Source organism: Thermobia domestica, chromosome 5, assembly GCF_964235325.1.
Source record: "Thermobia domestica chromosome 5, izTheDome1.hap1.1, whole genome shotgun sequence".
In the NCBI taxonomy this organism is placed as follows: Eukaryota; Metazoa; Arthropoda; class Insecta; order Zygentoma; family Lepismatidae; genus Thermobia; species Thermobia domestica.
In genome coordinates, this window is record NC_137458.1 from 18,494,708 (window position 1) to 18,559,175 (window position 64,468).

The 64,468-nt window shown below is 37.0% G+C and overlaps 1 protein-coding gene across 2 annotated transcripts; it reads right to left on the bottom strand.

Annotated features, from left to right (window-relative positions):
* Positions 1-32,830: 32,830 nt before the first annotated feature.
* On the bottom strand, positions 32,831-55,453 carry LOC145684595 (uncharacterized). Of its 2 annotated transcripts, XM_081756988.1 has the most exons (3): positions 55,388-55,453; positions 53,277-53,494; positions 32,831-33,411 (listed from the first exon to the last, which is right to left on the bottom strand). In XM_081756988.1, exons 1-3 carry the CDS (start codon positions 55,401-55,403, stop codon positions 33,370-33,372), a joined length of 276 nt encoding a protein of 91 aa, XP_081613114.1. In that variant the 5' UTR covers positions 55,404-55,453; the 3' UTR covers positions 32,831-33,369. The 2 variants fall into 2 exon arrangements, with proteins under 2 accessions (XP_081613114.1, XP_081613113.1); XM_081756987.1 differs by lacking the exons at positions 53,277-53,494; positions 55,388-55,453 and adding an exon at positions 38,836-39,120.
* Between the last annotated feature and the right edge of the window lie 9,015 nt (positions 55,454-64,468).

Genomic DNA, 64,468 nt, shown 5'->3' on the forward strand with positions numbered 1-64,468 from the left:
AGGTAGAGACAATGGTAGTCCGGGATTCTATCCTTTCATCTATTTATCTTACAAACATGCAAAATAGTCTTTGTGTCTACAAAGTTTGATGTTTCTTCCTTATGATCAGAGATGAAGGAAGTATGTTTCATACGGGAACCCCTACGCAGGGCCATGCCGTGAAAAACCAGCGTCCGGGGCGAGAGTATACGCCGGCGCCCCCATACATATATTCCAAATATGTTTTCCTTTCTATTGCCTCTTTTTCTCCCGATTTTTTTGCCCCTTACTTTGGCGCCCGGGGCCGTCGCCCCGCTCGCCTCCCCCCACGGCACGACTCTGCCCCTACGCTCATTTCAGCCACCAGGTAGAGTTGGCGTGGGTCAATGAAAACTTGAACCACGACCCACTGACCCACCACCCACCGTGACCCACTCTGACTCACCACCCACCATGACCCACTGTGACCCACCATGACCCACTTTGACCCACCACCCACCGTGACCCACTCTGACCCAGCACCCTCCGTGACCTACTCTGACCCACTGTGACCCAACACCCACCATGAACAACTCTCATCCACTTTGACCTACTCTGACTCACCAAAATCCATCGTCATCAACTCTGAACACGATCCACAGCCTCTTCTGAACTGACTAAAGAGTTTACAGTTATAGTAAAACAAGACTGTGAAATTGTCACTAATCGGAATTTGAATTTCTAGTCAATTGCTCAAGCACCACTCTGTTACAATAACGGTGGATCTGATTTTTACGATATAAAATGGTAAAGTGTTTGTCAGTGAGGAAATTGAAACAGTTCGAGGTGGGGGGAAATTAGTGTGTGCCTAAAATATACTTGTACTAAGAGAGTATTCTTGCAAGTGTTAATTTCTGAACGCATTCCACAAGAAACTTCTATTCGCAGGAAAATACCCCTGTACAATATGGAAAAGGTTATGGTTTCTCAGTTCACAGTATTTTTCTTACAAAAGACTTGAAAAATCAGTTGTTCATAGGGTATAAAGGTGTTCGGGTACCCTATGTGAAAGCATCTCCATAAAATATGCTCATAATTGTAATTTGTGTAATCACTAAAACACCACGTTAAATTTAAGTTACAAATATGCATAATTGCAATTATTATGAATATTTATTCAAAGTAGTTTACCTAAAGCAAAGAAGAGAGTCACTAAAATGTAGGTACAAAGTTAATAACACAAATAAGCCATTAGTAATACAAGTATACATTTTCCGTAACTCGTAATTTTCCACCTTAAAACAAATCTGAAATCGGATTTATTTCCTGTTGGTAACTTTTTGGTGGTAAATCATCCGCAGTGGAATGATGTCCATCCTTCAGTCAAGAAATAACTAGCTTGTCTACTTTGAGCTTGTCTAGCGGTGGGTCATTAACATTGATGAGCAACAAGTTAGACAATGTTTGAGCACTTAGTCTATTTCTAATATCAGTCATCTGTAAATTCATAAGGGGAAATCCCCGTTCGCACTCTGTCGTGGAAATTGATAATACTTCTACCCGATTTCTGCAACTTCTCATCGACAATCTACTTGTTAGCAGGGCCGGATCTATGGGGGGGGGAACAATTCGGAACATTTGCCCCGGGACGCAGCTGGTTGAGAGCATCTATGGGGCGCTATTTTGAGGCAAGATTCATTTTATAAGTTTGGTAGGCCGTATGGACGATGATGGGATGGTTGGTGGAATGAAGAAAGTGGGAGGAAATCTGAGCTGAAAAATTTTCTCGCAGCATTTGATGAAATTATAACCACTTCCTCTAATTCAGAAGTCAAATCAGTTGCCAAAAATATAATTAAATCAAAGATCTGAAATTTGTAATTAATTTAATATTTTGGGAACCAGTTTTGCATGAAATAAATGGAGTTAACAAAGAAATACAGAATAAGCAGTGATTCTTCCAGAAAAAGTGTTCCTTGGGGGCACACTTCGCGTTTGGAGGGGCACATATTTTCATACGGTACTATTCTATTTATTAGTATATGATAGACGTATTATTTTGGTCTTCTCCCGGGGGCACTGCCCTCCAGAAACATGTCCGGAAGAAACACTGAGAATAAGGATTTGACTTTGCAAAGGTCTCTTGATTTGTTATCTGATCTTTTGAACACTATCTCCAGGTTCAGAATTGTGGATTTGACAGATGGCTGTCTGAAGCGAAGGTTACTGTTAATGCGATAGGTGTGGAAGATCAGTTCAGAGAAAAGTGTATCTTGAAGAAAAGAATGTTAAGAGAGGATGAAGCAAGACTTTTTACTGAAGAGAATCGCCTGATATTATCTTTCTTCAGAATTCTTGACCCCTTACGGGATGAACTCCTTAGTAGAATTGACAGGCTCAAAGAAGTAAGCAAGAACTTCAGCTTCCTCAGAGGAAGCTCATTCTGTGAAATGTCTTCGGAGGACCTGAAAAAAACATGCGCGGATCTCGCTTTGAAATACCAAAACAATTCGAATACTGTAGAATTAGGGTGTAGAAACTGTGAATCATAATGACCAGCATGTTGTGTTCTTTTCGGACCTCAAGAAGTCCACACCAAGAAAAGCATACTTGACATGATTACCGAAAATGACCTTCAAAGTGTCTGCCCAAAAGTCTCAGTGGTTCTTAGAATTTTTCTTATCCTTCCATGCAGTGTGGCAACTTGTGAAAAAAGTTTCAGCAAAATAAAACTCATTAAAACATACTTACGTTCATCCATTGGACAGGAAAGGCTCTCAGATTTGGTAACTACTTATAGAGAACAAGGTTGCTTAATCAAAATCTTGTGAAAATTTATTGACGAATTTGCGTAAAAGAAAGCCAAAAAACTATTTTTCTGAGCGCGTGTTACAAAATGAGAAGGGAATTATATACAATACCGTTATTAACACTGGAGTAGTCGCGTGGAGGACAATATTCCTCCACACGGTTTGTATTTTCACCATTTCAATAAATTCTGCTATTAAGATTTATTATTATTTAATTATCTTAATAGATCATATTAATATTTCATTTAAAAGTAGTTAAATAATCAATTGGCGTGGTATTCATACACAATAAACGTTAACTGTATAAAATTACAGTAAATATATTGAACTTTAAATGGAGGACTATTGTCCTCCACGCGACTAATGCCGTTTCAGTGGGCTACGCGACCACTGCAGTATTAATAGATACTTTAAATAAAAGTACTTGTTCTCTATATTTAATGTTACCTATAAATGAATGTGAAACGTGTGTAACCATCTACTTTAAACTTAAGCATAGTACTAGAAAAAAATATTTACACACGGGTGGAAGGCCCACACATAGAGTGAAGCCAATATTCACATACGAGAAAAAGGCAATATAGACACGCGAAAAGCCAATATACTCATGAGAAAATAAAATATATACATGAGAAACGCCAATCCCGCATGAGAAAAGCCAATATCACTTGAGAAAAATCAATATACATAATTATCTACGTACAGGCGGAAGGCCCGCACATAAAGTGAATCCAAGCATACAACTGAAAAGCCACTATACACACACAAAGGAATCATAAAGTAAGTCAATGAAGAAGAATTTCCTGAGCCTGAGCAACAGGTTATCAAGTTAAGGGCCCATATTTATAGAAAAATGATTCTAAATATAAAGGTAAACAAGGAATTCTGTGGCTTTTTCACACACCAGCTTCGAACATCGATATGTCACCTAAGACGTACCTGGAAGGTAAAAAATAGTCCCCATCGCCATCGACAACCTTCTGCCAACGTTCTGGAAGGCCATGGATTTAATCGCAGTGGAACTTGGTGAGCCGTGAAGCGAACAAAGTATCAAGTGCATTTTACAACCTCTACTAGGGATTTGAATTGGTGTCCTCTAAGGTGAATGCCCAAGGAATGGAACAGGTAATAATACGACGCTGCAATGTCCGAGGATTATGGCGGATGCAATAGTGTTTCCCATCCAAGGCGTACAATGGTGTCCGGGTCATCCATTGTATCTTTTACAACTATATATTTCTTACGAGGAAAATCTTGAGAATTTTGTTTTCAGAATACCAGAGTATTTTGTTTTCGAAATAAATGAGCTTCAACAAAAGAACCGGTTTCAGAATTCAAATTTTAAAAATATCATAAATATTTAATACAAATAAAACGTAAACATTGAATAATGTATCGGTTTGTGTTTCGATTAAACGATAAACTGACTTTTAATATTTCTCATTTTGTAACTTTTGGATACGCTTCGTAATTGGTTTCGAGCTTGTTTGTGTAGAAAATTTTCAGTAAAAGTTATAAAAGGGTGAAAGATGAAAAATAGTTTCAACTTTTTAAAATATATACTTTAACCTAAGATTTGTTCCAATTCCTAACATAAAATATTAGGCTTGGGAGGAATGGGGCGTCAGAAAAACTTCTTTGCTCCGGGCGCAATATTTCGTAGATCCGGCCCTGCTTGTTAGACTTAAGTCTGATAACGATTTTTCTTGGTCAGGTTTGAAATACTCAGCAAGAAGTATCATCTCTCTATCACCATATCTATCTCTATCTTTTCCATATCGACCATGTCAATTGGCAATGTCGACCTATGTAGAACAGAAATTTCATCTACCACGCCTTTGATAGGGAATCTTGTGAATAAATTATCAATTAAAGCCTGATAAATTGATCATTTCTTATTTATTTATAAATTTAATTTTTGTAATTACACATGAAGGTTTGATACCATTACCTATTTCCCTCCCCGTCTAGAAAGCGAAAGGGAACGAGGTTCCTGGAAAGTGTTCAGAGGTGAATGGGAATTTCCCTCCTTCTTCAACTTCAATTACCACACTGCTGTTTGCCATGTGCCAAATTACGATGAATTTCAATTAAATTATCATAATATAATTATTTCCTTGTTGAATTATCAATACTTTTCAGTGGAAAAAAGGATGAAATTTCAAAGTTCCAAATCAAAGTAAGTAGACCAACATAAAGGAAAAAAAGTGTAAAATTTTCCATACAATTATGCGTACAATCCAAACTTAAAAGTTCCGTGTAATTAAGCTTACAGTACAAATTTTATGCCTATTTTTCTCACAACTTTATGGGTTGATTGCCCTGTGCTGTAAGCGCTCCATATAATAAACATAAGCTTCAGCAATTTATTATAGCAGAAAGCAATGGATATATGAAGCCAAGCGCTGTATTTTTTGTTTCTGATTTTTTTTCTTAAATAACCGATCGTTTTCGATCATTTTTACAAACCAACTCACTACCAATTTTTCATATATAGAAAGTGTCCCCCCCACACACACACACAAAGGAGAATTTAAAAAAATGCTAGGACACATTCTGTTTATTTTCAATAAAGAGTTAATACACTGAATTTCAGCTCCGTAAGTTTAACGTCTTGCGAACTACTCATTTTTTTTTCGCAAAACTTCGGGTCCTAACTACCTCCTTAGGATATTATGCATTATAATAAAAGCAATATAACATCCCAATTTGGATTAAGGCCTAACTATATACCAAAAGTAATTTCATTTGACTTTGCAATTTGACCGTGATGATCAGGCACACGTAGTTACATTCAGTTTTTTATATAATAATTTATATATTACAGTGATTCAAAAATGTATTTTTTTCCAGTAGTTAGCTCCTCTAAAAATCACAGGTCTCGAAAGCCAAGTAGTAGTATAAGTCCTATTGCTATTATTACAATTAAAAATATCAATATCCAAAAGTGTCTGAAGTTCTTTTTTTCACTTGGTTAGATATACGCACCTCAGGTAAGTAGACAGAAACAAATGGAAAAGGAAGGGAAATGAAGGTTTTGAAAGTAAAACGAAGACAAATTTACCAGTCTTCAGAAGGTACTGTCTACAAGAGGGTCGGGTCGGTAGATCATACTGAGTCGGTGGGTCGCAGTGGGTCACGGTGGGTGGTGGGTCATAGTGGGTCATGGTGGGTGGTGTGTCGCAGTGGGTCACGGTGGGTGGTGGGTCACAGTGGGTCACATGCTGTTGACCCACGACATACTGACCCATTCAGAAAACTTGACCCACTGATCCACTCCATCTCTGCCACCAGGATGTCTTGTAGCGACTTCAGGTTATGTTCCTTAGGGAGAGACATATTTACGATTGGTGAGGCTCTAAGCTATTGAAGGTAATGGGGCCCTTTATATGCCCAGTTGTACAACCAGTTCGTTCAGAACGTAGGGGCCCTGCCACCCTACTTTTTATGGTGACTCTTATAACGCAGTTCCTTCTGAGTCAACTATTGACTGACATTGTTAATCGTAAGTACAGTGTACATATTTTCTTCGTCATCAACACGCGAAGAACAGTATATTTTTGATAATGCAATTGTAATTGCCTCCCCAATCAATATCCATACGTCTGATGGAGTTTTGTAAACTCTTCCATAATCGATATTCTCTTATATGTACGTACTGTATGTATTTATCTTCTCTGGTCTAAGTGTTCTGCTTCAACACAGGAAATTCTAATCAACGTTTACGTAACACAGCTATTGTCAGGTCACTATGCCTGTAGAGTAGGGGCAAGGTGACCTACTTCTTTTGCCTATACGTATGTATATTGTAGGCTTTTATATTTTGCTTTTGTTTGTTGTAACATTTCTTTTTATGTATTACAGCACGAATGTACAACTGTTATTCGTAATAAGTTAATTGTAAACAAAGAACACGATACAATCAAATATAGTTACTGTATATACAGAGTGTATCAAAAGTCCGGGGACATAGGTCAACTTCGTTATAAGTAGAGATAGGAAGAAATAGAAAGAGACTAAAATTGTTGGAAATAGGTGATTCTGAATCTAAAATGGTGGAATTTTTCCGAAGTCCACCACCTGTTTGGTCTCCACGCTCATGGCCGGCCCTAAGCAATTTGCCGTTCCGTGCAGTGGCATTATTTGCTACGCCCCTTTCTCCAGAAAGAACAAATGTAAAAAGCCACGATTATGCACTCAGAAAGGCCTAAACACTACAAGTATAATCTCTCTCTTGTCTCTGTTTTCTTCTTTAAATAATAACCTATTATGTTAGTGAAAGATAAAGCAAAAACCTACAGAAGAAAGATGGCAATCCTTTTTCTAGAATTCAATATCGAGCTTCAATTTCAATGTATCAGTTTGCAATTCCAGTGCAAATACCTCGTTTATCTTTATTTCCTCCTACATATGTTAAAAATTAAAAAAAAAAAAAAAAAAACTTGTTTCCACTTTGAATAATAGGGATCTTGTCTGTAACAAAGACAAGATTAATTTTCATATCAAAACTGCGACAATTAGCTAAATGAAGCAGGTGTTCGCTACTGTCGGAGAATTGAGTTATTGTATTTGACAACAATCAAGCAATTCATGCTGGAATTCGTTTGACCATTTGCTTTAGCACTGTCTATGTCACCTTAAACTACCATGACATAGACATGAACATGAGTTATTAATATACTATTCAAATAGAGAGTCAGCTTAGTAAATTTAACTACCATCATCATGAAGTCTGTTTCCAATAAGAAATATTTATTTTAAATAATATAGTTATGACAAATTTTGCCACCCCGTGCAAATTCATGTGTTGCACATATGGTAGAGCCGCCCTTGTCCACACTGGTAAGGCGTCCTATTTTTAAATGAAAAAGCAAAGTTGCCAGTTCAGCATGCTCTTCTTTTCGGTTCTTATCGTACAAAAATACAGCATTACTACGAAATGAATCGAAGTGTTCTAGATTCTTCCTCACCTTTCCGATGTCATTTTCGCGTACCCAACGTTTCGTTCGAACAGTATAGAAGCCCTACCAACGTGGGGCTGAAACAGTTGGTAAGACTGAAAAAATATCAATTATTTTAGATTGAAAACTAAATATTTCCAACTTCTCTCTTTTTCCATGTTTTTGTATCCTTACTTACAGAGTTTGTCCGGAAAGTAATAGGATTGATTAAAAAAAAAAAAAAACACACACACACAATTTTGACACATCGACTTAATAGTTTTCAAAATATGCCCCTTCTGCATCAACACAGTGTTTCCAGCGACTCTGCCAAGGATGTTATAAAATAGAGGATCTGCCCATACAACAAAATCGTGAAGCCATACAGAAGTTATACAGATACTAACATTATAAGAAATGCCAGGAGAAATCGTTATCAAATTATATTCCTGCAACAACATATTTATAGACATGCGACAATCATTTTGGACATAAGTGTACATTATATTTTATACTTGTCTCTTCCTTTTAATGTTATTAACTTTGATGTGCTATGTCGAAATCTAATAAAAATATAATTTGGCCATTAACAGGGCCACCCAAAAGAGGTAAACCATACAAATTTTGGGGGCCCCGACTAAAGTTTCTACTCAGAGTTGCCTATTTCTAGCCCTTTGTGTTTAGCGGTACTTGAATACTATTTTTAGTTAAAACTTCCCTGTAATCTATATATATAAAAGAGAACGTACAAAATCCTTTGTCCGCTCATCACGCTAATACGGCTGAACCAATTTCTTTCATTTTTGGGGGGTTATTAGGATTTGGACCCTAGATGGTTTTTATCATATCACTTTAATTTTTAATTACCAGTGTCTTGAGATAATTGACCATTCAAGTGTCCACAAATCCTTTGTTATTAGTTCATCATAGGTAAAAATAAACGTATTTATATGCAACCCGCATGACCGTGTCACTCGGCGGGTTAACATAAATGACAGGCGATATACAGCGGAAAATAGCTTGAATCTTCTGTTTAAAATTTTTTAATTGATTTGCTTATTTTTACAGACACTTTTACAATATGCCAGCACCGGGATGACCGCAGCGAAGCGGGGCGGGTTAACATAAATGACAGGCGATATAATGTTAAGATTTACTGCAATCTTCTATGGTTTTTATCATATCACTTGAAAGCGAAAAAGTAAAAATTATCTAAGTAACAAAGTTTATTGCGTTCCGGGGTGACCGCAGCGAAGCGGGGTGAACGCTGCTAGTTATGAATAAAACCAAAATACAGTATAATAAATTGTTTTGCTAATCATCGTGATTGATTGATGTTCTTACATTACTACACTTAGGGGCGGATCCAGGGGGGGTCGCCATTGAGGCGATCGCCCCCCCAGAAGAGGAAACTTTCTTATTATATATATATATAACCGATCCCAAAGTTTGGAGCCGTTAAAAGTAGCAATATGACAACCCCCCCCCAGAAGTCGGTCCTGGATCCGCCCCTGACTACACCACAATTTATCTGGAGTATCTTATCATTCTTACTTATTGACATGTTCTTACGACAATTTGGGATTATAGAAATGTCGCCTTCCCATTGCTAATATCAATGCATAATTGATTTGCGAGTGGCAATGGTGAATGTACTTTCGGCATTGATAATGTATTTTTAATGTTGTGCTAGATCAATAATGCCACCAATCTAGGCCACATTATCGCAAGGATTGAGGCGAAAAATCGAATTCAAGGCAAGTGCTACTCATCACCTGGGCCGCCTCTACCGTATGTGCAATACGTGCATTTGCACGGAGCGGCAGGTTTCAAGAGGATGGCAAAATCTGTCATAATCATATGATTTAAATAATATCATAATCATAATGTTTTTGTTGTAAATAGACTCTATGATGATGGTAGTTAAATTTATTAAGCTGGCTTTCTATTTCAATACTACATATATAAATCATATTTATGACGCATTAATTTAAAGTCATACAGACAGTGCTAAAGCAAATGGTCAAACAAATCCCAGCATGAATTGCTTGATTGTACAAGAACTCAATTCTGGAACAGTAGCGAACACCTGTTCCATTTAGTTAATTATCACAGTTTCAATATGAAAACTAGTGTTGTCTTGATGAAAATAAGTTCGTTATCATTGATGACGGAAACAATTTTTCTTTTACTTTTTTAACAGACGTAGAAGGAAAAATCAAGAAATAAAGATGAAAAAAAGCTAGTTTGCAAGCTAATGTATTGAGATTTAAGCTCGATATTAAATTCTATAAAACGAATTACCATCTTTTCTCTGCAGGTATGTTTGCTTTCTGTTTCACCAACATAATAGATTATTATTATTTAAAAAAAAGACACATCGAGATTGTATTTGTAGTGTTTAGGCCCTTCTGAGTGCGAGTGCTCTTTCCCTCCCTTTCGTTGTTCATGATGGGTAGCACACTTAAAACTATTTCTTTTAAGAGTTGTTCTTCCTGGAGAAAGGGAAGCTGCAAATGATGACATTGCATGGAGCGGCAAATTGCATACGGAAGCATCTCATCACTCACTGATGTAAGTAAAACATATTGTAAATATTCTATGTATGAATCATGGATGAAAGTATTTGATTTGAAAATACCATTAAGACATATTACAGTGCGTTTTATATGTACAGTAGAATTATGAAATGTTTTACTTTATTGTTTAAGTGTGTTTAATATAAATTTAGCTAGATTAACAGTGTCACTTAGCTTTTTTTGAAAGCAGCTGTTGGCAACACTCGCTTTTTTCCGTAGAATGGTAGTATTGGCAGTTTTAAGTGGTTGTTCGAGGGCTGATCAGAAAGTAAAGTTACAAAGCCTGCAGTGAAATGTATATATATTACTTCATACAACCAATACAGCCATCAGATAGGTTATTAGGTTATTACTCGGATAGATTTGTTTATTTTTCGTAGATAATTCCCTCCTGGTAAAAATGCTGTCATTCCGTGTTCAGCCACATTGACACAAAATGTTTCATCTCCTCGTCTGTAACGAAGCGATGGCCTCCTAGGTGCTCCTTCAAGTGCGGGAACAGGTGAAAGTCGCTTGGTGCGAGGTCCGTGCTGCGGGAAGGGTGGTCGATGATGTCCCAGCGAAACTACTTCAACAGCGTGGTGGTCTTCTGGGCTGTATACGGGTGCGCGTTGTCGTGAAGGAAGATGACGTCCTTGGTTAAAAATTCTGATTGCTTCGCACAATCGTGTGTCATGGTCTAACATTATCGGTCAGCGGTCATTGTGCGCTATCTTTCCAAAAACTCCACGAGTATGACACTGGCGCTGTACCAAAACGTTGTGACAATCAGCTTCCCGGCATGTGGTGTTACCTTAAACTTCTTTGTCTTTGGAGAGTAGGGATTTTTCCACTACTTTGATGACCGCTTATTGCTGGTGGTGTAGTGGATCTATGCTTCCTGACCCGTCGTTATACGGTGAAGAAAACAGTTAGTTTCCTTCCGTGGAGAACACTTCCAAAAGTTGCATACTTGTTTCCATGCGCTTTTCCTTGTGTTGGTGGACACATTGCGTGGAACCCGTAAAGAACAAACTTTCTAGTGTTGCAAAATATCATGCACAATGTGACGAATGCTTCCGAACGACATTCCCAATTCTGCCATCAGATACCGTAACGTGATTCTCCCGTTGTCCGGAATCAGCTCTTCTATGCTAGCTGTGTGAAAGGCTGTTGATGCCGTGCTGGATCGACCACTACACTCCTAGTCGGCGATGTTTTCTCTACCAGCCGCAAAACTTTCGACACCATTCTGTGACATGCTGACGAGACATTAAAGCCTCTCCGTAAACCTCTATAAGCTGCCGATTAATTTCAGCCGCGGTCACATGTTTCGCCCAAGGAAATCGAATAACTGAGCAGACTTATTCGCGAGACCAGTTTTTCAAACGAATCACCATTTATGTTTATCTACAACTAGCGCAGTAGATGGCAGGTGATTGAAACTCTGCACAGTTGCCAAGTCCATGTGTTAAAATTATAGCACACTCCTCATTCCTCTAGAGACGAAACTCCAGTAATATGGGCGTTGTAACCTTAGTTTTTGATCCTCCCTAGTATTTTGATTGATTTTTTCGATCATTCATAACAAACATAATACTACATAATTACAATTTAATAATAGGAGTTTTAAAAAAAGTGTATACACAATCATTACCGGTACTGAAATTTGTATACATTTTTTTGGCTTAACTATATTTCTGCTACTTACGTTACCAGCAGTAACTCTAATGTGAATTCCTTGTAGATTTTTTCTCCGTTTCCAGAAATTGCCTTGATCTAAGTACGTAGTTTCCCCCGAAGAAGACGTTTCACTTGTTAGGTCTCTAATTTGAAGAGTACCTGTATGGTTAATATGATATACTTCTGTAACTTGGAAAGAATCCTTACGTTCCACTGCATAAACATGGCTATTTATGGGTAGAAAGACTCCTGAGAAATAGTTGTGTAATAATTCTTTCTTCTCTACAAACACCAAATGTTTGAGACATCCAAGATAGAGCGACAGTAGCTAGGATAGAAAACAGAGTTTAGTATTACGTAACGATGTTCAATACGCATGTATTTTTTTTACGCCCTACCTTAGCCAACTGTTATTAACTTGGTCACAAAGAAGCGGGTGAGCTTAGATTTACATCGAAGTTGCACCACACAAGTCTAACGTAATGTCACGTGGTATTATAATGGGGAGCAAAGGTGGAATGAAACGAGCTCTGCGGTGCTTCTAAACTCCTTCGCTCGCTAATGCTCACTCAGCTACGTTTCGTAACGTAAGTAAATCCTTTTGTATCAATAAAGTTGTGTGTGCCCCTCTCTAACTCCCCACTACCCTCTACAAACCCTTGCTTCAAATGGGACGCACGTCTTAATCCTGTTGATTTATAACGTCACTGTTTATAAGGGCTATCAGAAATCTCTAGGTGGATAGTGGAAGAAGCACAATTTATGCATTATATATTATGTACAGGGACATGAGTATTATTTCCATCTAATTTTAATGATAAAAATGTTATGAAAATTAAATATCTATACAGGGCGTTTCAAAACAACACCGACAACGTTTGGGAGGTGATTCCTGACACCAAGATAAGACGAAAAGTATAGACCAACCTCGATGCACAAATGCTTCCTTTCGGAGTTACAGGCTGTCGAAAACATGAAAAATTTAGCTTTAAAGGTCCATAGCTCCAAAACTATGTGACCTACCCTAGGCGGGTCAAGACTTCACTCTATGAAGTAGTAGACCTATATGCCCTATTCAAACATCCATATTTCGGAATCCTACGGTACTTCTGTAACAATTTTTATGGAGGTAGTTGATGAGTACTTGAAATCATATGCCCGTAGTCAAACTCCCTCTATAAAAATTGTTGCGTGAGCGCCTTAGGATTTTGAAACATGGATTTTTGGATAGGGCACATATTAGTTCCTAAGTGAAGTCTTGACCCGACTACGGTAGGTCCCATAGTTTCACAGCTATGGACCTTTAAAATTCATTTTCTCATGTTTTCGGCAACCTATAACTCCGAAAGGAAGCATTTGTGCAGGGTGCACCCAGGTTGGTCTATATTTTTTATCTTATCTTGGCGTCAGGAATCACCTCCCAAACGTTGTCGGTGTTGTTTTGAAACTCTCTCTCTCTCTCTCTCTCTCTCTCTCTCTCTCTCTCTCTCTATATATATATATATATATATATATATATATATATATATATATATATATATATATATATATATATATATATATATATATATATATATCCTTGGGCTGGGTTTCAATCCACGCCAAAAACGATTTTTATTAGTAACCCGCTCAGTAGCATGCTGGGCTATGAGGAGTTTGATTTGTGCTATATGCAGGTTTGCCAACCTTTTTAAAGAAAAAAATCGGGACGGGACAATCGGTATTGGAGTCGAACACGTACGGCGAGTCGAAATTTATATAATAATCAGCTGAATAACACGAACCTGAATGAATGCAGCGCCTTTTTTTATTTTTTTTTATTTTCCCACTCACTGCTCATTACTATGTATAAACAATATATTCAACAAATTCAAACCAGAACAACTGTAATTTATTTAATATTTACAAAGTTTAGAGAGAAAAATATAGGTCTATAGATTTTTTATTACAAACGAATGTATAACATTGTTAAGTAATTACTGTAGTAAAATCAAGTCTTATTCTTTGGCTATATCATCATACAACAAATTCAAAACAATATTTGTTTAGCGCTGCATGGAATATACTATCATCATAATCGGCTGGATTATCAACTGAAAACAATTAGGAAATAATTAGAAACTAAAGACGATCTGCTAACTATTTTTTCATCAGTCAAATTAAAACACAAATTTGTTAAATTGATTCTATACATAACACTGTTCGTGTAAAAGAATAAGTCATTCTTTTGTAAAAATGGCCCAGTAAAATATTAATTAAATTTGAAAATCGAGAAATCAGGACAATATGAGTCCCGACGAGTGTCAGAATAAGTCAGACATCAGTACAGTCCTCACCAAATCGGGACGGTTGGCAGCCCTGGTGGCGAGAAATGGATAACTCCAACCAATCAGAACCGTGTATTTAGCTCCTATGGTTAAGACTAAAATATATGTGTGATTAAAATATGTGTATTCATATCTGCACCGTCATTTTCTTTTAAGCGGATTGATTTATATGGAGAACTATTTTGCTGTTTACTTTAAAATGATGGTTTGGTTATACTGATTTCTTATCTATTCAAAAATCCATTCGGCATGAAAACTTGAATTTGTTACAAACAATTTTAATATTTTATAATCAAATTTAACTATAATTAAATTTCTATATAATGCAAACTCATATTGAAAAAGCAAGGGATATTTAGCTGAACTTAGAGAAGAAATCAGATAAATTAAATCATTAAAATTCCACTTAATTAAAAAAAAAAAAAAAACAGAGGAGTAATTCACTCTATTGATAGGCTAAGAAAACAAAGATGTACCGACCTGTTTTATTTATTTATTTATTTATTTATTTATTTATTTATTTTTACTTTCATAAGAACGTAAGTGCAAGTCAGCCAGATCGTGTGCCATTGAATGAAACAAGTGATAATCAGAGGAAGCAATGTCTAGAGAATACGGCGGGTGGGGTAAGACTTCCCATTTCAATATTTCCAAGTATGTTTTGACCGACTTTGCGATATAGGGTCTAGCATTGTTATGCTGCACAATCATTTTATCATGTCTCTCGTTATATTGTGACTGTTTGTCTTAAAACGAAAGTAAACTGCAATCTTTGGACGTTTCCTTTATGTGTCCACTCAAAGGTCTTTTATGCGTCTGCAATTGAAAACTGGCTTGCAAATCATCCTAAGCGTATCGCGAGGAACTTGAAGTTGCATCTCTTCTCGGAGAAACCTACAGTCGTGCAGCTACACTGCAAAATGCCATTAGTTGATTTTCAAAAACAGGCAATGCTCCATTTAAAACATACATTTTGAGTGAAGCCGATTTTCTGGCTCAAGTCACAGGACGTTCAGAATATCCCGCATGAACAAGAAATATTACATGAACTTTCTTCCGCGCGTGTCTTAAACGACGTAGAACATCAAGTGAACCTCGATATTAGACTGAAGAATCTATCAACGAAGCCTCCACATTGGCTAGGACTATCATGAGCCCAAAAGATCTTCGAGAAATTCCTGGAATCATAGTCCCAATTGGAGGCAAAAGAAATCAAGCATTCATTGTCATAGGATCTCCTCACATGAAAAACGTCCAGAAGGTGGATGAGAAGAAATAATATTTCTAGCTATGTATCTACTGATATAAATAAACCTTTAGAAGGGAGCACAAAAAGAAGACTTCTTCTGGAAAGTTCTGCAGAAAGTAGCCTAAAACTCTTGCCTACTGAACCAACCACCTCTACATTTTGCCTTGAGTCTCAGCAGGAATCTCGTAGACCTAGGAAACGAGTAAATACTGTTTCTGTGAAGAACAAGAAGCCGAAAAGACGACAAAATGTTCCGTCATCAAGTGAGGAAGAATAGGAAGACAAAGATATTCCATACGTATCGACCGACAATGAAGAGAGCAGGGTCGAGGATGTTGACTGTAACATTTATAGGAAGTCCTTCTCCTCAGACAAGAAAGGAGAAACGTCGATAGTTCTACAAGGTGCTTTCAATGGTGTCACGAACTGTGTTTTTCTTCCCCTCCTAGTAAATCATTAATGTATGATGTTTTAGCTAGGAAAATTCTTAAAAAGAAACCTCAATGCGGTTCAGTGGAGCATAATATTTCGTTCTCTGAGTATTTCTTATTTGGTCTTTTTTTTTTTTTTGTAACGTTGGAAGCAGCAGGCTATTACAAAGTTGACATTACTTTCAAAGAAATTAATGGACCTAATTACCACTTTTGTAGGCGCAATATTTACTTTTTCGAGTATTTCTTATATATTTTCGTTTATTTATTTATTTATTTATTTATATTTTATTGTAAGGGATATTGCATGCGGCAAGCTATTACAACGATACGAGATTTCGTAACCAAGAAATTTCTGTCGCTTTTGTGGAGTTCTTTGTTCCATTGGCCCTCACATATGAGTTGAATGTGAATGGCGATAAGTGAAGGTCAGATGTTGGTGTGGGTATATCCAACATACTACCTGGTTGTGGCAGTTTAGTTACACCGTGAACTTGCATAAGGACAGAGTGAACATGGGACCTCCACAGAGTGTCATAAGGGCGTGTATCCTATAATAGCTTAAACTGGGGTCAAACGCAGCTACAGCGAGGCGGATGATACACCAGGCCTTTGGTGAGGGTCTCCTGGACACTACACAGACCACCCGGACAGTGCAGCGGTGGTTTAACAAGTTTAAGGACGGTGACGGAACACTCAAAGACGCACCACATGCCGGAAAACCAACGCATGTACAAAATGAAGATCTGCAGACAACAGTTGAGGCGAACAGCAGCCAGACATGTGAGGAACTGGGATTACAATTCAGTGTGAGTGGAGAAACCATTCGGCAGCACCTTCATCAACTTGGAAAGCACAAGTTGGGTCGATGGGTCTCACATGATTTCACTCCGGGGCAGAAGGCAACGCGAGCAGACACCTGTGAAACTACGTGGGTGCTCCGGGGCTCCGGCACCCACAAGATTTTTAATTTCAATGCGGGTTTGAACCCGTTTTTCTTGTATTTAAGTCAGCCGTGTTACCGACTGAGCTAGGGCAACCCCTACTTATCCTTATAGTACCGGATAATATCCTTATAGTACTTTATCACAGCATAGTTCTTTATGACAGTGTTCATAAAAGACTTTAACTAAAAATAATCAAATATCGAGACTTCCCTGAAAACATATAGGTTAACACGTCTCGCCATTTATATGCACCCACATAAATTTTGGAAAGTCGGCGCCGTTGCCTGTGAGCATCAATGCAAGTTTGTAATGTCAGCAGTTGAGCCGTGTTCAAGAAAAACTCAAAACTCTGGAGCGAGCATTTCTGAATCGCAAAGAGGTCCTCCTGTTATAGAACATCGCTAAGCTCCACGTGGCTAAGATGACCCAGGACACCATTCTACGCCTTGGATGGGAAACACTATTGCATCCGCCATACTCCCCTGACATTGCACCGTCCGATTAGTACCTGTCCCATTCCTTGGACCTTAGAGGACATCAATTCAAATCCCTAGTAGAGGTGCAAAATGTACTTGATACCTTCTTCAGTTCACGGCCTACCAAATTCTACCGCGATGGAATCCATGGCCTTTCAGAACGTTGGCAGAAGGTCGTCGATGCTGATGGGAATTATTTTTGAATTCCAGATACGTTTTAGGTGACATATCGATGTTCCAAGGTGGTGGGTGAAAAAGCGACATAACTTTCTTGGTTATCGTTGTACAAAGTGAACATTATATTCATATACTTTTCAGCAGTTCTTTTATTTATTTATTATCTATTCAAAATCCAGTGTTAGCAGGTCTTAGCTAAGTGTTCAAACTACAATAGTACGTTATTTCTAAGTGTCTAAACCTACTATTGTTCCAACGGGAGTTAAAAAAAGTAAAAAAAAAATGCACGCGAAATTTGTGTACTTTCCCCTAGGTGTTCGTCCGTCTGTTTGTTCCAACGTCAATGTATTCACTCGCTGCATCGTTTTGGAGACTACCAATTACGAATACATTGAAATACAAAACAAACTTCACGTTCAAATTCCGTTTACTGTAATTAAAACCGTACTGTAACTTATTATAATGGCTTAGATGGAAAATTGGTTCTAAAACTATTGTGATGATGTAATTTCAGCTTCAAAACTGGATTGTTTCAATTTAATTATTTTAAAATACATAAGATAAAGGTTATTACCATGTTTAGATTTGAGCATTAATACTTATGTCTTTCTACAATAATACATTCATCATCATTATTATAGGTATTCAACCATTATTGGCAGGTCACTTACCGTAGCTGAGAAGCTTTAATGCTCAACGGTCTTCAGTTAACGTCTTCGTCTTCACGTACGATTTTTCTGTGTTGATATCGTCCATTAATTGTAGTCTCCTTAGCCCTCTCCATCTCTTTCCTGCCACCATAGCCTCTAGCATGTCAATCAGGATACATTTCTTTCTTATCCAATGTCCGAACCAGTTTCTCTTCCTCTTCTTAATAATATCTAAAATTGTTCTTTTCTCTCCCACCATTTCTAACACTCTCTCATTCGTTTTCCGCTCGACCCAGCTAATTCTTTCCATTCTTCTCCACACCCACATTTTGAAAGCTTCCAGTCGTTTTTCATCATTTTTGTTTAATGTCCATATTTCTGACCCATACAGTACAATATTCCACACAAAGCATTTTGTGAGTCTTTTTCTCAACTCTTTATTCAAGATCCCACAAAATAGTATTTTCTTCCTCCTGAAGGCTTCTTTCGTCATTCCTATCCTTGCTTTTATTTCACGTTCGTACTTCATACCATCACTAATAATAGTACCCAGGTATCGAAAACTAGTCACTTGTTCTGTTTTCTCCCCTTCTACTTCTAAATTTGACACCGACCCCTTCGTTCCAATCAGGGCCGTGCCGTGGAAAATCAGCGCCCGGGGCGAGAGTATACGACGGCGCCCCATACATATATTCCAAATAATTTTCCTTTCTTTTGCCCCTTTTTCTCCTGATTTTTCGCCCCCTTACTTCGGCGCCCGGGGCCGTCGCCCCTCTCGTCCCCCTCACGGCACGACCCTGGTTCCAATCACCATGGTTTTTGTCTTTCTAACATTTATTTTCATCCCATATTCTTCACAGCCTTAAGTTTTCAAACATATTGATTTTCCCTTCAGATCCTACAGTAAGCGCCATATCATCTGCAATTCGTATACATCTAAACATTCTGCCTCCTACTTCGTCTTCATTTTGCAGGCTCTATTTCACTATTTCTTCTAGATAGATATTAAATAATATAGGCGAGAGACAGCATTATGACTATTTAATTGCAACCTGAACTCTATGATTTCAATTTAATTATTTGAAAATGGATAGTGACGTACTACATAAGAACATGCTTTGTATTTATTATTATGGGAAGTAAAGAATTAGACATTTTAATTAAACACGATTTTAAACTATAGACCCTAGTGTACAGAGGGCCAAAGGTTGGGAAGAAACGATTACATGCTTTGGAACTTGGGCTAAACTATTTTAATTAAAGCAAAGAACTGATAGAAAATTTAATAATTTGAAAATGTTAAGGACTACATTGAAAATATGTGTTTAAATTGTTCACGCATAGAAACAAATGAACAGCTAACCTTTTTAAAAACTGGATAATGCTTTATATCTTCATCGATATACACAAGAATGTCGCTAGAAGTTAATGAACCCAGTAATTTATTCTCTTCGTCCTGTGGAAATTGCAAACACCCAGTCATTTGCCATAATCCAAATAGCTTCTTCATGAAGGAATGCATTTCTCTGAAGTTCTTCCAGTCTATAATGAGAACAACAAATTGTTTAATCGACAAGTAAGAGCTAACTAAGGAAAAGAAATGACATGCGAAACTATAAAGGTAACCAAGAAAGTTTTGCCGCTTTTTGTGGAGATCTCTGTTCCATTGGCCCTAACACCGTGAGTTGAATACGAATGGAGATACGGCGAAGGTCAGTTGGTCGTGTGGGTATATCCAACATACTACCTGGTTGTGCCACTTCAGTTACACCGTCAACTTGGCGTAAGGACAGAGTGAATATGGGACCTTCACAGAGCGTCATACGTGTGCATATCCTATACGAGTTCAAACTGAGGTCAAACGCCGCTGCAGCGAGGCGGAAAATATACCAGGCCTTTAGTGAGGGTATTGTCACTACGCGGACAGTGCAGCGGTGGTTTAACAAGTTTAAGGACGGTGACGAACACTCGAAGACGCACCACGTGCCGGAAGACCAACCTATGTACAAAATGAAGATCTGCAGGCAGCGATTGAGGCGAACAGAGGATACACATGTGAGGAACTGGGACTACAATTCAGTGTGAGTGGAGAAACCATTCGGGAGAAACTCCATCAACTTCGAAAGCACCACAAGTTGGGTCGGTGGGTCCCACATGATTTGACTCCGGGGCAGAAGGCAACGCGAGCAGACATCTATCTTTCTTTGTTGTCTCGTCTGAGGAAGGAGCCATTTCTAGACAGGTGGTTGATATGAGATGAAAAATGGGCCCTGTACGAAGCTCCACGATGCCGTTATCATTGGTTAGAATCCCATCAACTGGTTCCAAAACAGCCGAAACCAGCACTGCACCAGAAAAAGGTCCTCCTGTTTGTTTGGTGGACTGCTACCAGCTGGTGAGAGCATCAATGCAACTGTGTACTGTCAGCAGTTGAGCCGTGTTCAAGGAAAAGTAAAAAATCTGGAGCAAACACTTCTGAATTGCAAAGGGTCCTCTTAATAGAGGATAACGCAACGCTCCACGTTGCTAGGATAACCAGGGACACCATTTTACGCCTTTGATGGGAAACATTATTGCATCCGTCATACTCTCCGGACATTGCACTGTCCGATTATCACCTGTTCCATTTCTTGGACAATCACCTTCGAGGATGCCAGTTCAAATTCCTAGTAGAGGTGCAAAATGTACTTGATACCTTCTTCGGTTTACGGCCCACCAAGTTGTACTGCGATGAAATCCATGGCTTTCCGGAATGTTAGCAGAAGTCATCGATGCTGATGAGGACTCTTTTCGATCTTCCAGGTACGTGTTAGGTGACATATCGATGTTCGAAGGTGGTGGGTGAATAAACGACAGAATTTTCTTGGTTACCTTCATATAATTAGATAGATATGTGACCTCAAACCATCACTATACCATATTGTGCACTTACGGGGATGTTAACCATATAAGCACATACTTCTCAATAAAGTGATGATCTAGGGAATAATGATTAACACTCCCGTTCTAGGGTTTTACAGCAACTGGGATCAAAAGACTTAGGTTGCTTAAACGAAACTCAAACTTTTAGTTTAAAAAAAAGAAAAAAAAAGAGAGAGAGAACAGGAACTGCACGACGTTGCCACACTTAACCAAGTGTTCACTGGTGCCAGATAATAAAAGAAGCAATATACATTATTGATCACAGCACACCAGATGCATGACATTATTTAACCAGTGGCGTGTAGTGTCAAGCATTTGATAAAATTGTGCTTCAGATGACACTAATGTGAAATTAATTAGGTATCAAATAGTATTACTCTGCAGATATCTTACAGTACAACAGTAGATTTTATAGACTTTTTAAAAATAATAACATAATGAGGCCTACAGTTTCCAGAATAAATACAATTTTCAGTCTGTAGCCATGTTAGTAGCTGCTGCCACTTGTGCGAACAGTTCTGTGAAATATTTGAAGCCTGTGCATAACTTTTCAAAGAGCCGTTGTTCGTCTGGATTATCTGTGTTCCTATAGTAGGTTAAAAATAGCCGAAAATTTCTCCAACCCAGAACTAAATACTATTGAAATGATTTTTTGCTCTAACGTTAATGGGTATTGGTACTCTTCATAGGCGAAATGCTAAGGCATGGCACTTTGCGAAAATTGTTCTATGAGTGCTTGAACTTTGGACTACAGTTTTCAACAAATTTTGATGTTTGGATTTATAGTATAACACATTTGATATAAACATAATTATTGTTTATGTATATATTTTATATATTTATTTTGTGTCTCTAATAATGTTTTAAATGATTAAATTGAAAATAGTAATTATATTGCTGTATTTTCCTTATACAGGGTGATTCAAATGTCTGTCATCCTAGGACAAATAGGCAAAATATATATAGAACATCCATACATAGTTAAAATTATTTTGTATGTTTATTCTATATATTTATTTTACTTTTGTATAAAATATTTCCTGTTGTGGCATGCATGCTACCTATATTTGCCGCGACAGGACACAATATGTACGCTAAATGTGAACGAATGATGCAGCAGTTACAATTTACACATCGGTGTCTATTCGATCAGTTTCAAAACCATGGAAATCATGTCATCCGTCGAACATCAGAAAACTGGAAAGGAATTCGTCGGGACTTGCAATTGAACAGAGTACGACACCTGTTATGAAGAGTAGAGGAAGTTTAACCCACGGTCGTGGAATGACACAAAATACGTGGAACACATGGATTCAATGTGTACATATATTTGGAGATCTTTAACTGGAACTGAAAGCCAACAGAGTGCACAGTATTGTGAGCTATTGTCATCCCGTATGAAGAGGGACCGGAGTAATCGAAGACTTATAATACAATGGCTGAATAAACATAAACCTTTTTCAGCGTACGACTCATCGTTGCGTAATGTAGCCACTTGCGTTATAGCAGGAGTTGGAAAAAGTGAACTGTGACGATGTAGACGTTGTTGGTGATGGAATACAACAGACGTTAGATGACAAACCTTGGAATGCCGTTAGATTGAAGACTGACCAAGCAAAAGCATCACAGAATGTAGGAAAAGGAGTTAACATTGTCAATAGTATTCACTATTTCGACAAGTCAACTTTCTTCCGGCGAGTTGCTAGGCTCGTTGAGCTCAAGCACACACCATCCCAACATTTCGCACATGAACTTACTCCCACACCACCAAACACTGCACTAATTCGTTAACTTATGAAAGGATTTGAAAGCCTTATACCGCAGACATCTGAGGAACCTGAGCTATCAGAGTCATTCGATACTGATGGTAGATGTTGCTTCGACACGTAGTATGATCTAAACTCCATTTATGGATGGATGTGCTTCAGTTAGCTGCAACATTTTTCTGTCAGCATTTTCATGTTTCATGAATAGTAGTACTTGACTGTTACCCTCCATCAAAGACCATGAGCATCAACACCGAAGGATTCATCTTGCAGCACCCGATGTGAAAATTTCATTGAGCGCACCAGCATACGATAACAAAAAAGCGTTCCTCTCAAATGAAAAGAACATTAATCATCTAATAGGTTTGTTGTCTACAGAGTTGAGATCAAATGACCCTATCATCTACACAGCACAGAATGATGATGACACGTTAATTATTTAGAGTGCCATTAGCATGGCTCGTAGGAAGAACTAGTTACAGATGTAGCTTATGACACATATGTGCTGGCGATGGTGCTCTATCACGATGATGATTCAGTGGTAAAATTTTCATGAAATCACTTGCAAAGGGAAAGATACATGAGCAGAAATCACTCTATGATATCAGGAGTATCCAGCGTCACATAGGACCTTTAGTTTGCAAGCATCTCCTCTTCATTCATACAGTTAGCGGGCCTAACAATGTCAGCACCCCTCAACTAAGGAAATGCAAAAGTTCTGAATACAATTCAAAAGAACTTAACCTCTCAAGAATGTACAGAAATACAGTATTTCTTTTAGATCATTAGTCACTGGATTCAGTCTCAAAAGCAAGTAATCAATTTCTCGTCATTTGTTATGGTGGTACACAAACTGACGATATCCCTCTAGTTCATTACCCAACCTACATGCGGATGACAACAATAGCGTCGGGACAATTTCCGAGTAGCTCCCACCCCGAGTCGTGCATTTTCATTCATTAAGAACTTACATGCAAGTACAGCAATGGAAAACTTTATTAAAGACAGAAATACAGTAGATCCTCTTGAATGGGGTACGGTACTCAAAGGTCTGCAGCTTTATGCGGAAACTACTGATGAACATTCAGCACCTGATTCCATCTTAAAAATTGTACGTTGTATGTGAAAAACAGTAGGAAGAAAATTATGTAGTAGGACGAGCTGCTCCTCCGGAAAACATAGATTAAAGTTTATGTATGCATGTCTATTACTGCTACGGCGATGGCTACACTAATGGTGGAGAAAGCCTAAGAATTTCCGTTGACGATTCATCATGCGAAGGAAGCTTCTAATTAGAGAAGAAACGTGAAAAACTGCCCTTAAAATCACAGTCAAACGTTGTGCTAATGTGCGTCGGTATACCGGAGCACTGAAGTGTGCGTACCTCAGAATTCGTGAACTCAGAATTCGAGAACGAATCCGCAAGGATCGCAGGGGTCGTGTGTGAATGTGTATATAATGCAAAGAAGTATTTGGTGTAACAGCAAGAATTCATAAAAAGTAGTGCTTATATTAAAGTAAATACGCGAAGCCTCTAGGAAGAAAACTGATCATAATTTGTTTTATTAGTGAACACAACACAGAACTTGTCATTACGACTTGTATGTACAGAGGTGAAAGAGAAATAAATACTGGCAAGGAATGCAATCAAGACAGCATATAGAAAATAACTTCACCAACAAAATAAATAATAACTGACCATTGGGTTGCAGTTACTTGCATACAAGGCTTAGAAACAAGAAATTAAACATTGAAATTAAGAAAACATAAAGCTATAAGAAAATTCAAAGAAGTATTTTGTGTTTAAATAAAATAATAAAGAATTCATGCAGCGTAGAAAATGGCTACTTAATATAAATTACACTGAAATGGAAATTTATACAGATATATTTTAATTATTTTTATAGTAAGGAGTCAAAAAACAACAATTCGAATTTTTAAAGGTGAGTCAGGGGCAATACGTTGAAAGCCTTGGAGAGACTTTCTTTTCACAAAATTGCAAACTACGTTTGAAAATATAGAACTTTTATTCTCATCCATGTTTACCTCGCGGCTCAGATGCATATTTTACGTATTTATCTTATCGTGCCGGGCTTTTGAGTCACCCTGTGTATAATCATATGTTTCAGTATTGAAATTTCAACACATTTTGACTATAAATTGCCACTGTCTTATTACAAACGAAATATATATTGCACTGCATGCATACAACAACTTTTGTGTGTACTAACTGATATTACTTCAATAGCAGCATTTGTTTCAAAACGCAATTTTGAGTTAAAATTTCAACCTGGAATTTCTCGAATTTCGCAAACTTCTAGATTTTAGCATTCACTGGTTAATTCACTCATAGTTACCTGTTCTAATATCCCAAAGATTATTTCAATAGTATTTAGTTCCGGGTCAACTTCTAATTTTACCCTACTACTAGTTGGCGTCATGCACATGTGAAAAACTTATACAAGAAGATGGAGAGCTTCGATAACACCTGAATGACAGTGAGTGAGAGGGAAAATTTCCATCTCGGGCCCAGGTCTTCCATCGTTTTTTTGTTTCGTTATTCCCAGCGACGGAACTAGGCTAGTTGTCGCCCGGGGCAAGAACTCGCCTTAGCGCCCTCTCCCTCGCTACCAACCAAACCAAAACACTCCCCGACTACGCCTAATATTGGCACCATCACAATTCTCCTATTCTATTTTTCGTTGAACGTTTATTTCAAAATTACAGTACATAATTTAATTTTTAGTATAGGATAAAACACCAAACTATAATCTGTTTCACGTAAGCTGATAGGAAAAGGAAGAAGTTTTCCCCCCACCACGCTCACGTACAGGTGAATGTTGGTGTTCCGTCTTCTACCATGAGCCCCCACACACGGAAGTATAGAGCGTATCTAAATATGTCTAAATAATAAATTACAACTTTCATAATAACACTACGTATTTTAAAACACTTAATTACATTTGCCTGTATTGGTGAAGTAAGTAACACGTGTTATTATAGTGTGAATTTTATTGAATAGTTGTATTGTTTATTTCCCTTCTTCTAGGCAGCCGGGCTTGAGACATAATGATGGAATAGCAAGGGATGGCAGGATTGGTAATTGAGTGGGTGTTTACTTAGTAATACAATAATTTAATCGAAATCTGAAAATGAAATCTTTATGAAGTTTTGTCCCACGATTATGCTGGCTAGGATAAAGGAGACGATGATGATGAGAAATGGATGAAACGGTGCAATGAAGAAAGTGGGAGGAAAAGGGAGAACCCGAGAAAACCCACGCACACAGTGTAAAATCAAAAACCAAGTTCAATATGTATGGGTAAATTATCAGAGCGATAAGATGATAACAATAGAACCTAAAATGCTGAAATCAAAAAAAACACTTCTCGTTTCCTCTGTTATAAACAGATATTCTTACATTAAAAAGAACAAGAAGAAAAAAATGGGAGGAAACGGGAGATCTCCGAGGAAACCCACGCACGCGGTGCTTATCCACCACAAAGCTCACTTGGTGCGAGCTGGGATGGAACCAGTTACCCCATGCACTAACTAACTAACTAACTAACTCTATGGCCTATGGAACCCGGAGGTTCAATGCCGCGTTCACAAAAGCTCTCCACTGACTTCTATCCTTAGCCAATTGGATCCAGTTTCTACTTTGTATTCCTATCTCTGAGAGATCCATCTTAATATTGTCCTCCCATCTGCGCCTAGGTCTTCCTAATGGTCGTTTACCGATTGGTCTTCCAGTCAAGACATTGAAAGCGTTTCTACTTTCTTCCATTCTAGCTACATGACCCGCCCACCTAAGCCTTCTAGACTTGACGACCCTAACAATGTTGGGTAAACCATATAACTTATGTAGTTCCTCATTATGAAGTTTCCGCCATTCCCCATTCCCGTTCCTCTTGGGTCCGAATATTCGTCTCAGGATCTTGTTCTCAAATACTTTCAGTCTATGTTCTTCCCTCAGAGTAAGTGACCATGTTTCGCAACCATACAGAACAACAGGCATAATTATCGTTTTGTATATTTTAAGCTTCAAATTCCTCGACAGAAAGCATGCCATTCACTACAGGTAAAAACTACCACTGAGCCACAGCGGCCCCAAGCGTGCAGGATAGTCTAATGATGTTACAAGTTTTGATTATTGTATAAGAAAGAAAGAGTAACGATGAATACAAGTTTGTTCAATTATACTAAAATAACGAACGCTTCGGCTTAGGGCTCAAAGTCCCATCGTAGCAGAAACAAACATTTCCATTAGATTTTAACCTACGAAAAGTCAATGTACCATGTTTGTTATCAACCATCCTTCAAAGATCCGCTTTACATTGTCCGGAAGCTGAAAGCCACGGCCATGCCAAAGCCCATCTAATACTCTCTTTCTCCTAGGCTTTCTGAATGGCACTTAGTCTCTGAGTGCGTATTTCCCATACAAGCAATGTGTCATGCTTGTCTTATACGTATTAACTTTACTATTTCTATTCGGTGACCTGTAGTTGTTGTAAAATAAAAGCTTATATAGCGTTTTAATTCACCTGAATGTATGCCTTTTTTGCTGCAAATACTTTTATCAACATTTTATTTTCGAAACCCGGCAGTTCCTGTTTTTGTATTCGTGCTAGGGATCAATTTCCATATTCATACAAAATTTGGCAGATTGAGGTCTTATTGATTTTAATATTTTCGATAGATATTTGTTAAGATAATAAAATGTTTTACAGTAGGGTAAACTTAGTATATAAATAATATGCAATAGTTTTCTACAGGACAAACATTAAAAACAGTAGTTGATTATTACTCGGGGTTGATAGATAAAACGAACAGCAGTGCTTTCTCAACATCTGATGCGAGCGAATTGCTGTACGAATTTAGACTTTAAACGATTCTGTTATTAGAAAAGCTTCCCTTGCTGTGAAGGTCAGTGATTTGCTTTCCCCTTCTGCAGTGGTAAGTGGTGGGAGATAGGGGAGTTTCCTATCAGGTTGCCTGGAACAGACTTTAGTTAGTATTTGATTGCCAAATAATCTGAGAACAGCATACTTGGCACATTCTTATAGTCGTATCATAAGAACTGCAAACCAGAATGTTTTTGGAATTGTATCGAGATGTGCAGATGTGTAGAAGGAATTAACAATCTGTTGCTTTAGAATAGAATGTTTAGCTATGACAAACAGTCAAGTTATTGTCTCAAGTATTATACTTGGATATTTTGCAAATCTTTTTAATCGATGTAAATTAAATGAAAACAGAAAAACCTAGAACTAAAATTTAACTTTGAGGGTTATTTTAGCTTCAAGTTTTTACAATGACCTCAAAAGATAGCTTTGAAGCTAACTTATGCTCTATGGATATGATCCTAAGGTTGATGAGACGTTGTTATCCTGTTAAGTTTCTGAGCTAATTTTTTATGATCTTAATTTGCTAAAACTCCCTTCCTTGACTCATAGTGAAAATAAATATTTACCCAGTTTTGCGCTCCCCAATCCGGCGCTTGGGGCATAAACCCCATTTGCCTTCTTCTTTAGTTACGTCACTGGTTATTTCATAAGACAAGACAAATGACAACACAGTTTTGTGCTAGAGAGAGGGAAGGGGGAAAGACGTAAAAGCGTGCTTTGGTTACATATTGTATCTCATTAATAAAATGTTGAAGAAGGACCACACATTTCAAAGGATCATATCTTGTAGTAAATACTACTATAAATATCTTATTTAGGATTCATAAATGCTGTACTACAAAAACTACCAAGTCAAGTCTCAACTTGTTAGACTCTTTTTAATATTTCATCTTTCGTGATTTTTTTCTTCAAATATTTATCATCAACCGTTGCAATTTTTAAATCAAATTTCAACAGATTTCCTTCCTTTTTTTCTTTCTTCTTTCCCAAACTACTGTAGTGTTTTTTTTAGAAAGAATGTTCCGGAAGGGCGCACTTCACACTTAGTATTCGGAGTGGTACTACTGGTACTATTCTATTTATTATTATATTATAGAAGTATTATTTTCTTCTTCTCGGGAAGGGGGCACTCTCAGAGCTTCAGGAGGGCAGCGCCCCCCAAAATACATGTCTGGAAGAAACACAGTTCCAAACCTAAGAGAACAAATTATACTATTGTAAAATTGCTTACCTTCAGTTATTGTCTGGTGTCTAAAAATCCAGATAACACCGTTTATATGACTTTCTTGAATAAATTGTAATATGGCATCCTTATATCCTTGTACATCTAGCGAGATGTTTGTTATTTTCTGAGGTAAAAATATAACCAGAAATAAAAACAATACAAGTTTCATAGTTATTATTTACTTTCAATGTTGCTTTCTCAAATTTATTTTACGGCTGTTGTTTCTGCATTACATAAAAACATGAGTTATACTCTTGTAATCTCTATTCAGAAATTTTTGGGTGCGAACATTAGGCTCAATGTTGTTTCAAAGGTACTCACTCCACTTATGATATTTCTATTTGGAGCCTTCCATTGATTGGTTCTTGTCGCATGTTGTTAAGTATATAAATTATATATGTTTTAATGTGCTATGTGTATTGTATGACATCATTTTTACTAAGGACAGAAGTCACGTTTTTCAATATTCTGATTCGTGTAGTTGTGTCACACATGTTTGTATATGATGTAATATATATATGTACAAACAGTTTGCGTGATTTTTACTCGTATGTTTCAGTCCCATGAGATTGCCATTTGAAGTTATAATGAGAAATTGAGAAACAAAATAAAAATAATGTAAACGCTTGTGGTATATAATAATACATTTTATTTCAACTCGAATCGACTTATGCTGTAATGCAGTTTCTCAAACTTTTTCAACTGAAGTCCACTTTTATTAGAATGTTGTAAGGACAGCCTTACTCTTATCCTTTCGAAAGCAATCATTTATTTTTAAACGACTTTAAAAAAAAAAAAAAAAGGTGTTATCTATTCGACCTGTTTATAGCCTATATCACATATTGAAGTTGGTTAATTGTGGTTTTCACAGTGCGTTCATTGAGACTCTTCATGGTCTAGCTCTGAAGACTATTATTACATCCTGATGAAATTTATATGGGATCACTTGGAAAGTATACTGTTGCAAGAAAAAAGAAACCATCAGAATTGGTACACCTATGTCGAATTTATGCGTGAAGACACAGACACACACACACAAACTCACAATATATATATATATATATATATATATATATATATATATATATATATATATATATATATATATATATATATATACTGGATATATTGGCTATACAACATACTCAGTGCTGTTTTGTCATACTTGTTTTGCTTATATATTGGAGTGGTTCATACACTAAGATACATTGTAACGTGATCATACATCTGAATATAGGCTCCTATTGTCTTTCATAGGATACGAGTACCTTGAAACCAGCTTTTTTAAATTTCAGGAGGAATACAGTTTGATTAACCTTTAAGTATCAGAATTGTCGAAAATAAAAATTGGTATGTTCTTTAGGACTCGGGTATATACTTTTTGTAAATTTAGATGGTCTTACTTGTGTCCTCTCATGGACAAAAACTTGTCAAAATTCAACTTCGAGGATTTTAATCTAATAATATAATCCTAACACTTTGAAACTTAAGAGATAACTCGTAGTCTAAGGTAATTGGTGAAATCGGCTTGGTTGATCTCTGTCTCTGCTTCAGAATCACACTTGAATCTTAAAGATTATGACCTAAGGTGATCTGTGGAAATTTATCTTTGGTGCAATTTGATTGGTTGTTGACTACCTTTAATTAATTTTAAATTTGGGACTTGAAAACGAAATTTATATGAAACCTGATAAGTAATGAATGAAAGAAATCGATATAACTTATAACAACACTGTTTACACTTGGAGTCTTAGAGTTTCTAGCCACGACTAATATACAGTCTAAAATTATTGTTGGGAAGCTATCTTTAGTGAAATTTGATTGGTTGATTGCTGCCTTAAACTCCAAATTTTTGACTTAAAATTTGATATGTAATTATTTTAACCTCTTTCAAACATAATCAGTTTTACATTTTGAACCTTAAGATTGCAGCTACGACTTATAGTTTGTCAATGGCATAAAAATTTACAACTTAAAGCCGATATGTAATTATTAACGGTTTGATATACAAGAACAATTTCAAACTTTGAACTTTAGTTACAATTCATAGCCTAAGGTCACTGGTCTAAAGTTACTCTTGCTACAAACTGATTCGCCAATCATTTTCAAATCTTCGTTAAAAATGTTTTAAAGATCTTTAAAAAGTTTTGTTAAGATTTTTAATTTGAAAAATATTTTTAGCAACGATACGGTTTCTTTTCGATTACACTCCTACAACATAATCTCCCTCCTCTTCTTCTTCTTCTCCGCAAGGAAACAATTCCGGTGCAGGTTTCGGTGGTGTTGATCGTTCAGAAGCTCGGGAAGACCGTAAAAAAGTGTTGTAACCCAAAATTTCCGTTTTTTCTCAGGCTTTCATAACACTAATCTGAACACACAGTGCACCGAACACCCTAACAATGGGCCTCCGCAGCCGACGGTCCATTCATGTTCGAATGTTAACACCATGACTTCGGCAACTACGACTGAAATGAACACGTGACCATCGCCACTGGAGCTTGGCACAGTGACAGAGCATTGCATTGTCTGATGAATCCTAATAAGTTCTTCATCATGACGATGGGAGTGTGCGAATCCGTCGTATTCCAACGGAACAGCTCCTTGACACCTGTACTGCGGGACGGAAACAAACTGGCTGCGGCTTAATTATTATCTGGGGAACATTTACGTAAGCATCCATGTGTTTAGTGGAGCTCGAGCAAGGCACCGTAACGGCCGAGGCGTATCGCACACTTGTTTGCAGACTACGTAAACCCCTTCATGACGACCATGTTTCCTAACGGTAGTGGCATTTTTCGACAAGATAATGCACCATGTGACAAGGCCAGGAGTGTGATGGAGTGGTTCGAGGATCGCAGGATCGAGTTCCAAGTGATGTGCTGGTCCCCCAACTTGCCGGATCTGAACCCAATCGAACACATCTGGGATGTGATTGAACGTGACGTCAGGGCGCATCGCCCTCTCCCCGGAATTGACGGGAATTAGGTGACCTGTGTGTGCATATGTGGTGTCAACTCTCTCCAGTGAGCTTCCAAGGATCATTGCGTGAATGCCAAAACTCGTCGCTGTTGTTATCCGTGCCAGAGGTCGACATACTGAAAATTAGGTAGGTAATCATAATGATCTGGCTGATGTGTGCTTATATTTTAACTCGTATATTTTGTCTCGACTCGAATTCAAGTCGAGTCGAGACAGAGACTGTCGAGTCGAGACAGTAACATATTTTCGAGTCGAGACAACATTTTCTCGAGACGAGTCGAGACAGGCTTAAATCTCGACTCGACTCGACTCGTGCGCATCCCTAACGTTAATCACGTGGTCCACGTCTCATGGATTATGAATTATTTCATGGATTTCGTAGTTATTAATTTTGACGCTAGATAAGGCACAAATGTTTATTATTTTTCTATTAGGGTCGTTGGCTGAAAGCGACATGGTAGCAGTGTTCGTAGTTTGAGGGAAATTTCCCTAATCTAGGGAAATTTCGGGGTAAATTTATCAAAAAGGGAAAAATGGTATTTTTCGATAAAACGTGAGAAAACCAGGGAAACTCTTGTGCTAACTGATTGGCCAATATAAATGCTTAAATTTTTTGTTGTTCTTAGAAAAATATACGAAACAATAGCAATAATTTGTCTATGATTCTTGTGGGTGTGTTTCTTCAAAATATCATGATTTAAACCAATTGTTGACTGGATGTATTTGTGTGTATTTTTTGGTTAGAAAAAGTGAAGGAGAAAGTAAAAAAAAAAAAAAAAAAACAGTTGACGCAAAAAGGAAATAAATAAAACAAATATGGTTGACATTCCCTTTAATATAGCTATAGTAAATTAATTTCGTTACATAACTTCTATCATAGGGATTGGACTTTCAACAAACTCGAAAAATTTGATGAGAAAATGGAAAATTTTGTGTCAGTCGAGGGAATTTTTTAAAGGAAACCTACAAACACTGCATGGTAGTTGTTTGGAAACTTGTTACGAGTGTAATCATTACAAGATCATATTGTGTGAAGAATTGTACTTCCAAAGTTTTCACTTCCGAAAAGGACTGAATACTATTCCATAAGCATGATACTAACATCATTGTCCATAGAGAAATGCTTTCTACGTGGTGGCATGCGCTGACCGAATATTATCACAGACGAATTCTTTCTGTTGCGTTTACGTCCATATTTTTGTCGCTGCTTCAACTTATTGACTAATATTTCCAGGCCAAGAATTAATACGGATAAAAGTACACCGCATAGTAAAATAGCATGAGCGAAAAGTACTTGGTCCAATCGCACTACACCCACATCAGCACGTGAAGTCTTCGTTGACTTCACTTGAATCCATTTCTTCTTAAGTCGAGCAAATATTCCAGCTTCCGCCATGAGATCCAGTCTGAAACAATTTAAAAATTGAAGTGTTATTATTCATACAAATGGAACTACAAAATGAGCTATATTTATACTTTCTACCCCATGTACTGTTCATGAGCAAAGTAATAATTGCAGATAACGAAGTCATTTTTACATTGTTGTAAATAATTAACAATAAAACAGTGTGATCACCCCAAGGATGTTATAAAATAGAGGATCTGCCCATACGTATATTCATACTATGAACTCAATGAAGCCAAAAAACAACTGAGAATCATCTGAGCCGGCACGTCTGATTGGCTACTCTTGTTTCCGCCATGATTATTGGCTCGAAATATTGCAATCTTAATGGCGCGGAGCGGGCAGAGTAGGTGTGGCGAAACTGTGACGTACGGCTTCACGATCTTGTTGTATGGGCAGATCCTCTATTTTATAACATCCCTGGACCACCCAGTAAAAATATTTCGTACTAACCTACACAGAATAAAGTACTAGATCTGGGGAAAGGTACTAAAATGTTATCTACTCCCGTTTCCCTATATATGACATTTTACGATATTAATATCTTATTAGAAGGTTTTCGGCAGCTCTTTCTCCCCTGTGAGTGGAATAGTCTTCACTCACATTCTTAAAAAAAAACCCAACTTAAAATTTCTTACAGTCAAAATTCGATACAAACCGTGCCTACCACTTAAAACCTCCCAATTTTGAGTTTACACCCCCCAAACTAAAACTCCTGGCGGAATCCCTGTTAGTATTAGAAGTCACCGTGAAAACACTAAAGTAACAGAAGTATGACAAATATAGAGGATGTCGGGAGGAAACAAGAAATATCATAAAATGGGCTTATTGAGGAAATCGAGTCTTAATTGTCTAATAGCCTACTGTTTAAACGGATCACGTAGTATTGTTTACTGTAGTCATTTATTAGTTGGAGGAGGCGACCGGACCCCACTTCCGTTGTTGTAAATACCACTGTTTAAAAGAAGGCAGAAAAAAGTTACCCGGGACAGTGGAATTTTCGTACGTTGCCAAATTTTCATGAGATTCCTCTTTTTTTTTGTCCCAAATGTATTTATGAGAAAAAAAAGAAGAAGAGGAGAAAAGTATTAGATTTGTTGGTGAACGTACAAGAACACTAAAATATTATAAATGGAACTAGATCTAGTATGAAAGTACTAGCGGTGGAGGATTGCCAACTGGCCAGTTTTTCACCGGCCTGGCCGGAAATATTGTTATTATTTTAATAAAAGCCGGTGACCGCTACAAACTTCTTCTCAGCCCCTGTATGACCGATTTTTTTCAAATTTGTATCTAGTTTCAAGCAATTTCATGTAGTTCGAAGCATAGATTTTAAAACGTAACCTCATTCTGTAAATCCAAAAGTATCATCTTTCACCATTTATCAACGATTATATATTTTGCTCATGTGTTTAGATAATTTTAAAAAAGATGACAGGGGCTGTATCAGGGAAAATTTGAAATTTACTTGTAAGGAATGTTATACATTTATTGAGAGTGAAAAAAGGACTTCTTAAAGCAATTTCCTGTAATTGAAGTACAAGTTTAAAGAATAAAGAACTAGTTTCCAAATTCAAAATTGTCGCATAAAGACATATACTTTTGTTTATCTGTATCGATAATTTTAAAGTAGTAGTTACTGATAAATACAATAAAGTGATCAATGCCGATTTCACATTTATAGCACAATGTATCTATGAAGCTTATTAGTGGATGCACTGAGGATATGCAGAGTACAGGTACTAATGAAATACAGGAAAATATTGTGTTCAATGTTTAGTTTGAATGTTATAATGATATTCCACTTAATAGGGTTCACAAAACTATAAAAAGGTGTTTACAATCAGTGATAACAACTTGGCCTATTTTAGGGTAAATCTAGTATATTTGAATGGTCATTTGGCCATACAAATCTACGAAATGCTTATAATCTTAAATAGCTTATTTTATGAAAGTCTTTTGCCATTTTTGGCCTTTTTTTAATTAGCTGTTAAATTAATTATATATTTTTTTGAAAATAAAATAAACTTAAAAAATAAGTCTGTCTGTCATTATATGCGATCGTATTAATTGATCCCTCAAGAACCGCTTCCCTTATCCTAACGGGAACGTTAGACTGAAAGAAAGAAAAATGAAGATTTTTCAAGACAGAGGATGTTTCATTATACAACAAATCCTCGTGTTTTTATTATTATTATTACTCTTTCCCCGTCCCACACATTTACAGCTACTTAACAATAACAATACTTGTGAACTCAGAAAGAATTTTAATGTCGGTCCTGTATCGGCCCCATTTGCTACTTTTTTTAAAATTATTTTAATTTAGTATTTCATTGCAACAGAGTTTCCTAATACAAATTTGATAACTGTTCGGTTCTTCAAGCCACGGAGATTGTTTTAGATTATTAAAGAAAAAAAAGAGATCTAATTATAAATTTTAGTTCATGATTTCAAAGAATTCATTATGTTGCTTAACCACTTAAAAATGAAAATTAAATGTGAATCTAATTGCCTGTAAAATTTCGAACACAATAATGAAGTCATGTGATTCTTCGTTCTGTGCTTACTGATAGTATGTAAACAGCTTGTTACACCTTAATAGTCAGTTTCTTTCGGGTGTGGTATGAGTGAGAATGTAGTTTTGTATGTGTTTACTTAAAATCTTGAGAATTGTAAATAATAATTATGCGTCTGAATAATGGTTGTAAACATCTGCTTTAACTTTATACATTTTGGATTTGCGGATTTTTTTTATATGTAAATTTAAAAAAAAATGCCTCAGTACCAACAGAGGTTTCGAAGACTATGGCTAGTGGAAAATGAATTCAGGGATTGAATCCTTGAAATTCCTTCAGATCTAACAAAAGTCGAATGTAGGTTTCGCAATTGGGACATAAAGGCTAAGAGGTACGATGCATACTGGAGACAAAAAACGTGATACCATGCAAGTTTTTTCAATATACCGTTCCCTGGATTCTATTGTAAAATCATCAGAGAAGTCAGTTGCTAGTGAAGGGGCACTTCGTTTGTTCGCATACTTCTAGCTGTGGATCATTTAACAGATTTATGTAAATATTTTAGTGATACTTCTGCGGCAATAAATATCAAGTTACACAGGGCAAAGTGTGTTAATGTGATGTCAAACATATTACGGTAGCTCCTCACTTTGAAAATGACTTACTGAGATACATTAATAACGGCTACTATAGCCTTTTGCTTCATGAATCAACGGACGTGAGTGTGTCAAAACTCTTGGGAATTGTTATATACGTGGAGAAATAGTGTCCACTTATTTGTCAACAGTAGAACTTCCAGTATGTGAAGCTGGTGGTATTGTTGCGGCCGTAGAAGTAACTTTAAAAACAAAAGATTGAAACCGAATAACCTAATTGGTATAAGGACTGACAACGCGTCTGTTACGGTAGAGGTAAATGGTGGCGTGATCAAGAAACTCAAGGAATACCTCGCTTCAGTAGTACTTGTAACTTGCATGTGCCATTCTTTGCAGCTGGCACTTTCAACTGCTGCTGCTGCTCAATCAATTCAACAGAAATTTAGTTTTTCTTGTGAAAGAAACATACAATTGCTTCAGTCACTCATCACTTCGACAATAAGAATACAAACTTCTTTGTGAAGCAATTAATGATGGTCACGATCCTTTACAAATTGTTAGAGCGTGTGACACTCATAAGGTACCGTACATTCGCAAAGTGTCCGCTCGGGATTCGTGTAAAATTGATTCAAATGCAAAATTCTCCTCGGCCCAATGTGCATTTTACTAATTTTAGAGGCCAATACTGGTAATTTGCATATTTATGGGACTTGATATATCCGGAATTCAATCATACACTACTATAACACTCGGGCACATTTTTTTTAAAGATGTAACTGGACATGAATGTGGGCATATGCAAAACAAATTGAACCAAGTACTGCTTCTCTGACGTATGTTACTCACCCTGGCCGCCGTCTTGGATCCACCATATTGGATTCAACTTTCGATTTTTCAAATGGAAATAGGTGCAAATGATACATCAAATTCATGTACAGTTTTCTTGGAAATTCATTAGTGTAGTGAGTTTTACCGTAGCTTGTACCGTTTGGCAGGTACTGCATGTTAAACCAGTCCAAGCACTTCGCGAATAGACATTGCAGAGTAAGATCAGTTACGCTTACGTTTTTGATGTTGACAAACCAAAACAATTTCTAACTGGAAAAATACTGTAGGTATATAAAAAAGAACTCTTTACAACATTGGTGCCATAATCTTATAACATTTCTGTGAGTGATTGTTATTACTTCCATGTTATACTATAAGAAGGAAGTATTGTATTACGATCAAAATCCCAAATGTAAATCAGATATGGCCAGATTCGGGTGAATACCTATCATTTCCGTATTGACGTCTGTGTCTGTATGTATGTACGTTCAGAGATTATTTCGTCAACGATAAATCACGTAAAAGATTACGTATACACACAGGGGCCTGCACACTTTTCTTTTTGATTCAATATTCGTGAAGTGCCTGACATTTAATATGCAATATTTTGCAAACGGTACAAAATACGGTAAAACTTACTACACCAGTGAGTTTCCGAGAAAATTGTACGTGAATTTGATGTACTACTTGCAGCTATTCCCATTTGTAAAACCGAAACTTGAATCCAATATGGCGGATTACATGTGACCGGGTGGGTTACACGTGACAGAGAAGCAGTACTTGATTCAATTTGTTTTGCATATGCCCATATTCATGTTCAGTTACACCTAAAGAAAGTAAAAGCAATTTTGTGTCCGTGGGTTCTAGTAGTGTATAATTGAATTCCGGATATATGAAGGTCCATAAATATGCAAATTACCAGTATGATCCGCTAAAATTAATATAATACATATAGGACGCGGAGAATTTTGCATTTGAATCAATTTTACATGAATCCCGAAGGGCCACTTCACGAATGTACCTTGTCAGCAGTTATCCATTGAAACTACTGTCAGCAAAATATTGAATCAATGGTTAAAGACTAATTTTAAAATGTTTCGCCATAAAGAGAGATGTACTACAGCAGAGCTCTGTAATATGTACTCAGATGAGTCCCTTCATGGCTAGTTAATATTTTAAAAGCCCAATTCTCGGTTAAATTCAGGCCGTAAACAAATCGTTCCAATCGAGTACTGGAGATCCCATCAAAGTGTTAACTGATTTATGTATTTATGTTAAATGATTTCACAATAAAATGTTTCATTAATAATTGCAGCAGAACATGATTTTTTAAAAAGGATTTGGCGCGACAAAGTTTAGTGTGGTGGCCCGTACTTTTTATTATATAGGCGTTTTCGTTTGAGTTTCTCCTCCCACTGATTATATTATCAATTCAATCATATTTATCATCGTAAACATTAGTATAGTAACGTAATAGATACTTACAAATTATCAATTAGATTTTTATAGAGAAATCGCTTTTTAACTGGAAATGCTTTTTGTGTTTCAGTGTAACTTTTCCCGATTGCCATCAACTGACAGGGCGCTGTATGCATTAACATAATCATCACTTCATAATTGTTGATAAAGGCATAATTCTCTGCACAAGCTTTCTCCATGGCTTCTTCTAACGTATGGAATAAGTTGTTATTCTTTAATATAGTTAGTGCCTACAGCGGGGAAGAAAAACATGAAAAAATAATAATTGCTATCGTACTTGTTAGCCAATAACACAAAGGTACATAAATGAATATTTCACAAGTTTATGCGTTACAGTAAATGTCTTGCTACGTATTTAATTGGGTGCAGATTTAGAATATGGGAACCACTTGGCGGGTAAAATCTCTTGATTTACGAAGGAAGAGTGATGTTTAACTAACTTATGTTGTCAGCCAGCGTATAATTCAGTTAACTGAAGTAAATTTCTCAAAAACAATTCCACTAAAGCGTGAGACAAACTTGATGGTGTTTAAAGATGGCGCTGCACGTTCCCTTTAATCGCTGTTAGCAAATAAGAGTGCTGTGGTGTTGCCATAGAACAAGATGTTTGTCTCTTTTGACTTTATTTATTATTGCGATACCCAATTATTATTGCTGTGAATTTACATACCCTACACTTCCAGTTATTGTCAACTGGGTGCTCTGAAATTCTCGGTTTACTAGTATTAACACTAAACCATACACAAGAGAGCAAACCTAATGTTGGGGAAGATAGCGGTTATTGGCATATAAATCGTTCTCTTGGCTTTTAAGATTCACTGCTCTAGTCTTTATAAGTAAAAGTATTCTGATAACACGAGCTTTATTCCATCACAGCTATCTCGTTTCCCCCTTTCTTACATAATCAGTTCGCTCCATTCCGATTACACAGGCCTGCAACCAAAAAGCTGTTTGCATAAGTTAAGCTGCTTTTTACGCTTCCGGAAGTCGAAGTCGAAAATGACCCCCGTTTCTTCCTGGGACGTCAAGTTTTTGCACAATCGAAATGTAACGTGGTCAAACAGGTAGCTGGAAATCGCTAAATTGCAAATGCATCACACGAAAAGAAAATTGAATGGTAGCCGTTATGCGTCTATTCCTGTTTCTTATTCGGTGTGCTTGAAGGAGGCGTATGAGAACTTGGCCTTGGTACTCACGAAAGTGGGCTATCAAAACCACAACTGATTGGTATGCGGGGATTTAAAAGTATTGTGTATCGTGCTGGGACAGTAGGCTGGATACACCAAATACCCTTGTTTCCTCTGTTTATGGGATAGTTGAGACCGCGAAAATCACTGGAAGGTAAAACATTGGCCACCAAGAAATCTAGTTGTTGGTGAAAAGAATGTCATCAGGAAAACATTGGTGCCCCGGAAAAGGTTTTATTACCACCGTTACATATAAAATTAGGCCTAATGAAGCAGTTTGTTAAGGCAGTTTCCAAAGGTAGCGAATGCTTCAAGTACTTGTTATCCAAGTTTCCAAGTCTATCGGAGGCAAAACTGAAAGAGAGGGTTTTTGTTGGCCCTGATATTAGAAAACTCATATCCGACAAAGACTTCAGTTCAACGACTCCAACTCAAAAAAAGGTTTGGGTTGCCTTTACTGTGGTCAACAAAAAGTTTTTGGAAAACCGAAAGGACCCACAGTACAAGGAAATTGTGGAAAAAATGTTGCACACGTTCCGAAAGCTTGGTTGCTCCATGAGCTTAAAAGTCCATTTTCTCAGCTCCCACCTGACTACTTTCCTGACAATGTGGGAGCAGTGAGTGAAGAGCAGGGGGATCAAAGAAAGATCTATCAAGATATCAAAGAAATGGAACGACGGTATCAGGGGAACTGGAGTGTTACGATGATAGACTACGGCTGGATGTTGTTTAGGGATCTTGCGGCAGCCATTTACAAAAGGACAAGCCCCAAACTAAGTTTGACCTTTAAAGGAAAGATGATTTCACAAGCAATCTGATTGAGAGTGGTATTACTTTTTTGTCTTCACGTGTGTGCGTGTTTCTGTACATTAAATTGTGTTACGCTGTTAATGTTGTTTCTATAAATCGCATATTTGTGTTCATATTTTTGTTGAACAATGACCACACGTTTGTTCGAAAACCAGACGTCCCAGGATAAAACGGTTGTCATTCCTGGATTCAGCGCACCCCAACACATACGAATCAATTAACTAAAACGAAACAGCTTATAGTTGAGGGGCGTATGTAATTCCGTGGGATTTTGAATGAAGCAATTATCTGATTGGTGGTGATGGATAGACAATGAGCTATAGAATCGTGTACTACTGGGTGCTTTGTCTCAAAGTGTGGCCGAACCGGTGTATCACCTCATACTTCTAAGATGGCCGCTAACGCCGACATCAGTATCTTTTTAGCGCTACACAGACTAAAGTTCTCAACCGATTTTCATAGGAAGTGGCTCATTTTATTTCTCCTGGTTGCTGCATATACTTTTTGCATAGATACTTGCCAAATAAATAGTTTCACTACTTCAACAATTAAGAGAACTATCAAAATTAAACCGCTTTTTCTAACTTCAATGGACATACCCGCTAAACTAGCGAATAGGTTTTAATAACTGTCTCATTTTTCTCTGTGGCTATTATTTATACATATTGAATAAATATTTGACAAATAGATAATTATATTTATTTACAAATTTAATAAAAGTCGGCAAAATGATATAAAATTGAGTCTTTTTGAAAGATATGTAGTCAAATATCGACAATGAAAATGGTGTGAGGTATAAAATATTAACAAATCATTATGCCGATAAATACCTTTAAATTAAACAAAAGTTTCCGATTATAGCAAGGATGTTATAAAATAGAGGATCTGTCCTTACAACAAAATCTTGAAACCATACGTCATAGTTTCTCCACCTCTACTCTGCACACTCCACCCAATAAGATCGCAATGTTTTGAGCCAACAATTATGGCGGAAACGAAAGTAGCCAATAACATAATAGCGGAAACGAGAGTAGAAAATCAGACGTGGCTATGCTCGGTTGTTTTTTGGCTTCATTGATTTAATAGGATGAAGATACATAAGTGCATATCCTCTATTATATAACATCCTTGGGTTATAGGGAAATTTATTCTCGTATTGTAGTGGACCACTTCCTTATTACTGTTAAAAAAAGATACGCATTCAATTAAACAAAAATAAAAGTTAGTAAACATGCTGGGCTGCAAAAGCAAAACAAATAGTAAAATACTTCAAATACACAAATAAATCCTTATTATTACAGAATTGTTTAGAAAGGAAAGTAATAATAGAAATTCGACTTATGAGTCATTATCTGAATCCGACAGTTGAATTTGATCGTCATTTTCACAGTTGTCACAATGCTTTTCCTCTGCTTCACATTTGCTCAGTTGTTCTGTACATCTAAGTATTTGAACACGGCATTTGTAATTGACACAATTGAAAGCACATCGTCCTTTGACACAATCGCAACGCACAAATTTTAATATAGCTTCTGGAGAGCATGGCACATGACTCATGGTAAGAAAATACTCATTTCCCCTCCTTTCCTATCTAAACATAGATGGTTAGGGAGATTCGGTTGTCGAAGATTAGCCCATCGCCACTCCATCACTTGGTAGTGAGTTCTTAAGATGTGTTGGTGTAAAACTGGCTTTGTTGGCGGCAAAGTTTCACGTTGGACATGTTTCCCGGTAAACAGCCACCACCGGAGTTTACCAATATCTGAAAATTCTTTACCTTGTAAATATGCGTGACAAATATATATCTTTCTATGAATTTTTCATTTTCACATGTAAAACTTTCTGGGCAGTTTAATCTATCAAATGCCTCTAGAACGTTTTGTGCGGAAGATTTAAAACTTTTCTAGAAAGATTGTTTCCCTCTTTTCTTGAAGTAATCTGCTGTGTCACACCCAGATAGAGAATGAAGTCCTAATAATGCCTTAACTTGCTTGTGATTTAGGCAAGCCTAAATACGATAAGTTCTATTGACCTCATATTAGCTCCAATTCCGGTCACAAACACAGGGCCTGGTGGAAGCAACTGTAGCCACCACAATAACAGCATAAACACATCTGATACTGTTGAATATATGTGGAAAGTAGAATCACGGGCCGATACATGTAAACAGCGTAAAATAATTTTTGTATTAGCTCCCTTCTGACTACTTGCAAGTTCGTAACATCATCTCTAACCGAAGACTATGCCTCGTTCGTCCAACTACCAGCTATATTTTGCTTTATTTTCTGTGCATGCAATAATACTTTATGAGCGGGGTAAGCTGTTAACTCATCCTTAGTTTTCTGATGAGACAGTAAAGACCTCAAGGTTTCTTTCTTTGTATCTGTGGAGTCCGTCATTTTATATTGAACAGACGTTGTTTGAATAGACCTTTTCTTCCTCATTGAGTTCTTCAGTGAATGTTCGGTGCAAGTTTTTTTTAAAAAAAACTAAGAGTGTTCGTCATATTTCGTTAGATACCGATCCATCTCCTTGATTAACTCAATTGAAAGTTACACTTGAATCATTTTGCATACATTGTACTTCTGTCATGCCATAAATGACTGCCATAGTGTGTTGTATGGGAGTCGTTTGTTTTGAGTGAGTTGCTGGTCCATTGTATATAGATGAAGTTTTTTGATTTGTATTGCCAGAAAATGGTGATATATGTCGTTCAAACATTTTCATCGAATTGCTCTTGTTGTAAGGTAAAATCATGAATCCGTCTAAATTAAACATTGGTCAGGGAACAACTGAGAACTCATAATCACTCAGACACTTCTACAGATCGATGTAGGGACAACTCCTCCAAACAATTAGTGAAGTAATGAACAGAGAACGACCTGCCTTTAACTGCAATACAGTATCCGACAATTTCGTCAATACAACTCTGCGGGCTTTACTACATAATTGAAGATATCGTTTTCCATTGGTGCGCACATACTACATTTATCTGATTCAACCATTTCTTGTTAGAAAACGTTGTACAGTTGAAGTCCTTTTTCAGACATTGTTATTGTGTTGTTCTGGACAAGTCCTGGAAAAACAACTTTGATGAGGTAATAATTAGTTCCTTTCCCTCAAAAATGTTACGGGCTTTGTCATTGTCAAAACAGTCATACATCTTTTAGGCATCTTTCTGTTGGCGAGACGCTTTGCATGCTATAAAATGATGGTGTTTTGATCTGTTTTCATAGTTTCTATGGATATCCTAGAAAGTTGAGGCGAAGCTAAGAAAAAACGTGTTAGAGTCGGTTTTCGTTTACCACATCTCTAGGTATTTCATTGCTCTGGTTGCTTGTTCGAGAACTTCATCTGTTCCTATAGAACAAAACGGCATTTCATCTTGTTTAAAACCGAACTTTAGTTGCTAGTTGGAGGAACGAGGCAAAGTCTTCGATTAGAGATGATGTTACGAACTTGCAAGTAGTCAGGAGGAAGCTGATACAAAAATTATTTTACATTGTTTACATGTATCGGCCCGTGATTCTACTCTCCACATATATTCAACAGAGACAGATGTGTTTATCCTGTTATTGTGGTAGTTACGGTTGCTTCCACCAGGCCCTGTGTTTGTAACCGAAATTGGAGCTAATAGAAGGTCAATAGAACTTATCATATTTACACTTGCCTAAATCACAAGAAAGTTAAGGCATTATTAGGATTTCATTCTCTACCTGCATGTGACACAGCAGATTACTTCAAGAACAGAGGGAACAATCTTTCTAGAAAGGTTTTGAATCTTCCACAGAAAACGTTCTAGAGGCATTTGATAGATTAAACTGCCCAGAAAGTTTTACATGTAAAAATGAAAAAATGATAGATAGATATTTGTCACCCATATTTACAAGGTAAAGAATTTTCAGATATTGGTAAACTCCGGTGGTGGCTGTTTACCGGGAAACATGTCCAACGTGAAACTTTGCCGCCAACAAAGCCAGTTTTACACCAACACATCTTAAGAACTCACTACCAAGTGATGGAGTGACGATGGGCTAATCTTCGACAACCGAATCTCCCTAACCATCTATGTTTAGATAGGAAAGGAGGGGAAATGAGTATTTTCTTACCATGAGTCATGTGCCATGCTCTCCAGAAGCTATATTAAAATTTGTGCGTTGCGATTGTGTCAAAGGATGATGTGCTTTCAATTGTGTCAATTACAAATGCCGTGTTCAAATACTTAGATGTACAGAACAACTGAGCAAATGTGAAGCAGAGGAAAAGCATTGTGACAACTGTGAAAATGATGATCAAATTCAACTGTCGGATTCAGATAATGATTCATAAGTCCGATTTCTATTATTACTTTCCTTTCTAAACATTTCTGTAATAATAAAAAGGGTTTATTTGTGTATTTGAAGTATTTTACTATTTGTTTTGCTTTCGCAGCCCAGCATGTTTACTAACTTTTATTTTTTTTAATTGAATGCGTATCTTTTTTAACAGTAATAAGGAAGTGGTCCACTACAATACGAGAATAAATTTCCCTATAACCCAAGGATGTTATATAATAGAGGATATGTACTTATGTATCTTCATCCTATTAAATCAATGAAGCCAAAAAACAACCGAGCATAGCCACGTCTGATTTTCTACTCTCGTTTCCGCTATCGTCTTATTGGCTACTTTCGTTTTCCGCCATAATTGTTGGCTCAAAACATTGCGATCTTATTGGGTGGAGTGTGCAGAGTAGAGGTGGAGAAACTATGACGTATGGCTTCAAGATTTTGTTGTAAGGACAGATCCTCTATTTTATAACATCCTTGCTATAATCGGAAACTTTTGTTTAATTTAAAGGTATTTAACGGCATAATGATTTGTTAACATTTTATACGTCACACTATTTTCATTGTCGATATTTGACTACATACCTTTCAAAAAAGACTCAATTTTATGTCATTTTGCCGACTTTTATTAAATTTGTAAATAAATATAATTACCTATTTGTCAAATATTTATTCAATATGTATAAATAATAGCCATAGAGTAAAATGAGAGACACTTATTAAAACCCATTCGCTAGTTTAGTGGGTATGCCCATTGAAGTTAGAAAAGCGATTTAATTTTACCTCAGTTTTGATAGTTTTGTTAATTTTTGAAGTAGTGAAACTATTTATTTGGTAAATATCTATGCAAAAAGCATATGCAGCAACCAGAAGAAATAAAATGAGCTGCTTGCCATGAAAATCGGTTGAGAACTTTGGTCTCTGTAGCGCTAAAAATATATCGATGTCTGCGTTAGCGGCCATCTTAGAAGTATGACGTGATACACTGGCTCGGCCACACTTTGAGACAAAACACCCGGTAGTACACGATTTATAGCTCATTACCTATCCATCGCCACCAATCAGATAATCCTTCATTCAAGATATCACGGACTTCGTTATATTTACGTATGCCCCTGCACTATTAGCATTGTTTTATTTTTGCAGCTCTGTGTTATAATCGTCATACTTCGGCCAGTTCGAAATGTCTTTTAGACAATGTTCTAAGTGGAAAAAAGCAGAGGCGGTATGTTTCATTGACGATTTTGATCCGACATTCCGGCTATCTAAATGTTGAAATACAGTGAGGGTATTTTGCCTAAAAAATTACATTTCTATTTACATATTAGCCTGAAAAGCATTTAAGAACTTCTCTTTAGTTACGGGGAGTATGGAAAACTTTGATCCTCCGCCAACAACCTTCTGAAAAAAAAAATATCCCCTCATGTTATTATAGAGAATTATGCACGAAAATGTTCAAAAAACTTGTTTTTATATTAACAATTTCCTGCGGGAAAACTCCGGACCCTCCACCCGACTGAGTGGTACTCCAAATCTCCAGATCCATCCCCCATATCAGAAACCTCTAAATCCGCCCATGCTTAAAACACGACATTTAAGGATGCGCACGAGTCGAGACGAGACAGAATTTTCCTGACAAAATTCGAGTCGAGACACAGCTCTTCCAATAGAAAAATATAGATTTTTCGAGTCGAGACATAACTTTTACAGCACATTTTCGAGTCGAGACAGCCTCAAATCTTGTCTCGTGCGCATCCCTAACGACATTTATATGGATTAAGACAAGAAGACACATATACGTATAAGATAGAAACAATTCAATATGGCACATCAAAATATAAACTAGATGAGCTTTTTTGAAGGCACCTCATTTTAAAGACCAAAGATAGGAAAATGTAGGTGTTGTTAACTTAGAAATTATTTCTACATAAGAAATAAAATCGTTTTACGTGCACAGCTATTCGTCAATTATTGCGTATAACACTGGATTTATTAAAGGTATTTAGCATCTAGTGTCTATTGACGGTATGTCTTGATCACTGAAAAACCAGAGGCGGTATGGCATACCACAGCATACCGTCTCACTTCGACCACCGCTTGTATAGTCCAGGAAATCTAGAGCAGTTATACCCTCAACCTGGGCAAAATCGCAATATAAGTTTTTTAAACAGTTTTTGATTCACGAATCATTACTAAATTACAGTTCAAAATGCAATAAAATCGGATCACTGGAACACCCCCAAAAACGGTTTTCAAAATAGCGGACCATGGTTAAAAACCTTGTGCAGAAAAGAACATGCAGTTTTTTTTCTGTATCTCAGGATCCTCTCACCCGATTTTGACGAGTTTTGTTTTAAATTAAAGGTCCTTTTACGTACTATATTTTTTTTTATTATGAGCATTGATATCGTATCTCGTACAGTTTCTTGTGAAAAATGAAATTTAATTTTTAAAAAATCATAATTTCTTACATACACACTTTAAATAATTGTCTGTATCTCGGGTCTCTGCAATCAGATTTACATGAAACTTTTTTTTAAAATAAAAGCTATATATAAATGCTAAAGTTTTTGTTGAGTTGATTTTGAGTTTAACGTCCCGTTCAGTAGCTTAATAACAACACTTTTCTCCTATCTTACACCGTTTGGTGTTAAAAATCTATTGATTTACGATCAACGTATTTTTATTTATTTATTAAATCATTTAAGATTAATAAATTAACAATGCTATTGCCACTTCACTGTATTCTGTATGTGTGAGAATGTTAACAATACGGTTCTTCATCTTAAAAAAAATCGTAAAATTGGTTTGTGCTTATCCTTTTTTATGCATGAAGTAAAACTTCATCCGCATCGAAAAGTTGCGCATTTACTCGTACAAGAATAGCGTATCATGTTATGTAGATGCTCTGGAGCTGGTAGGATATCACAAAGTATGGGATGATAGGAATTGTTCTTTATATATCAACCCCACTCTTCAGGCGTCATTTCCACTTTTGTAGATTTCCAGATTCTTATTTGAAAGTATATACGAAAGCTATGGTACTTTGTAGACGAATCAGTAGATTGTAAACGTTTGGGTGTAACAAATGATGTAGCTGCAACTACCTTCTCAAAAAAACATTCGATAGCGTAGTACATTTGTGTATTCCAATGGCCTGCAGTCATATAACAGAAGATTTACTTTTCTTCCAGCAGCCTCAATTTCAGACTGTTGACAAAGAGTCAGAACAAAATACGCTTGCGACTGAACAGAGGTCACTATTCCTGAGTAGCTTGTTAAACACTGAGAACTTGTCACTTGAAAAAATTCGGGATGTTGTGTTACAGCCTGTGAAAGCATGCACAAATACCACAAACTTCCATATATCATGACCCAATTATGAATTAATGAGGAGATTATCACACACAGGATTGGGAGATTGTCGCCTTCTTATATCACTGTAATAGTATGACTTGAAATCTGTATTATTTGCATGATACAGAAGCAGAATAAGCAAGTTAGTATCTTTCCCAACGACTGTTGTATTTGCTTTTTCAGATGATGAGACTACAGCACGGATTATATCAATATCAGCATCTCCAATTGCATTGTGCACAGTACATCCACGATCATGTAACTTTTCAGTTATTAGGTAGATCATTGCCTGTTTGTTCTTTGCAATACCTAAGAATAGTTCTTTCTTGCCAACAAAGTTTATGTGAGGATTGAAATTAATATCCTTACTGGTATTGATGCAACGTCTTCTGTGAGTCATATCCTTGATAGTTGGAGAATCACTATAACCATCCAAAACAATTTATCTTTCCCATATATTTTCAGGCTGAAATCTGCATAAGAAGCTACAATGTTGTCATATGATTCATTGCTAGGCCATGAAAGGCGATATAGGAGAGATCCATCAGCTAATGCATGCTAGTTTGTAAACTGAATGTCTTCAGGTTCTTCCATGTGTACCTTTTTTTTTTTTTTTTTTTTTTTTGGTATATTTCAGTATTGCATAAGCTGAGACTTGTTAGCTTTCCTCATCACACTCTGAGATTCAAATAACGCAGGAGGATAAGAACAAAGTTCATAACACACCACATCTTCAAGATTCATGTCCCTACTAGCAGCAATAGTCATCATTCTCTAAAAGATAATTGCTGCACCTCGAGGGTCACTACGAAAGTTTTGAGATGTGAAATAACTTACATACTTAAATCAATTCAATTTAATTTAAATCAATTTAACACTTACATTTTTTAAAAGTATTCACCATTACACTGTACACACTTTTGCATCCTCGAAAACCTCTTTTGGAAGCAGTGTTGCATATCACTTGCATATCAATTAATTCACACAATATATGTATTTGATACCTATATTTTAAACTTTTCACATATTGTGGCACTTTACATTTTATAAGCACTAAGATACTTTCAAATTGTAATGATGTGGCCCCGTATTACGCGACGACCGAATATTGATATTTCCGCGCGCGTATTTTCGGTTACGAAAGTCGAACAATTGATAACATAGGCATGAACACTGTTCACTGATGACGAGTTATTACCACTGTTTATTAGGATGTTCACTCCTCCTGCATGATGGTTCTATTTTCGTTAGTACGGGTTACTCTGCTACATCTTTACATGGATTTGGTTGCCAATTAACTTGTATGTAGATTTATGTTAAAATTTTCTTCTAAAGTACTTTTTCAGTTGAAACATCACTAACAAAATGCATACAGGAATTGCGTTAAGGTTTTTGACATTATTACTGTACGTAAATGTCGGAGTGAGTCGTGATAGGTTCTAATCACTATCGTAGCCATGAATCCACTCACCGCCCTTTCATTGCTTCTCTCTTGACTTACACAATGGAGGCTCCTAAATATATTATTGAAATAAAAAAATAGTTCCCACAAAACATTTAGTTTTTATGTAACTACCTCGTTAGTAAGAAGTAATTAATTATCAGTTGATTGAGAGTACATCAATCATATTGAAAGACATAGTAACGTAAATAATTAATAATTATTAGTAAAAATAGACATTATGACGTATGGTCCACTGCTGTTTTTTAGCTTAGGAATTCAACTTTGCGTAGGTGTGGGTGAGGGAACGATCAAATACCTTCCCAAATACGGTTCGGCGAGAGGTGCTGAAATGTCTAAAGGAGAGAGGCACCTTCTGAGTAGAAAAATTCCATGGATCCGCTCTTCTGCGAATTTTGACTGGCTAGGCATCAGTTCCAAGAATTCCCTTTGAGAATACAAGGGTTGGTTAAAAAATACACAACTTTACTGTTAAAAACGTCAAGGTTAGGTTTTTGTGTTTGGTAAAAGTCTTGCATAGTATATTCTTTATTACCTATAAATAGACACAATAGTTTATATCTCTAGACAGAATAATGCGATTCACATGAAATTAACATTATTTATTAAGTAGGCATAAAAGTATGTTTTAGCGCAGTTCCTGTTTCTGTATCACTATATACAAATAGCAAGTTGAGACAAAAAATTCTTATAAACTACTTTTTGGAGGGAATTTCCCACAAAATCCCTCTAGAAATTCCCTCATACAAAAATAGTGACATCGTGTACACATCATTGAAAATATGTTTTATTGGAAGTCCAATGAAATATAAACCGTGCTTATATTGTAATTTTCGTGGAAGTTATATGTGATTTTATCTGCACTAATGAATATGGTAAAATGAACAATATATATAACATATTTTTATATAAATATGCTTATTTCTCTAGAAAGAATAATGCGATTCTTATGAAACTTAGAGGGCTTACTAAGTATAAATCAAGTATAAATCATTACAATACAATTTTTTGTTTATATACCTAAGGGTACCCGAGCTACAGGTATGAAAATGCTTTTTTAGAAAAGGGAAATTTCCCGAAAATCCCTCTGTCACGGAAAAAAATGAGGGTGATGGAGAAAAACTGATTGCATATTCGAATTCTACATGAAAAGTTCTATTACAATCAGGTATTTTCATTTCTGTGCCAAAATCTTGTTGACTAGTGTAATTAGGAGCTTTCCTCTGTTGGAATAGATTACTCATTTGTGTATTATATAGGCTCATATGAAAAATATATGCTGTTAACTAGAATATTGTATCTATTGTGGTTTGTTCTTTTAACGGCGATAATCCAAACAATGACACAGATGTTCCTAACAGGCACATACACATTACTTGAAATCATCAAAGAATCAGGCAGGATGAAAGAATGAGGTGACAATAAAATGAGCTTCTTTTACCCGTTATTGCTGTGTTCTGGTGGTTAGCATACCGAATTTTCACGGGATAGACTAGAATTTCAATCTTAACTCCGTTTTGTTTGTTTGTTTGTTTGTTTGGGTTTTCCCTTAGGGAACTACAGGGTGTTACAAAAATTGTCACAATTTTTTTGGGAATTGATTCCTCACATCAAAATAAGAAAAACAAGTTCATATGAACCCGTGGTCGGAAGAGCATACAGGGTGTGATTGAAAAGTACCGGAACTTTTCCCGCCGCGCGGATCCCTGGCGTTCGAAAAATGTGAGGGGTGGGGGAAATGTGGGCGGGACCTTCCTCTTTCAAGCGGAACTTGGCCCAGTGCGCTGCGAGCAGCGGTTGAGAAAGCATCGCTGTCTGCGCGAACGTCGTTTTGGTCGTCGGTGACGTTTTTTGAGCGCCGAAAATGGAGTCAAAGATTTTTGTGTCAAACTAAAAAAGACGTTCACCGAGGGGTCGTACTCGTAGCACCATTTTTCATCACCACTGATCACACTGTCTAATAACTCTTTGTCGGCTTCCACACAATCCAGCACTTCACGACTCATTTTTACTCGCAGTTCTTTTTGCTCCTCGGTCAACACCTTGGGGACCAGTTTGGCGCACACCTTCCGCATGTTCAATTCTTCAGTCACAATTTTTTGCACTACATAGTATGTCAAATTAAGTTCTTCGCTGATCTCCCGGAGGGTTTTCCGACGGTCCAGGTTCAGGTATTCGCGAACTCGGTCGACGTTTTCATCGGTTTTCGACATCGACGGCCTCCCAGAGCGTGGTTCGTCATCGGCGTCCTCCCGGCCTTCCCTGAAGGCCTTGTGCCACTCAAAGATCCGAGTACGGGACATCACATCTTCCCCAAAGGCTTCCTTGAGCAAGTCCTGGGTCTCGGTGAACGTCTTTTTTAGTTTGACACAAAACTTGATGGCGTAGCGTAGGTCATTCTTTGACTCCATTTTCGGCGCTCAAAAAACGTCACCGGCGACCAAAACGACGTTCGCGCGGACAGCGAAGCTTTCTCAACCGCTGCTCGCAGCGCACTGGGCCAAGTTCCGCTTGAAAGAGGAAGGTCCCGCGCACATTTTCCCCCACCCCTCACATTTTTCGAACGCCAGGGATCCGCGCGGCGGGAAAAGTTCCGGTACTTTTCAATCACACCTTGTAGTTTCGTAGTTATAGGATGCCGTAAACGTGAAAAAAAAATGAACTCTAAATGTCTATAGTTCCACTACTATAGGGCCCATCGTAGTAGCGTTAAGACACCACTTAGACACTAGTATGTGAACTATCCAAATATCCATCTTTCATAACCTTCGATAGTTGCATAATCATTTTTAGAGTCTGTTTGGAAACACTCAATCACTCTCCACATAACTCTTAAAATTGTTGAGCTGGATTATTCTTAAACATAGATATTTGGATAGTTCACATAGCAGTTCCTCCGTGATGTCTTCACCCGACTACGATAGGTCTCATAGTAGTGGAGCTATGAACTTTTAAACTTCACTTGTTTCACGTTTTAGATAATCTATAACTCCGAAACTACCCACTTTTGAGCACAGGTCTATATGAACTTGTTTCTTATTTTGATGTGACGAATCTGTTTCCATAATATTGTTACACATTTTGGTAACACCCTGTATATTGGAAAAGAGAATACAACTAGGAATGCGGTGTGGAGAGGATTTACGCAAGTACTCCATCACTCCGTATAATGTAAAACAGAAGCATGAGTACCATAAAATAACTACAACACAACGTTGAATAAACATTATCCGATCGATGATTCAATGTTATTAACTGAAACTAATAGGCATAAATATTAACAGGATATGGAAGTTATCTTACCTGCATCAAGTTCTGAGTATTGGAATCCCTTTCAACCAATGGCTGATAAGTCTTCTTGTCCAACATCTCTTCCAGCGAATGAAATGGCGGATCTGTAACTCGTACTGCTATATAAGAAGTCAGCGTGCACTGAAATGCTCCATACATTATCATTGAAAATGTCAACGCAGACAGAAGCACCAGACGACATGATATACTGGAGTGATTATAGTAGTATCCTGAAACAGATTGATAATTGTCATTTCTGTATGCATTTTACTTTAGGAAGTTACTTGTTTTGTTTCGATAGACCTGATAAGTAATCGCGTATCTCCGAAATCTATTACGCATCCCTTAAACTTGTTTGACGCGTGTTTACCCCGAAACACCTTAAACCTTTATCAATACTTTCTATCTCTATTATCCTCTTAATGCTAGGGTCTTGATTAAAAGTACTGCGCTTATATATCTATCTATCTATCTATCTATCTATATATATATATATATATATATATATATATATATATATATATATATATATATATATATATAAACTAAATACTGTACATTTATTTATAATTTTCAGTAACTGATTTAAATATATCGCTTTTCGCCCCCTCGCCACAATTTCAATGATGCATTTTCATTATAATTCCCCCCCCCCCATTGTAGGCATCTTTCTTACAAGTACAGATTTTTCTAGATATTGGTCAATATTACAAGAAGAGAATCTTGAATCAAAATTAATAGAGTATTCCATGCGAGTATCTGTCTGAATCAGTAGCATTTTTTCATATTTCGCTTGAGAAGGGGGAACGTCCTAGAAGTCAGTAAATTTTCAGGTTTTTCATTATGTTATGGATTATTTATTTTATTTATTTATTTATGACTTCTTTTACGTGGCGAAGTTAAGGCTCTGCAGCCTTCTCCGAGCACTTAACCACGTGCATACATTCTTCTTTTTTTTTTTTTTTTTAAAAAAAAAACACCAGTATATAGAAAATATTAATAATTACAAAAGAAAAGTATTGAACCACATAAAAAAAGATTATACCGCTGAAGTAAAAAAGTAGTTAAACACTTCAAAAACAAAAATTGAAAATAACATACAATATAGGAAACAAAATAACATGGAGAAACTTAAAATGCATATATCATGTAGCGGTACCAGAACTATGAATATATAAGCTATACAAATTAGCATAGGTTACCTATTGGTTGTGTGTTCATATGTGGGTTATTAATAATCTGGTAAAACGAAGATGACTCATGAGCTACCAGTATCCTTATCTTTACTTAAGAGAAGGGAATTTACGGATTTTTTAAATTTGGCAACTGTGGAAACGTTGTGTATTAATTGAGGTATAGAGTAATTTGGGGGGAAGTGAACATAGTAAGGATGAAAGTGAAAAAAAATCTTACACAGAAATGGTAGCGCAGCTGATTGACAATTATATATAAATAGACTTTCTACATTCTGAAAATAAAGTATGGTTCATATCGTGTCTGAAGTAACGTACACATAAACAAATGAATCATACAAGGTAAATTATTCACTTCACCTCACACGTGAAGATATAAACTGCTAAATAATGAGTATACAACTAAGGAAGAACACCTACATGATGTACAGGTACATAAGCTATTGTAGAAATGCTTAAGAAGCAAATAGATATACCAACCGGAGATCGTGTCCGAAGTACCGTCTCGAGAACATTGAGTTATTTGATCTTACAAGAAAGAGCACAATATTTGAGTTCCCAATAGGTCTTGAACCCAGGTTTCTCCTATACGAGTCTGTGGTTTGGAGGACAGATAAGAAATAGTTAGTTGTAAATATGTTCTTTGGTCCATATTGTATACATGTAATGATTAATGATTAATAATATATGGAGTGATTAACAGGAATATTCACATCACCCCAAAATATGTTAGTCACTTCACCCCACCTCGTCTTCTTTTTTTTAAAAAAACATGCTTTATATCTTTATGTTCGCAATATGCGTAACTAATAATCGCCTCATGCTACTGTGGAAGTATTGCGTACAACACGATTACTTCTCGAAAGAATTGTCCTAGTTAGTTACTGTTCCATTTTACAATAGCAAGAAAATCGCTACAAATCTACTTACCTTCCCTGTTGTCCATGCTCGCTACATTCAATAGGTCGCTTCTTTCCTCTGTGCACTACCTTCTTCGCCAGCCTCAGACCCAATACTGTACATACAGGGGCTTTGCAAGGTCAGCGCCGATCATGCTTTGCTGCCACATATCATTAACCTTAACTCTATTCACTTCACCCCCTATGGTCACTTCACCCCGAATTACTATACAAATGTCAAACGTAGGGGGGCAATTTCCCCACGTAGAGCTCCAAATGACGTCCATGGTCTGAATATAGTACACATTAAATTGTCAATCTTATAAAATAAAAGTAAATATAACCGATCAATGAACATTTATGTGCTTGATTGCCAATATCCTTATAATTTTACTGATAAATTAACATCGTAACGTACTAATCTGTTACACTTGTACATAATTAAAAGTATTTCCTCATCACTTTGAAATGCTATAGAAAAAAAACTACAAACATAACATGGTATAGTCCAGTGCCTAATGATAAATATTTTTCAAAGATTATAACGTTTACCTTGTTGTGACAGAATCCCCAAGATGCAAATAAAACTCCAGGAAAGTGATCGACGTTCTGTAACCCCATATTGACAGTTTATGGAACAAATGATGAAGTGAAATGTCGTAAGAATTAAAAATAAGCCGAAGCAATAACGCCATAGGACGGCTGTAAAAGGATATGTAAGATAGTCCCATCTGTGTGAATCCATAGTTTGACGAATGTAAAGTCTCTTGCTGAAAATAACTCAAAGTCAGTCTTAATGATTCTAGAATAAAATTAAATACAAGTTAATGATCTTTATAAAAGCAATATAAATGTTCCCCATCTTTCGTAATTCAATGAATAAGTTATACATGGTTATGTAAACGTCGGTACATTTCATTTAAAGTTTTACGTCCCACGATTATGCCCTTTAGGTTAAAGGAGACAGATCATGAATAAAATTGAACCATTATGAAAGAAATAGTAGAATGAGAATGGAAGAGGAAACGGGAGAACCTCAAGAAAAGCAACGGACACGATGATGATCATCACAAGCTTATATAGACGGAGATCGACCACTCGCATTAAAAGTGAATGCTCTACTGTGACGACATCTCACTCATCTGCCATGAAATTCTACTTCGTCAATTATGGAGGTTCGATATGTTATATTCAAGCGCCGAATTGCAGCTTCCTTTATCTTCGCCACCACAGTGTCAGCTGCAGTGGCTTAAAGGGGGTTGCAACGTTAGAAGAACTTGTAGCTGTCATAAAAAAATCTTGAAACCCTACCATATTTCACCATGTACACATAGTCTTGAAAGAGTCATAAAACATTTTTTCAATCTTGCAAGGAGTCGAACAGTGTGCTACTTTCTGGGACGTCTTGCTTGCTACCTGCCAGGGGCTGCTAAATATGCGATTCGAACTGGCATTGGTCGCTGGAAGTGTGACGTCACGCGGAAGAGAGGAAATCGCGTCTTCTGCTTTTAGCATATACTTTTTGTATACTCGGAGCATATTCTAACTTCATTTGATTGTTGAAACTACATAGAGACAAAAATATTACTAATTCTAACACTACAAATACGCAGAGTAAATTGCTATATTATAATAAATCTATATTAATGTTATCATCCACTCATTGTTATTGTTTTATGAATATTGATAGGAAATGTTAGTGATAATTCTAATTGCAGCCCTCAGAGTCACAGAACTCGGAACGCATTAATTGTTTTTCCTTGCACTGTGTTTCTTCATTGTTTGGGCTTTATTTTTTAGGTTGAGATTGCTCAAATAAATGTTCTTGTTTTTACATATGTTTCTACTATATTTTGGGTTTAGTTCGCGGAAAATGTGACCGAACAAAATTCGTAACCGCGAGTGCTAGAAGGCCAATAACTGCAAGTCTCATTAAAGGATCTGAGCCAGAATCTGACTAAACACGAGCCTGAATGAAGGATGTGAGCCCAAGCAAAAATGAGTACAAGTCCTACTAACGCCAGTGAGCTCGAATCCCAATGAGTGTTGAAGTCTGCAGTCTCCTCTTAGGAAGCTGCTATTTATATTTGTATTTATTACCTTGTTTAATTATTCTTGTGTATTGTATTATCAGTTAATATAGATTTAGAGAGAAATCCCGGCCGGGTAAATTAATTTTACAGTTCATATAATCTATATTTTTATTTTTGTCTTTGTGTGATTTTGTTTCTATGGCTTGTTAACTAACAGCAGTTTCTTCTTTCCCAACAGGATTTCTTTTTTTCTTTCTTTTTTTTAACAGCTCACTTAGGGGAGAGCCAGAAACGAACGCTATCTTGCCCGTTTATATTTTTTGTTCGTTAATTTTAAAATATTTAAACCAAGCGTCTGTCTGGTGACCGCTGGTTGTATCTTCTATATAAAAGCAGGAGAATTATAGGTGGGGGAGGATTCCAGCTCGACCGTCTAAAGAGGTAGATGGTTAGGGTTCTGTCCAAAGAGGGGACGGGATCTCTTTTCTGGAATTCTCAGATTCTCGGCCGAAGAGGCGGCTAGAGATTGACATGGTACAGCAAGAGGGCTGTATCGCCGCGATGCAAAAAGTTTAGTTTTTGACATAATTTCAGACCACAACTCTCTTAAGAGGAAGAGAGTCTGGGGGGCTACGGAAATTGTTGGTCTTAAACTGTACCACACAGCAAGAGGGTTGTGTGAAGGGGGAAGCGAATTAAGTCGCTGAACTGTTTTTTTAGCTGGCTTCGGGGCCACGCCACTCCTTTAGTCGCGTTCAAGTCCCGTTTGACGCCTCACGTAGGGGGCGAAATTAGACTTACCCAATTTTTTCGTTAAAATAGTTCGTTTAGCATCCTTCGGCCAATTTTGGGAAGATATGCGCGATAAATGGTTCTATCCTATAAAGGGCAGGATCCTTTTCTTCGAAATGAACGATGCCAGATTTTTTTTTATTTATTAGTATGAATAAAGATTTATTATAAGTTGATCCTTGGGCGTAATTCTTTCTTATTATTGACTTCCTCATTAAGGTTTTTTGTATCTACCTATTTGATTGCTGTTTTGGTGTATTGAAGTTTTTGTTTGAATCTGGTGCATCTAAACCGGATTCGGTACATTGCTTGGAGAGAGATTTTTGGGGGCTCGTTTATTTTCTCTGTTTTATTCAACTATGCTATTCTTCCTGGGTGCACACAGATGTTAATGAGCCGCTTTTAATCTGTGGACACAAGTTCGGTTCTCGGGATGATTCCTTTAAATGAGGAATGGTGAATTAGTAATTGGGGAACGAACTTTTTGGAGGTTGCAAGTCTGAGCCCAAGTAAGCGCTTGCCTGAAAGAGATCAGAGAGCACGAACTCCAAGGAGCCTAGTTAGTGCAAGCCTCATTGAAAGATATGAGCCCGGGGTCAAATAAGCACGAGCTTCAACGAGAATAATGAGCACGAGCACACAAAAGGTAATGAACCCGAGCCCACATTATTATTGGTACCAGTGAGCTCGAGTTATATTGATGGTGCTGAGATCGAGCACAGCTGACGGAAGTCAGCCAACACAAGTGAGCACGAGTCCAATCGAGATTAGTGTGCCCGAATCCAAGCAAATGCGTCACCGAAGGAGATTAGAGAGCGTGAGTTCCAAGGAGCCCAGTGAGTTCGAACTTCATTAAAGAATGTGAGTCCTAGACCAAGAAAGCTCAAGCCTCAGCGAGAATAAATACGCAAACCCCACTGAAAATATGGAACCCGAGCCCACCGTAATACACACTGGTGTCAGTGAGTTTGAGCCCCATTGATGAGTGAGCCCAGTTGACGGAAGATAGTACGCGCGAGTGAGCAAGAGTCTAATTAAGATTAGTATCCCCGAACCTAACTAATCGCGACCTAACTAACTCGCTCGAAATAGATTAGGGTGCGCGATCTCCAAGGAGCCTAGTGAGAGTGAACCTCACTGGAAGATGTGAGACCGAGACCGAGTAAACGCGAGCCTCATTGAAGGATATGAGCCCGAGCTTGAGTAAGAGCGAGCTTTAACGAAAATAGTGAACGCTTTTCCCACTGAAAGTAGTAAACTCGTTGCAATCCCCACTGACGTCATTGAGCGCGAGGTCATTAATGGTAGTGACCCTTACTCTAGTTCAGATTAGTAAACACGAGCTTTATTGAGTGAAGTGAGCCCAAACCCAATAAACGTGTACCCCAATGAAATTAAAATGAAATGAAATCTTTAAGTTTTACGTCCCACGGTTATGCCGGTTAGGCTAAAGGAGACGGTGATGATGAGAAATGAGTGAAATGGTGGAATGAAGAAAGTGGTAATAACCGGGAGAACCCCGAGAAACCCACGAGCACGATGTTTGTCCACCACAAAGTTCACACGGCGCGAGCTGGATCGAAGCACGGACCCCAAGCACCGGAGGTGAACGCTCTACCACTGAGCCACCGCGCCTCCACCCCAAACGAAATTAGTGAGCACGAGCTCCCAGCAGTCTAGTGAGTGTGATCAGGGCCGGATTTAGGGGGTGCACCGTTGCACATGCACCCCTTCGTTGTAAATATACACTACCTAAAATGAGAAGCTAGCAGTGAAAATAACAACACTTTCCGAAACTTCCATTATTATTTCCGTTTGGGGCTTAAGAGAAAGCAGAGCTTTGCAAAAGCAATACATTAAGTCGATTCTTTGAAGGTTGAAGGAAAATGATTCACTAAGTAAAACAATATAACATTGTCAAGTAGGATAAAAAACATGCGACTTTCTTCAAAATAACTTCCCCCTCCCCCACCCCATTCTATGTGTCAGCGTTGTCAAGGGTAAAAAATATTGTTACATGTCACTTTGAAGAGTTTCAGTATGATTGGTTAATTTAGTAATTATTGGTGCACCCCTGCTCAGAAAATCCTGGATCCCACCCTGAGTGTGATCCTTATTGGAGGATGAGTCCTAGCCCAAGTGAGCACGAGCCTCAACGGAAATAAGAACGTGAGCCCCATTGGAGGTAACGAACATGAATCCATAAGCTGCACATGTAACCATTTTAAACGTTAAAGAGAATATTTGAATAAGAATAAACGCAATGAACACTACATGTTGGTACTTAGCATACGGAAAATCTAGTTTTCAGCTAGCATTACTGGCGGAAAAGAGAGCAGCCAATCAGGTTTGTCTCGATTATTTTTTTGACTTCACCGAGTTGTTGGGACAAAATGGGCAAATCCTCTTTTCTAATATTTTTGCTCGTCCTACAGGCAGTGATGTGCCGTAAACTATAATTTTACGTCTACGCGATTGTCTACTGTAATCTATACGTAATCTACATTACACCTTTTCCCGTGTAGACTATGTAGACAACCACTATCAAATGTAAGGAATAATTTTGTTGCTCGTTTGTTCATATTTTCTCATTCAGTTGTTTTGCTTCGGTGCAGCGAAAGATTAGGGAAACGACTAACATATAAAAAGTAGAGGGAATTATCTAATCTGTGTGTTTACTCTGCTCTGCACATACCACTTCCTTAGATTTTTCCACTTCATGCACTGCTTTTATAATGAAATTTACAAAACTAATTCTCACCTGTGGGGTTTCAGTCTTAAATCCGCTGTATTTGCCATTTTCTTTTTGCATATTTACAAAATGCATAATATTTTTCATTTTCCTTCATCAAGACGAAACTAAGAATTCGAAAGTTACTATTCGCTGGTCTAGGCATTTTATTTTGTACGCAATTTCGGAAGGTAACGACAAAAAAAAAAAAAAAAAAAAAAAAAAAAAAAGCTGCTTTATTGTCCACGATGCCATATTAAATTACGTGTTGTTGACATATTCTACATAGTCTACGTTGTTTACATTGTCTACTCATAGTTGACACGTAAACGTAAACTATCGTTTTTTACGCGTAGACGCACATCTGTGCCTACAGGACCGGCATCCATGACTAGTTATTTAAATTTCTTTCAAGTTCTTCAACTTCATGTTTGAAAAATAAATTATTTTATCTTAACCTTTTACTTCTGTTCGTTCTTAACAATTCCATGCTAATTCGATATATGCAGAGAAGAAATTGCATGAGGGCGGAACTTTTTTCCTTACAGGTAGCTTATGAAGTTAGTGTTGTAAGTCTTGTCTCATAATCTATCGGTAAGAAATGAATAGAATAAATATTAGCATTGTTTACATCGATTCTGTCTGCGCGTTTACATCGAGAAACTCACTGTCGTTGTACCAACAACATTTTAGGAAAGGGGTGCTATGTTATACATGTAGTCTTCCTTTCTCAATTCGGACATTGAGCAACAACAAGGTTATTTTTATTCATTTTTGTCTCAATAATTACCCATTCTTTATAAATTTCACGCATCGACACCGCTTACTGTATTCCCTACAATGTGTTTGTTTCCTGCTCTCTTCCACGTGACGTCACGTCGCGCAAGAATTCTGGGTAATTTTTTCTCTCGATAGCAGAAAATGTGCTACCTGTAATACTCTATATTAGGGATGGCCAATTCCGGAATTTTTACTTTCCGGAATCCGGAAAGTAAAATCGGAAAATTCCGGAATTCGGAAAAATTCCGGATTTCGGAAAAATTCCGGAATTCAGAAAAATTCCGGATTTCGAAAAAATTCCGGATTTCGAAAAAATCCAGAATTCAGAAAAATTCCGGAATTCAGAAAAATTCCGTAATTCGGAAAAATTCGGGTTTCGGAAAAATTCCGGAATTCGGAAAAAATCCGGATTTCGGAAAAATTCCGGAATTCAGAAAAATTCCGGATTTCGGAAAAATTCCGGAATTCAGAAAAATTCCGGATTTCGGAAAAATTCCGGAATTCAGAAAAATTCCGGATTTCAGAAAAATTCCGGAATTCGGAAAAAATCCGGAATTCAGAAAAATTATTTTTTCTTTTTGTAATCCTAAGAATTTTGTTCAAATGCAAACGAACAAATTTCCTTTTTGTAATCCTAAGAATGTATGATGCAAGTTAAGCTGAAACTTACATCCTAAAGTATACACTACTCAATCTTCCCATGGTTAATGAGATGTAGTCCAAAAGCACGATGCACTCCTAATATTTAATTTTTGTTTTACTGTGATATTGTCCAGAGGTAAGACATATATCACACTGAGATAAACAACTTGACAGAATGAAGATATACGTAGTTTTCCAGAAAATCGTGAGAAACGAATTTTTATGAAGTTAAAATATGCGTCGCTTGTTGCCAGTGTGATGCAATTGATAACTTTTATGCTGGAATAGTCTTATTATTATTATTATTATTATTATTATTATTATTATTATTATTATTATTAATCGTTTATGTACTGTAAAAGAAAAATATGAACCGTTAAGTAGTAGATTTTATCTGTTGTTTTTTGATATCTTCTAACAGTAATAACAAACTGCTTGTAAATACGCAATGATTATCAAGGACAATGGCATATTAATGTAAGGACTGCTCTGCAGACTAGCAATAAACAATAAACAATAACAGATAAACAATAGTTCCAAAAAAAAAAAAAGTAACTAACTTGGGCACGTCAGAATGTTCGCGAGAATATAGGGAGGGACCCATTGAGACTAGCAAAAAACGTGGTGTAATTTACTCAAAGGGCCGTACGATGGAGGCATTAACGTTAATGTTAATGGCACCAGAGTTGGCGTGGGTCAATGAAAACTTGACCCACGACCCACTGACCCACCACCCACCGTGACCCACGACCCACCATGACCCACCACCCACCGTGACCCACTGTGACCCACCATGACCCACCACCCACGGTGACCCACTCTGACCCACCACCACAGTGACCCACTCTGACCCACCACCCACGGCGACCCACTCTGACCCATCACCCACCATGAACTACTCTCATCCACTTTGACCTACTCTGACTCACCAGAATCCATCGTCACCAACTCTGAACACGATCCACGGCCTCTTCTAAACTGACTAAAGAGTTTACACTTGTAATAAAACAAGAGTGCGAAATTATCACTAATCGGAGTTTGAATTTCTAGTCAATCGCTCAAGCACAACTCTGTTACAATAACGGTGAATCTGACCTTTACGATATAAAATGGTAAAGTGTTTGTCAGTGAGGAAATTGAAGCAGTTCGAGGTGGGGGGAAATTAGTGTGTGCCTAAAATATACTTGTACTAAGAGAGTATTCTTGCAAGTGTTAATTTCTGAACGCATTCCCCAAGAAACTTCTATTCGCAGGAAAATATCCCTGTACAATATGGAAAAGGTTATGGTTTCTCAGTTCACAGTATTTTTCTCACAAAAAAATTGAAAAATCAGTTTGTCATAGTGTATAAAGGTGGTCTGGTACCCTATGTGAGAGCATTTCCATAAAGCATGCTCATAATTGTAATTTGTGTAATCACTAAAACACCACGTTAAATATAAGTTACAAATATGCATAATTGCAATTATTATGAATATTTATTCAAAGTAGTTTACCTAAAGCAAAGAAGAGACTTACTAAAAATTAGGTACAAAGTTGAATAACATAAGTAATTAGCCATTAGTAATACAAGTATACATTTTCCGTAACTCGTAATTTTCCACCTTAAAACAATCATTAACATTGATGAGCAACAAGTTAGACAATGTTTGAGCACTTAGTCTATTTCTAATATGTCATCTGTATATTCATAAGGAGAAATCCCCGTTTGCACTCTGTCGTGGAAATTGATAATACTTCTACCCGATTTCTGCAACTTCTCATCGACAATCTACTTGTTAGACTCAAGTCTGATAACGATTTTTCTTCGTCAGGTTTGAAATACTCAGCAAGAAGTATCATCTCTCCATCACCATACAACATCTTTTCCATATCGACCATGTCAGTTGGCAATGTCGACCCATGTAGAACAGAAACTTCATCTACCACACCTTTGATAGGGAATCTTGTGAATAAATTATCAATTAAAGCCTGATAAACTGATGATTTCTTATTTGTTTATAAATTTAATTTTTGTAGTTACACATGAAGGTTTGATACCATTACCAAGTTTCCTCCCCCGTCTAGAAAGCGAAAGGGATCGAGGTTCCTGGAAAGTGTTCATAGGTGAATGGGAATTTCCCTCCTTCCCCTT

What these genes read in the sequence shown, in the direction of transcription:
- LOC145684595 (XM_081756987.1), bottom strand. Translation starts at nt 39,008, where the DNA reads ATGGAGAAAGCTTGTGCAGAGAATTATGCCTTTATCAACAATTATGAA. An exon ending in AAAAATCTAATTGATAATTT is followed by an intron (nt 33,412 to 38,835) that starts GTAAGTATCTAT and finishes AAATTGTTTCAG; the next exon opens with ACTGGATCTCATGGCGGAAG.